This window comes from Ruditapes philippinarum, unplaced genomic scaffold (genome assembly GCF_026571515.1).
Source record: "Ruditapes philippinarum isolate M1 unplaced genomic scaffold, ASM2657151v2 ctg4196_1_1_1_1, whole genome shotgun sequence".
In the NCBI taxonomy this organism is placed as follows: Eukaryota; Metazoa; Mollusca; class Bivalvia; order Venerida; family Veneridae; genus Ruditapes; species Ruditapes philippinarum.
Window position 1 is genome coordinate 34,328 of NW_026864495.1, and position 72,089 is coordinate 106,416.

Here is a 72,089-nt window from a genome sequence, read left to right on the forward strand (position 1 = left end):
CATTTAAAATAGAATCTCAACATGTGATCTACTTGTCAAAACAAATACAGAATGAACAAAAATTGCAGAAGCGCAAGAGACAAAAAAGTTTACCGCCAATAATATAAGCGACCAATAGAAAGTTGTTTACTGTCTACGTAATGCATAAATTAAAATCCACCAATGAAAAAGAGTTTTTAAAAGGTCAAATTCATCCAACCTTATAATTAAGTTACATTAGTTTAAAATAAACAACATTGTCAAGTTTAGCTGAATTGACTATAATTATATTTCAAAAGATTGACCATTAAAATGCAGATTGATCAACAGTTGATATTTGAAATTGAAGGGGATAAAATATAAATCTGCCTAAAGTATACAAAGACTTGCCCACTCATTTTTTTATAATCTGAACGTAAGAAATACATTTGATCTATTTGTCAAACAAATACAGAATGAACAAAAATTGCTGAAGCGCAAGAGGCAAAAAAGTTTACCGCCAATAATATAAGCGACCAATAGAAAGTTGTTTACTGCCTACGTAATGCATAAATTAAAATCCACCAATGAAAAAGAGTTTTTAAAAGGTCAAATTCATTCAACCTGATAATTAAGTTATTTTAGTTCAAAATAAACAAAAATAAAAAATAAACAGGAAATTATGTCAGCGTCACGTTCATTACGTCAATAACGATTACTTGATTACATGTAAACAGGTTCAAAACAATATGTTGGACAAACTAGTCAACAATGCTTCAAACGTATAAATAGTTAATTATAGATTTGATATACACCATTAAGCTGAAACTACTACAACTGTTTCTGAACATTTTAATAGCCAAGGACATACTATCAAGGATTTCTCATTTATGCCTATTGATAAAGTAACACATCTTTGGAAAAGACTTTTAAAAGAGATTTCCTGGATATATCATTTGGATAGTTTATCACCAAATGGAATGAATTCCAAAATTTTATTCTAATATCTATCAATTACTAAAAAGTATCTTAGTCAGTTTTACTGGTGTTTTTACTTTATATATATTAAATAAACTTTATAAGGAATTGAGCAATAAGATAGCAAAGACATCAAGTATGTCGCACCTTGTAATGTTACCGATTTGTAATACGTTTGTGCTTTAGGACGGGTTGTATAAATCAAGCAGGCACAGTTCCAAATGTTTTTCATTGCTAGGTATTTTTACACTAGTGTCTAGGTTCTAATAATGATTCTTATTGTTTAAAACTCACCGTACCGCTATGCCAGTACGCCGAAACATGTATCTAGAATGGATTACAAACGAGATTTCATAACCATTTTGAGAACAGTATCATGTCAGAATTTTAGTATACATGTATTAAGTAAAACAATTATGTATCTTTTTTATTATTTTCTCCCCAAACTTTACAAATTCAAATATTAAATTACATTTAAGGACATAAAATACAATCACATTACAGGACAATATACAATGTATGTATAACAATGGGATTATCATTACATGTAGTTATTAATTTAACCTTTTACCTCATATAAACGTGTTTTGACGGCTCCCCCCTTTTGAGGTCTCAAACAGTTAAAAGAATACCCTGATTAAGCCCCAAACACTGTTTTTCGTCAGAGAAATGTTGTTAAAAAAGTGATCACTTTTTCGCCGCCGCCCCCATCAAAATGGTACATCAAGTTGTTGCCAAAAGGGGGATGTGCCCCCTCCTGTTTGGGGGGTTTGAAGGGGGCGGAAGTCCCCCTCATCGCAAAGAAAATTTTGGACATTTGACAGGTTAAAAATGGCCTCAGGTCGATCTCAGGGTAACTAGTAACCAACTCTGAAAAGCCTTTGACTCGATCCATTGAGAAATTACAGCGCTTTGAAATCAGTTTTGATGGAAAAAAACAAAAACAATGCAAAATAGTGATTTTCGCAATTTTGAAACGTCCCCCGTTGCCATTGTAACAGGTAATTTACAATTGAGCATACTTTTGCAGAGGGTATGGTCCAGTCAACATTTGTGCCAAGTTTCACCAGTGTTGAAGCATTTTTCATAGTTTCATAGCAGTTTGAACTTGTAACAGGAGGCCTTTCAATGAAAACGGCAATTTTTCACAATATGCTCAGGCGGTAAAAAGTAAATACATGAATCAACTAAATTGCATTTAATTGCTTTACAGTCGAATGTACTTTGAATTGTATCGTTTAAAGATTTTCAATAGTTTTATTCTTTCTTCATAAATATGTAATGGGTCATCCATGGCCTTTCCTGATAACGATAAAGTAAAAACCTCTGACATTACATAAATTGTTTTATTTATTTAAGCTTCTATAGCTGCTCCCACAGTTACGATCTAACCAAAAAAATAGAAAGAAATAAAGAAACCCTAAAGAAACTAAAGAAACGCTGTTTGACGAGTAACAACCAAAATGATAGCATGCAACCTTCTAAACTTGACTTGACGTTCTACTTTACCTCTCCACTTCCGAACGAAAAGTACAAATTTAAGTATATGGTTTTGCAAATTTTAATGAATATACGATAGGAATTTTAACCAAGCAAAGCACCTCTCAGGAGATTTCCTTCCGTTATCATGTAGCTTGGTTAATGATTGTCAATATTACAAGGCTTTATGGAAAGTATCACTTTTTTCACTAAAACACTAAGTGTCTTTGCGATAACTGACAAGCATAATTATACATACATGTCATTTCGATGATCCATAAAAAATAAATAAAATCTTTAACATCTCGGTGTTAACATTGTCTTCGCCATGTTTTCTTTTTCAGTAATACGTATGCTTTAGCTTGAGAATCAGTTAGTTAGTTATTTTTCATAACGTTGTTTACAGATATGAGTTATGTTATATGTTCTGAAGGTCATAGGTTTCAATTTGACGTCATGGTTCACATTCCTTTATCCAAAACGGAAATAAAATACCACTTATGCCACTCATATACACACACGGACCAACGCACGCACGCACACTAACACACATACACACTTGTAAGCCATCCCAAAATTTAAGTACTTACAATATCTAGGGCAAATTATAAGTGGTACAATTAAAATTAGAGGTGTATTGAAGGGAAGAGGGAAGACGGGTGGATAATTACAACGTAAAGGAAATGGATCCAATAATTAAGTATTGTCATGTATGCAAAAGTTCTTTATTTTCTAATCCTTCGCTTGCACAAACGAAAAGAAATTATTTTTTCTCTTTATTAATTATAATAAACAACGAGAAGACATCAGAAATGGTTAACTGCATTGATTTAATGATATCGATGAGTACACAAATAAATTCATTCAAAAATCATGGAATGACAATACAATGTATAATTATATAAGGATAAGATAATATTTTCATTTACAAAATTTTTATTTGCTTTTGTTTTGTTTTTTACAATTGGCTTCAATCTCATTTCGTTGATGTTCTATTAACCATCCTCCTACACTACGTAAGTCTGGAGTTCGTCCCTTTCCACTTCGTTTCCATAGTGACGTGAGCAGGAATCTAGTTTGATAAAAATGAACATGGTTCAAACTTCCTAGAGGTAATTCTCTCTTAATTGTCACTTTATTTCCATTAATCACCTTTAAATTAGTAAAATCCATACTATAGCTATCCTTTGACTTTGTCTCGTACAATATATATTATCATATATTAGTAAAATGGCAACTGTCGTGTTGATTTTATTTACAGATGAACTGTACGTTTTCCTCATTAAAGGAATTCCAAAGCACGTTTTCTTTCTACAAAAATTTGCCCTATGTCTTCTTTGGTTTTCCCTGAACAGATCAAATTGCAAAAATCTGGCATAACATGAAGAACTAGTTCCCTAAAAGCTTCAAGAGGTTGGTTGTTGTTGAAACATTTACGGGTAAACGATTTAAATGCACTCTCATATGAAAATATCTGCAGGATCAGGTTCTTATCAGCATTGTTAAATAAACATTTTTTATGCAGGTGTAATAATCGTTCTGCCTCATCTCTCCATTTCCTGAACTCGGGGAAAAGGTCAGGTTTTGAAATTGATAATGCGACGCAATGATATAATTTAGGAATTTTAAGCAAGATACTACTACCTTCATCGAGGCAGTCTGACAGGAAGCTGATGATGGCTTCCTTATCTTTACCAAACACATAACCTCTCAGCAGATTTCTTTCCGGTATCATGTAGTTTGGTAAATGATTATTAATGACACAGTGCTTTATGAAACATATCGCTTTTTGAATAAGATTTACTAAGTGACTGGGCGATAACTCAACGGAATCTGACATTTCCATGACCCAGAAAATAACATTTTTTACTACATATGAAGTCAAAAAGTTACATCTAGGTTTCAGTAGTGTTTTAGCCATGATTTTTAATAATACGTATGCTTTAAGTTGAGTATCGGAAAGACTTGACACTAATCTCTTTTCTGCTGTAGTATAACATATTCTCCATTCATATTCTTGCATGTCGCTTTGTTTGTCCCCAATTGGTACAATATATCCTTCCATCTGGGATACTTCATTCACAACCTCGGATGTAGGCCATGCGTGATTCCTTGATCTGTTTGTCCACCTGTTTAAATAATTACCCCCATAGAAACAAATACAAAATACTACATCTGTTTTACACGATTGTTAATGAAGGCAGGTCCTGTAAAGTTAATTAAAATCCCCACTTCCTTAAAATTCATTATATCAATTGCAAAAACTTTGAACTGTTCACTAGATAGGTATTTTTTCCCTGATTGCGTACGATATTTGCTGAATAGTTGCAAATAATTCATCAATACACCATAATATGGATTCATTTTAGAAATTAAAGCTATTTTTGTGTAACCTGGTGCCGTACAAGTTCGGTCACTTTCAAGAACTACGATGCTACTATTCTCGAAACCTTCATCAACGCATACGATATCTGGAAATATGAACATCCCGTCCATATCACTGTCGGACAGCTGGACACCTTCGCCTGCACTGCCAACTGCTAATGTTGTAAATGAACAACCAAGTTCACATTTGACTCTATGTGGAATTATTTGAGTAGAATCGTCTGATACTTTTGAGCGAAGTTCAATTTGCTCTTTACTGTACCCAAAACTATCCAATATAGTACATAATGATAGAGACAAGTTCTTGTCATTTGTAGATGACATTGTGGGTCCATAGAAGCCGATGTTCCTGTTTAAGAGTTGATTTTCTTCAATGTCATGGCCCTGGAAAAAACAAAAACAGCCAAATGGATTCCTTTATTGCATTTAAAATGTAAAAAGATACTTCTTAATCTAAAAAATAAATGAGTGTGAACGGTGATTAGTAGGTAAATAATAAATGGAATGTAAAACTTATCAATTAATTATACGATTTATAGAAGACGACATAAAGTTCATTTTTTTAACTAACAATTAACTTGTGTTAGAGTAGTAAATAGCTGCATCGCAATTTTAATTATGTTATAAGATGATATTATATGCACTAATACACCCAACTTATAAAGAAACCACTCACAACAATGTGAAACAGGGAATATTTTGTTTAGTATTTTATAGTGTTAATTTACAACGAATCCATTTCCATGCATTTTAAAATAGAGCTTGTTTAGTAATTCTTTGTTTTAAGTTTTTATCTATTTTTCAACCGCCTCCGTGGTCGAGGGGTTAGAGTCGATGACTTCTAATCCAGTTACCTCTCTGGCGTGGGTTCGATCCCCGGGAGATGCTTTGGTAGTTTAGCGCGGAGGAAGGTAGTCTAGTACTGGTGTAACTCTCCAGGAACGATGGTTAGGAAACTATCCGCCTATATGACTGAAATACTGTTGAAAAAGGCGTAAAATGAAACAAACAAACAAACAAATTATCTATTTTTCATCTACCCATTTATTCATCTATGAATTAATTTATGCCGAAAGCTTATACATTACTCTACCCCAGAGCATGTGCTCTAATAAAACATAGTGTCAGTACAATGATTCCCCGCTTTATTTTGTAATAGTGTGCAAGTCATTCGGGATTACTGATTCTAGTACAGTTAGTGTTTGGACATAAATCCAGTGCTAGGGAACATGTAACACTATCTAGAGTTTCAAAATGTTTGGTATAATTACAATGATCAGTATTCAGCCAGATACAAACACGTGTATCGTGGTGCTTCAAATGTGAGACATGCTCATGTACACAAAGCGTGTCGTGGTGCATCAGATGTGAGACATGCTCATGTACTCAAGCGTGTCGTGGTGCATCAGATGTGTGACATGCTCATGTACTCAAGCGTGTCGTGGTGCATCAGATGTGAGACATGCTCATGTACTCAAGCGTGTCGTGGTGGGCATCAGATGTGAGACATGCTCATGTACTCAAGCGTGTCGTGGTGCATCAGATGTGAGACAATGCTCATGTACTCAAGCGTGTCGTGGTGCATCAGATGTGAGACATGCTCATGTACTCAAGCGTGTCGTGGTACAATCAGATGTGAGACATGCTCATGTACTCAAGCGTGTCGTGGTGCATCAGATGTGAGACATGCTCATGTACTCAAGCGTGTCGTGGTGCATCAGATGTGAGACATGCTCTAGTACACAAAGCGCACCTTGGTGGCACAAATTGTGAGACATGCTAATGTACTCAATGCGTACCGTGGTGCACCAATTGTGAGACTTGCTAATGTACTCAAGGCGTACCGTGGTGCACCAATTGTGAGATATGCTCTAGTACACAAAGCGTGTCTTGGTACATCAGATGTGAGAAATGGCTCATGTACTTATAGCGTGCCGTGGTGCATCAAATGTGAGACATGACTCATGTTCTCAAAACGTATCGGTGTGCACGATTTGGGGACACCTGATCCATGTACTCAAAACCTACCGCGGTGCCACCAAATGAGAGACATCCTCCTACTCCACAGCGAAAATACATTACTTGTTCTTAGTTCAAGCTATCAACACAAACCAATCAAAACGTCAGAATGCCATGGTAAAAAAGCAGGGAAGCAAAATAACAGAAAAACCCCAACACACTATAGTTTATCTCATGACATGGTATTTTGTCCTGTAATTATAATGATTATACACAATATTTCATAAAAATGAAAAGTGAATGTTATAATTTACAGTAAATCCATTGGTTTGAATACATTTTCCCTTTTCCCCCTTTCGTTTTAAGTACTTTTAAGCTTTCCATGAAAAACTGAATAAGCAAAAAAGAAAACATACCATTAAAAATTAAATCTCAATTGGCCCCCTCATTTAAAATTTTAATATGACTTTTTTTTCCCTAACAAAAAAATAAAAAAAACGCGTTGGGGTTAAAACTTTTAAAACTTTTTTTCCTTTTTCCTTTTTTTGATTTTTATAAATGAACCCGTTTTTTGTTTTTCCCTTGGGCCATATAAATTTATTTTTGCAAAAAGTTCACGGGGAGGAATTACTTGAAATTTTTTAGGGGGAACACAAAATGCAAAAATGGGGTCCGTTTTCCCGTTTTTGTTGTGAACAATTTTCAAAATTTTTTGGGGTAATTGGGAAATTTGAATTCCAAACAGTTTGTTTTACAGCGAATTTTTGGGTTTTTTCTAAAAATTTTTGGGTTAAAATTGTTTAAAAATGTTTAAAGATCCCAAAAACCTTCTTCGGAAAACGATGGGATTTGGGCCACAACCCTGTTGTAAAACCCCCTTTAAATTTCCCTATTTCCCGTTTTTTTTTTAAAACAACATGCCCCCAAAATTTTTCATACTTTAATTTTTTTAAAAAAAAAAAAAAAATGAATACTGTGGGATTGAACAAAAAAAAAAATTTACAACCCTTTTCAAAAAGGCACCTTTAAATCATTAGTAAATTACCCCCAAAAAAGAAAGGGCAAAAAATCATTAATCTCTTTTTCCTTGGGGGTTAGTAAAGCATTTTAATTTAAAGTGATTTTTATACAAAAAGTTTTTTTTAAAAAATTCACCCTTTTTTCTTTTTTAAATTTCCCGGGGAAAAAAAATTTTTATTGGGGAAAATAAAGGGGGAAAAATTTTGATCGGGAAAAAAAATTTTTTAAAATATTTTAAAAACTTTAAAATTACTTCTTGTAAATATACTTTCAAATCCTTTAGTTTTTAGCGTTTAAGGATTTCCCTTTTTTAAAAATTTTCGAAACAGAGGGAAAACTAATCTAACCAAAAAAGTTTTAATTACAAAAAATTAAGAACAAAAACCCAATCACGTTTTTTTTCCCCGGGGCTGAACAATACAATTCGAGGAAAATCTAAAACAAACACCAAAAAAAAAACCCCCATCATTAAACAGGTTTTTAAGTGATTTTGGAAAAAAATTTTTTAAAGACAAAAACATCCCTTGGATCTAATCCCCATGTTCAAAAAGAAATTTTAAAGGGTCAGGGGGTTTCGTTTATAAAAACCAAAACTGGGGACCCTTTCCGTTTTTAAAAGAAACTGTTTTTTTAATTTTGAGCCCTTAAAAGTTAATTAAAACTTTTCAAAAATTTTAATAGGGACCCAAAATGAGCATTTTTTTCTTTAAGGAAATTGTAGTTTTTGGGAATTTGTTTTTTTTGGAATTTAAATTTCCCCCTGGGAGAATGAATTAAATAAAAACTACAAAATGGGGTAAAGAAGATGAGTTTTTTTCCCTTTTTTAAAAATTAAAAACTTTAAATTTGAATTTTCAACCCTAATCATTTGTTTTTTTTGGGTTTTTTTAAAGTATAATAAAACGTGAAGAAGAAATTTCAATAAAACACCCGAAATTGTTAACTTTAACATTTAAAAGGGGGTTTTTTAAAAAAATCAAATAAAATTCAATCTATGTTCCCTATGCTTTTATTATATAGGAAACGTGAAATTTTAGATAGGGTGAATTATCCCAAAACCTTTTAAAAAGGGATTAAAATTAAAATTCCCCCTTTTGTCAAAAGGTACAGGGGAAAACCCCGGTTCCCTTGGGGTTTGTAAAAGATTTTGTTCCCCCTTTTTCTTTCAACTTTAAATAAATTTTTTCGTCTGTTTATTTAAAATTTTTGTTTTTTTACCCCCAAAAAAAAACAAAGCCTATAGGTTTTAGTTTGTATTTAGAGTTAAGGGGGGGTTTAAACCCGGTTTTTTGCCAGGTTTTAAAACAGAAAGAAAAAACCAAAAAACTGGGTATTTTGGGGAAAAGTTTAGGATTTAGCCTTTAGCTGGTAAATAGGTTTAAAAGCTAGTATAATGGAATTTTGATGTATAAAAAGTTAAAAATTAATTTTTAAATTAAATTTATAGTTGATTTTAAAGGTTTTTGGCCCTTGGGATTAGGTTAAACAAAAGGGATTTAATTTTTAAACTAGTTTTTAAAATTATTAGCTATATAAAGTTTTAAAAATGTGAATAAAGTTTTGCCTTTTTATTTTAGGGTTTTTAGCTATATATAGGTTATAAAAATAAAATATATAAAAATAAATAAGGGTTTTTAATTAAGTTTTTTTGCTTGGGATTTTGGTTAAACCTTGTGGGATAGTTTAAAAGATTTTTTTTATAGGGTTTTACTAGTAAATTTTAAGAAATTTTATATATTTTTTTGTTTTAAAAATAGGTAAAAAGCTGGTATCTAGGTAAAATTCCCTAATAAGGGTAAAAGCTTTTATATAGGTTTTTTAAACTTGTATAGGGTTTTAGCTGTTATAAAGGGTTTTATTTTTTGTTAAAAATTTGGTTTTTTAGCTGGTATAAAAAAAGGGAATAATAGGTTTTTTAGGTAATAGCTGGTGGTCGAGGGGTTTTAGCTGGATATTTGGTTAAAAGCTAGTGGGGATAAAGGGTTTAAAACTAGTATATTAAGGGAAATAACTGGTTTTTTAGGGTTTTTAGCTGAATTTAGGGGAAAAGGGTGATAATTTTTTATTGGTTTTAAAGGGGGTAAAATTAAAATAGTTTTGTTTTAATTTGGGAAAAGCTGGGATAAGGTTTAGCTAAAAATTTTAGGTTATAAACTAGTGTTTAAAGGAATTTTAAAAGCTTTGTTTTTATAGGTCAAAGCGGTATTAGTTTATAAAACCTTGTTTTAAATTTAAAAGTAGTAAAAATAAGGTTTTATCTTTTTATAAGATCATAGCTGGTAAAAGGTAAAAACTGGTACCCAGGCCAAAAGCTGGGATAATAGGTTTTGCTGGTTTATATGATTTTTTTTGCGGTTTTTAGGTTAATTTGCTGGTATAAAAAGATTTAATTTGCCTTGAAATTTTGGTTTTAGTTGTATATTAAAATTATAGTTTGGTTTTCTAAAGGTTTAAAAGCTGGATATTAGGTTTTTTAGCTGGTTTAAATTTTGGGTTAAATAAGTATTTGATCATAGTGGTTTTAAATTAAACTGGTAAACTAACCAAAACTGGGTATATAGGTTATAAGCTGGTATATAATTAAAACCCGGTATAAAGGGTTTTAAAACTTGTATAAAAGAATTTTAATTTGCTGATATAAGGGGTTTTAAGGGTTGAATACAGGTTATAGGGGAAAAATTGGAAATACTTTTTAATATATGGTTAAAAACTAAATATAAAAGATCATAAACTGGTAAAATTTGGTTAAAGTTGGTAAAACTGGCAATAGCTGGTAAAATAGGTTTTTAGCTTTGGGATGTAAAAATTTTAGTGGGATATAAAGGTTTTTAGTGGTATATAGGTTATAGCTGGGATAAAAGGTTAAAAAGCCAGTATATAGATCATTTGCTGGTATATTAAAGGTTAAAACCCGGTAAAATTTGGCAATAGTGGTAATATAGGTTAAAAACTGGGATTATTTTAAAATTTTATTTTTAAGCTTTTTATAAAGTTTTTTAAAAGCTGGGATCTAGGTTTTAAGCTTGGGTATAAAAGGTTAAAAGGGTGGTTTTATAGCTAAAAGCCAGTAAAATAAGACATTAAGGGTGGTAAAAAAGGTTAAACTGGGGAAGTAAAGGAAATAGCTGGTTTTTTATGGGTTTTTAGGGTGGTTATAGATTAAAGTTGGTTTAAAAGGGGTTTTGGGCCCGTATATAGAATTTATAGCTGGTAAAATAGGGTTTAAACTGGGGGATTTAGGCAATAGCTTTTTATAGGTTAAAAATGGGATAATTTGGGTTAATGGGTTTTTATATTTAAATTTTAGCTGGGATTAGGTAATTAGCTGATAATAGGTTATAGTGGGGGAAAAAAAAAAAAAAATAGCTAAAAAGCCAGTTATAGATCAAAAAAGTGGTATATTTGGGTTAAAAACTGGATGTAGGAATTTGCCTTTGGGATAAAGGTTTAAAACCCGGGATATAGATTATAGTTGGTATATTTTTGGTTAATTTGCTTGTTAAATAGGGTAATTTTGCCCGAAAATATTTGGTTTGCTTTTAAAAAAAAGGTTTTTTGCTGATATCCAGGTAATAGCTGAAAAAAATATAAAAATAGGTTTTAAAGGGTAGTATAAATTATAAGTTTGTTTTTATAGGGTGGTAATCATTAAGCTGGTTTAAAGGGTTTTTGGCCCCAATTTTAAAAAGATCAAAAGCTGGGATAATTTTGGGTTTTAAAACTGGGTTTTCCAGGGAAATAGCCCGGTATATAGGTTATAGGGTGGGGATGTTAAAATTTTAGGGTGGTTTTATTTTGGGGTTTTTAGCTGGAAATAATGTAAAGGGTTTATATTTTTGGTTTTTAACTTTGTATACAGGGGTTTAGCCCCGGTATCTTTGGGGAAATAACTGGTATTTAGGTTAAAAGCCAGTATTAAAGAAACTAGCCCCGTTTTTGGTTATAAAGTTTGGGAAATTTTAAGTTATAAAATGGGATCTAAAAATAACCTTTGGGAAATTGATCATAGCTGGGAAAACCCAGGTTAAAACGCTGGTATTTTTAGGTTTTATAGCTGGTATCTAGGTTATAGCTGGGGATAAAAAGGGTTTTTTAGCCAGTATAAAAGATCATAGCTGGGAAATAGGTTAAAACTGGTATTCCTTAGGGCAAAAGCCCGGTATAAATTGGTTATGCTTTGGGATGTAAAATTTAAAAAGTGGGAATAAAAAGGTTTATAGGCCTTTGGGAATTTTTGGGTTTAAAAAGCCCGATAAAAGGTTTTTGCTTGGTATAAAAAGGTTTAAAAGCTTTTGGGATTTTTGGTAATAGCTGGTAATTTAGGTTAAAACTTGTATATAGGTTTTTAGCCAGTTATAGGTTTTAAACTTTGGGATAATTTAAGGGTTTAAAATGGTATCTAAGTTTGTAGCTGGTATTTGGGTCATAGCTTGGGGGAAATAGGTTTAAACGGGGTAAATAGGTTATAAACTGGGGATATAAAAGGTTTAAAGCAGTGTAAAAGGTTAAAGCTTTAAAATAGAAATTAAAAAAATGTTTTTATATAATAAAAGCGGGTTTTAAAAATTTAATTTTTATTTGGTTATAGCTTATATTGGTTATAGCCCGTGTATAGGGTAAAGTTTGTATAAAAAGGTTTTGCTGGTATTTTAGTTAAAAATAGCTGGATTAAAAGGTTAAAAACTTGGTTCTAGGTTATCGCTTGTTTAAAAGGGGAACAGCTAGTATTTGTATTAAAAAGTGATATCCCAGGTAAAAAGCTGGTATTTAAAAGGGTTTAGTGGTCTAAAGAAATAATTTAAAAAAATTTTTAATAGGTTAAAGCTGGTATTATTTTAAAAGCTGGTATATAGGTTAAAAGCTGGTATTGGATATTAAACTAAGGAAAGTGGGTTATAGCTAAAGGGAAAGGGTTTTTTAGTAGGGATATTTTGGTTTTTTAACTATATATTTGGTTTTTAGTTTTTAATATAAGTTAAAAGGTTTGGTACGGGGATAAAGGTTTTCTGGGAAATTTTTTAGAAAAAAATTTTCCCGGGAAATTTTTAAATTAGCGGTTTTTTCGGGGGGGTAGACCAAAGAATTTGGGGGAATTTTTAGCCGCGAAAATGTCAAATTATAACAAAACCGGGGAAAAATTTCTAAACTTCAAAAAATATAACATTAAAAAGTGCAGAAAAATTTTTTTATAAACTACTTTACACAAAAAAAAAAACATAAAAAAAACCCCGATGCCCATAGGAAAAGTTTTTAAAGAAAAATTTTTTTAAAGTTGTTATTTGGGAATATAGTTTGCCCACCCCCTGAAAAAAGAAAATAACAAATTATTAGTTAAATTAAACATGGCCCCCTTTGACGGTTAGTAGGGTTTGAAAAACGGGTTTACGTTTGTGAACATTGAATGACTTGGATTTTAATTTTCCCGGAAATAGGTGTTTAATCCCCCTTTGTTTAAAAATACAAATAAACGATCAAAGTGGGTTTCAAATTTTAAAAACAAAAAGTTTTTTTTTTTAAATGAAAAGGATTTTACAAATCCGATAATGTTAAAAAAATACGTTATCCGACATTTGAAAAAAAAGCAGTTTTTGAATTTTAAATGAGAAAAAAGGGAACGGGTTTGACCCAAATCTTAAATTAAATCCACGATAATTTAAAAGGTAAAGGAAACATTAAAGTGTCAATAGATGAAAAAGATCGAGTAAAGTTCCCCCTTTAAAGGGGCCCCACCTTTTTCAAAAAATAAAATTGAAAAAAACCCCAACAGCAAGGGTTTATGGCAAAACAAAAACGGGAGCCCCCAAAAACTGTAATATAGGCGTGGGGCTTAAAAAATTCGCGGAATTGGTTAAAACTATCCCGAAAATTTGTCCTCCGGGAAAAATGCGACGTTGTGAAAAAAGGAATTAAATTTTATCCCCGAAAAAAATTTCTAAAAAATACAGTAAGTTTTGGGTTTAGACCTTTAAAGTGCCGCCCCGGGTTTCTTTAATAGGTAAGGGGCGGTTGGGCTGGGGAAACGGGCGTTCCCGGGGGGATTCACGGGTATGGGACAGGTTTCTGTAAAAAATGTGCCCAAAAAACCCCGCTTTGCGGTCACTGAAACATTGCATGTAATTTTGTAAAAGGTTTATAAAAACAAACAAACAAACAAAAGAAATTGAATGGTCACGGGCCTAAATTCACGGATGATTTTGTACGTATCAAGCATACATGTATTTTTGCCATAGAAAACAACACAGCATCAGGATAAATCGGTATTATGGACGGTATTTTTTGGGATTAATTTATTATGGAAGTGTATGGAAACATCGATAGCGCCGTCTGTAACATGTGTTTGTATTCGTACGCATTTTGCGTGATTATGATTTGGCCGGAAAGGCAGGTTGGGTACACAAGCAAAACCAAGTCTAGATATTTGATTCAATGACGCTAATTTTTACAAAAGACAAAGTCATTGCATTATCATTTTAATAGTTCCTTGGAGAATACATTTATTACAAAATCAAATGTAACTGCAACAAAGATTTAAATATACATGTATGAAATTAGATTAAGAGTCTATACATGTATAAGAATGAACTTTTGCCTAAACTTATAATTGCAAAGTGTAAAATTGATAGAAGAATATACATACAAAATTAGATATAAATTTTAGCCGATTATCTTTCCCGATTTTTATGACAAATAATTTCACGTTTTATTGATACTTTCTTTAAATTTAGGTTCACTTAATCAAATCTATGACAATTCATACATTAAATACAAAATGTTGCCTAAATCAAGCAGATACAGTTATAATTTCCATTTCTAGGTATTTTTTACACTAGTGTCTAGGTGCAGCTAATTATGATTCTTACTGTCTCAAAATCACCGTACCGCATGTCAGTACGCCGAAACCTGTATCTAGCAAGATAATGGGAGAATCTTTAGCTACCAGTTAAATGACAACTCAGTTGTATTTCATTTCGTCTTTAAAATATGAATTGTACTTGTTTTACTCGTTTAAATGTTCAATTTAGTTTATTCTTTCTTCATAAATATGTCTTAAGTCATCCATGGACTTTCCTGATAAACGATGAAGTAAAACACATGACATTACATGAGTTATTTATCTATTTAAGCTTTTATAGCTGCTCCCACAGTCTAACCAACGGTTCTAACCAACACTGTGATACTAGTAACAGCCAAAAATGATAGCATGTAATCTTCTAAAATTTGACTTGACGTTTTACTTTACCTCTCCAAAACGCAAAGTACAAAGTATAGGTTTTGCAATTGTAAATAAAATGCAACCATATACAATTGAACTTTTTTTTAAAAAACGCTTCTTAAATTTGCATCAAGGCAAATCTTACTAATCTTACTAAGCAAAACACCTCTCAGAAAGATCTCCTTCCCGGCATCATGTAAAATTTTTGGTTTTAAAGGCTCTAATGAGCAGTGCCTTTAAAAAGGGGCTCCCTTTTTTAAAAAAAAATTTAAACTTCTTTGGGGATAAAATTTATAATTACAAGGGAAAGTGCCATTTTTTATAAACCCGAAAACGGGCTTTTTTAAATTTTTTATGAAGTAAAATTTCTTACGACAGCTATTTTTTCAATTTTTTATTCAGGGCTTTTTAGTGGTCGTATGCTTTAAATTTTGTTTTTAAACTAACGTCTGATAAATTTAAATTTTAAGCCCCTTTCCCAAAAAAATTTTAAATTATTAAAAAAACAAGGGCAAAACCCAAAAATGGTGCAAAATTTAAAAATTTAAAAATTAATTATAGTGAAGGGGCAAAAAGGAGGGGGGATGGAAAAAGGAAACCAATAATTAAAAATATTGTCCCTTTTATGCAAAATTTCTATTTTCTTTTTTTTTCGCCTTGCTCAAAAAAGAAAAGAAATTATTTTTTTCTTTAAAAAAATCATAATAACCAAAGAAAAAACTAAAAACTGGTTTTCTGCATTTTCTTTTAAATTTTATCGAAAGAGTACAAAAAATAAATTAATCAAAAATTTTGAAATGGGCAATATTTATAAATTTTAAAAGAATAAATAATATCATTAACAATTTTTTTTTTTGTTTTTTTTTTAATTTTTTTAAAATTGGGCCCTTTAAAACTCCTCTTGTGTAAAAGTTCCATTAAGAATAATTAAAACCTCAATTACATCTTAGAAACACGGGCTTTTTTCCCTTTAGAGAGAAAACCCTAAAACTAAAAAAATTTTTTTGATCTTCAAAATAATTTCCCGAAATCTAAAGTGAAACTAAAAAATTTTAAATCCACAATATAAATTTATAGTTTTTTTAGAAAGAAACATTGGTGTCCCAAAAATCAAAATGGAAAAATAGAAAAAAACAACCCAAATTTTGAGGGCCTTTCTTTTTGACACTAAAGTTTTGTCTGAATCCCCCTACTGGCATTTCGTAATCCTTTGGGTCCCTCCTTTGTGAAAGCTACATAAGTCTAGAAACCCTCCCCCCTGATATTTTGTTTTTTCTGGTTCCCCCCTCCCGACACTACAAAATTGTAGTACCCCCCTTTCCCGAAAAATACGAAATTTTTTTTAAAAATTTCCCCCCTCCTAAAATTTCGCAAAATTATTCGTTTTCCCCTTTGTGACGTGAGCAGGAATCTAGTTTAACAATCATGAACATGGTTCACACTTCCTAGATAAAAAAAATTCTCTTAATTTTCACTTTATTTGCATTAATCACCTATAATTTGTAAAATCCCTACTATAACTATCCTTTGAATTAGTTTCGTACGAACAATACATATTATCATAAATTAGTAAAAAGCAACCGTCATATTGTTTTTATTTACAAATAAATTGTACGTTTTTCTAATTAAAGGAATTTCAAAGCACACAGCCGTTCAACAAGAATTTGAATTAAGTCTTCTTTGGTTTTCCCTGAACAGATCAAAATGTACAAATCTGGTAAAAAATGAAACAATAGTTTGTAATTATCCTCAACAAATATGTTTTCAAACGAATGTGTTAACCTTTCTGCCTCATCTCTCCATTTCCTGAACGCGGAAAAAAATTCAGGTTTGGAAATTGCTAATGCGACTGAATGATATAATTTAGGAACTTTAAGAAGGATACTACCACCTTCATCGAGGCAGTCTGACAGGAAGCTTATGACGGCAACTTTATCTTTACCAAACACATCACCTCTTAGCAGATTTCTTTCTGGTATCATGTAGTTTGGTAAATGATTGTTAATGACGCAGTGCTTTATGAAAAATATCGCTTTTTGAATAAGATTAACTAAGTGACTGGGCGTTAACTGACAGGAATCTGTCATTTCCATGACCCAGAAAATAGCGTTTTTTACTACATATGAAGTTAAAAAGTTACATCTAGGTTTCAGTAGTGTTTTAGCCATGATTTTTAATAATACGTATGCTTTAAGTTGAGTATCGGAAAGACTTGACACTAATTTCTTTTCTGCTGTAGTATAACATATTCTCCATTCATATGCTTGCATGTCGCTTTTTTTGTCTCCAATTGGTACAATATATCCTTCCATCTGGGATACTTCATTCACAGCCTCGGGAGTAGGCCACACATGATTCCTTGACCTGTTTGTCCACCTGTTTAAATAATTACCTCCATAGAAATAAAAACTAAACACTGTATCTACTTGTTCATTATTGAAATCACCATTGGATTGGAAGGCGGGTCCTGTACAACTATCAAAGACCTTCAATTCAAAACCATTCATTAAATCCAATGTACTACCTTTGAACTGTTCACTAGATATATATTTTTTCCCCGATTGCGTACGATATTTGCTTAATGTTTGCAAACGCATGTACGTTCCATTAAAAGGCATTCTTAAATCAAATGAATTGTGGTTAGAAATTAAAACTATTTTTGTGTAACCTGGTGCCGTACTATTTCGATAACTTTCAAGAACTATGCATTTACTATTCTCGAAACCTTCATCAACGCATATGATATCTTGAAATGCTATCATATAGTCAATATCACTGTCGGACAGTTGGATACCTTCACATGCACTGCCAGCTGATACGAATGTAAATACCGGTACATGTAAAAGACCATATTTAGAGTTGATAGTGTTTGCATGCTTTTGAAAAAGGTCATCCATTCGTTTTGATCGAAGTTCAATTTGCTCTTTACTGTACCCAAAACTATCCAATATAGTACATAATGATAGAGACAAGTTCTTGTCATTTGTAGATGACATTGTGAGTGGCATAGAAGCTGATGTTCCTGTTTTAAGAGATGATTTTCTTCAATGTTATGGTCCTGGAAAAAGCAAAAACAGAAATATGTATTCCTTTATTGCTTTTAAAATGTAAAAAAATACTTCTTAATGTGAAAAAATTGACAAAATGAGTGTGAAAGGTGCTTAATAGGTAAATAATAAATGGAATATATAACTTATCAATTAATTATAAGATTTATAGCAGACGATATAAAGTTGACTTGATGTGTTAGAGTAAAAAATAGCTGTATCGCGATTTGATTGATACCTACTGATTGTGTAATAAGATGTTTTTATATGCACTAATATTCCAAACTTATAAAGAAACCACTCACAACAATGTGAAACAGGGAATATGTTTTTAGTATTTTATAGTGTTTTCAACGAATCCATTTCCATGCATTTTAAAATAGAGCTTGTTTAGCAATTCTTTTATTAAGTTTTTATCTATTTTTATCTACCCATTTATTTATTTATTTATTCATCAATTTATGTCGATAGCTTATACATATCAAATCATTTACATATATTATCGCATGACGTTTTTGAATAAATATAAAAGTCTTATAAAAAATACAATCTAAAAGTAACATACAAATATACAAATCTGTATGATTTTTTTTTGTATTTAAATCTTTGATAATATCTTTACAAGTAAATGTACCATTATCATAATTAACTGTCACATAAAATTACGTACCTTGTAAACTATTGTGTCTATCCGTCATTGAAAAGTAGCTAACTTAGAAAAAAACCAACAGGAAACGGATATTTATAGGGAGAGGACATAAATGAGGATACTAAAATAATTAACTACATAATAATACTATAATTTCCTTAATTAATAGATACTCAACTCCTGATCTTGAAATCACAAGTGTTTCTTCTTATGATATGTTAGGTATTTTTTTTTGATAGGTGATAGATTACAATTGGAGGTCGGGGTATTCCATTTCCTTATCCAAATGGAAATATATTACTTCTTATGCCACTCATGCACACAAATAAAATTGTGTAAGCCTTCCCAAAATCTTAGTTTGAAAATACTTATGTCAATACATATCAGATTCGTGTCCATGGTGTGATAGACAATTTTTTCTGTATTTTGTCGCAAATATTTCTTATGTCTCTCATCCACTTAATAAACACAAGATAGTAAAAAAATGTTTTGTTTGTTTCATTATTTTACGCCTGTTCCCAACAGTATTTCAGTCATCTATTTTCCTAACCATCGTTCCTGGAGAGTTACACCAGAACTAGACTACCTTCCTCCGCGCTAAACTACCAAAGCATCTCCCGGGGATCGAACCCACGCCAGAGAGGTGAATGGATTAGAAGTCATCGACTCTAACCCCTCGACCACGGAGGCGGTACATAACAAAAAAAGGCATCTTAAATATTCATATTGATGAATGAACAACACTAAGTTGGAAACTACCTACATGTATATGTATTTGACTAGAATGCTGTTGCTTGTGCCATCAGAAAACTCAAAACTAGATTTATTGTCATTGAAATTATTTCATTTAACCCTTACCTTGAGGTAACAGGACAGAGTAAGGATAGACTTCACATCATTGCAGTTTAACCAACAGTTCTGAAAATGAAAGCTGGCCACGTCCATTGATGAAGGATTTCAGCAGGTTAAATATTAATACACGTTATTGTGAGTTAAGTTTGAAATGTTTTGGTATTGGTTTCATATCTTAAATAATGTTCTTTATGTACGTCAAAGAATACAAACATCAACATGCAAGATCGCCTTTCAAGGCACACAGCCCACAAGAACATTCAGCCTGCCATTACTCGAAGCCAAACAATGTGCTCTAATATAACGCAGTGTCAATAAAATGATCCCGCGCTCTATTTAGTTATAGTGTTCAAGTCATTCGGGATAACTAATTCAGTAAGTGTTATGCACAACACCGGTGCTAGAGTAACACTGTCTGGAGTTAAACATGTTTAGTATAATTACATTATCAGTGTTCTGCCAGATACAAACACGTGTGCCGTGGTGCATTAAATGTGAGATATGCTAATGTATTCAAAGCGTACCGTGGTGCACCAATTGTGAGACATGCTAATGTACTCAAGGCGTACCGTGGTGCACCAATTGTGAGATATGCTAATGAACTCAAGGAGTACCGTGCTGCACCAATTGTGATACATGCTCATGTACTCAAGGCGTACCGTGGTGCACCAATTGTGAGATATGCTAATGTACTCAAGGCGTACCGTGCTGCACCAATTGTGATACATGCTCATGTACTCAAGGCGTACCGTGGTGCACCAATTGTGAGATATGCTTATGTACTCAAGGAGTACCGTGGTGCACCAATTGTGAGATATGCTAATGTACTCAAGGCGTACCGTGGTGCACCAATTGTGAGATATGCTAATGAACTCAAGGAGTACCGTGCTGCACCAATTGTGATACATGCTCATGTACTCAAGGCGTACCGTGGTGCACCAATTGTGAGATATGCTAATGTACTCAAGGCGTACCGTGGTGCTCCAATTGTGATACATGCTCATGTACTCAAAACGTATTGGTGCACCATTTGGGAGACATGCTCTATGACTCATAGCGTGCCGTGGTAGATCAATTGTGAGACTTACTTATGTACTCAAAGCGTGCCTTGGTGCAGAAATTGTAAGACTTGCTCATGTACTCTAGGCGTAATGTAGTGCACAAATTGAGAGACATCATCCTACAGCGAAGAATACATAATTGTCTTATCAAGCTATCAACACAACCAATCAAACGTCAGAATACCATGGTAAATAAAGCAGGGAAACAAATAACAGAAAAAAACACACTTTGTCTTATCTCATGACACGGAAGATGGTCCTGTAATCATAATAATTATAACAATATCATAATGAAAGTGAATGTTATAATTTATAGTTAATCATTGGTTTTGAAAGCATTAAATTTTCCTTTATTTTCTCCTTTCGTTTTAAGAACCTCTTAAGGGTTCAATGAAACTGAATAAGTAGAAAAAATAGCATCTCAATAACATCTTTATTGCACCTCATCAACATGACCTTTCTCCTTACAGAGAAAAACAAAACGCTTGTGATAAAACTTGACAAACTTTGCTATCAATTTACTGATAAATATACTGAACCCGTGTTAGTCACATTGTCCGTATAAAGTTGAGTTTCTAAAGTTTGCCTGCAAATATTCACGGTACGGAATCACTTGATGTTCAAGTTAAGGCAAACTGACAACATGGCGTCCTGTGAACAATTGTCGACTTTATGGGCGATAATGCAATTTGAATTCATCAGTTGTATACAGCGATAGGTCTTCTACGTAATTGTTAATCGAAATAGTGTCAAAGCACAAGAAAGAGTCTCCGAATCGATGCATTCAGGCCACTATGTTGTCAGCCTCTTGATTCCATATATACTGTTATAACATGTACATAATCGATTAAATATTGAATCATTTTACCTTTTAAAAGATCTTATTACATTTATCTAAAGATTGAATTTCTTGAAATATTTTGTCTCATCTGGATGCGTGCAGCTTTAAAGCCGCACGCATCCAGATTTATGCTAATTTTCATGAAATTTTTTAAAATATGTGTAAACGTATAGTAATGTGAAGTGAACAAAAGGAAGCAATTCACACCTAATTAATTGCACCTGCAGCTCACGTAAATTGCTAAAATTGGGTAAAAATGTGCAAGAAAAGCTCTTACTGCGTTAGTAACCCAGTCGAAATATTGTTATAATATTGATAAAATCAATCATTAATTTAACTACATATAACATGTCAATTATTACTTGAATCTTTAATATTTTTACATTCCTAAAGCATAAGTAATTTTTTTGTTTAATTTTGATTTTATTGAAATATTTTGGCTCATCTGGAGGCGTGCAGCTTGAAATGTTGTGCAATATATCAATGTGAGAAATTATAAGAATTCGCCATTTTCTTTTTACTTCCGGGAACAATAGTTTTTATTGTTAAGAAAGAGGGAAATATATGATCGGAAAAAAAAATTCCTAAATACTTAACAAATTTCAACATACTTCTTGAAGTATACTTATCAAGTCCTTTAAGTTAAAGCTGTTTAGGATTCCTTTTGAAAATTTACGAAACAGAGGGAAATATCTACACAATAACATGTTGATTACAACAATTAAGACCAAACCCAATCACGTTGATGAACAATACAACATTCGAGGAAAAACCAAGAACATATCATCATCAAAAAACCACATCATTACAGTTTCACGTGATTTGTAAATTTTATGACAAAAACATCCTTGTTCATAAGATTTAAGGACCAAGTGAACGTTTCGTACGACCAAACCTCAGACCACTTTCGTTTCAAAGAAAATGTCCTAACTTACTCCAATGTTAATTAAGACTCTTCAATTTTTGAATAGCGATCCAGATGAGCATTTTTTCTTTGAAGGACTGAAAGTCGTGCCATTGTTTTTTGTAACTTCTCTCGGGAGAATGAATTAAATAAAAGACTACAACTTATACTGAAGATGAAGTGTTTTTTGTCTAAAAATTAAGAAATCATTCGAATGCAACAGTAATCTTTGGTTCATTTTGGTGTTAATGTACAATGAGATGTAAAGAAAGAAATTTACAATAAAACACCAGAACTTGTTAACTTACGATTAAAAGGCGTTTTAAGACAAAAGTATTACATCTATCAGTCCATAGGCTGTGATTATATGAGACGTGATCGTGAATAGCTGAATTATCAAAACTAAGTGTATATAAACATAGCATTTCTTTAGTCAAGGATACAGAAGACACTGTCTTGTGTTTGCAGACTGAAGATTGTGTCCGCTTTAATTTCCTGCAACTAGTAATTTGTCGTCTGTCCATTAAAGTTTAGTTCTTACAAGAATAAACATGCCATAGGTTGGTATTTAGAGTATAACTAGTATTAAGGTTATAGCCTGTATCTAGATAAAGCTTGCATCTTGACTATAGCTAATAAGCTGGTACACAGTAGAGCGTTGGACTTTGAATCGGGCGACCCGTGTTCGATTCCCAGACGGTGCAGGTCATTTGCGTTTTGATTGATCATAAAATCTTTTATTCAGTCATTCGCACTGTACCTCTGCTCTGGCATGTACAGAAGTTTCAGTACATTTCAAAAGTGGTGGCAACGAATACTTAACTGTTCAACGGCCTGCCAAAGAGCGATGCGGTGGTTGAAATGTGCTATGGTCAATTCAATGTGGCTTTATGTCGTGACACGGTATGAAAACTACCAAACCCGCCACCTAGACTAAAGCTTGTATCTAGGATATATACTTTTTAAAGTGTCTACTAGAATGGTTCACGAACAACAAAACATCTGTAAGTCCCTTCATCAGCAGTGAATTTCTGTGCAAGTAATGTTTGTGGAAACACTGAATGTGAAAAAAAACAAAACAATTGAATGGTCAGGCCTAAATTCAAAGATGATTTTGTACAAAATGTACGTATCAAGCAAACATGTACTTTTGCCATAGAAACAACACAGCGAAACAACACAGCGTCGGGATAAAGCGGTAGACTCACTATTACGGGACCATTTCTTATGATGGAAGTGTATGGGAAAATCTATAGCAACGTCTGACCCGATAGTTTGTATCCATGCGCATGCGTGATTGTGATTGGCTGGGTACAAAAACAAAACCAAGTCTAGATATTTGATTCAATGAAGTTAATTTTTACAGAACACAAATTCATTATATTATCATTTTATTAGTTCATCAGAGAATACACTTATTACAAAATCAAATGTAATCGCAACAGAGATTTAAATATACATGTATGAAATTAGATACTTTACAAGCATAAGAATAAGCTTTTGCCTTAGCTTAATTTTGCAATGTGTAAAATCTTTAGAAGAATATACATAAAAAATCAGATATAAAATTTTAGCACATTAAAGGCCCATTACGCCTCAGAAATGCTGGTATTTTTATTTCTATAAAAAAAGAAAAACTTTATATTTTCGATCAATTACAAATTATTTAAACTATTTTTTCCTACTTTATGACAAATAATTCACATTTCAGTCCTACTTTCTTTAAGTGGAAATCATCTAACGGACTCTAAAACCTTTATTTCACTATTTTAAAAGTAGGAAAAAATTATTCGTATATGGGACATAATGTGCCTTTAATAAATATGTATGGAACACGTATGGTGGTTTTAAGCAAACTGATTTTTTTTCAAATTGCAATATTTTAAACAAAACTTGTCATTTGATAGATTTTATTTGCAATAAAAGGGCAAACTAGCGTGTTATATGTAAAATATATAAGACTGAAGGCCTTTGTAATAATTTAGCAAAGCTTTTGAAAAAAAAACAAACAAAAAAAACAAAAAATAAAACAACAAAAACACCTAAAGATGTAGTTACCTTTTTCGAAAAGTAAATAATGAAATCAAAAGAACTGCGTTAAATTAGCTTCTAGTGTAACCACAGCTTAAAAATATACTATGCTCAAATTTGATAACAATTTGAAAATACTGACATGGCTTAAGTAATAGCCGTGGTATAACTTAAAGGGACTCAACTGAGGTTTTTTTGACATGATTGGACAGAAAATATTTTTTCAAGATAAATGTACCATTTGGTGGAGGGTTAGACAACTAATACTATTCTTTGTGAAAAATTTCAGATCATTTCGTTTTTCCAAAATAATTATTCAAATTGTAAAAAAATGACCCAAAATAAAAAGCGTTAAACGTTTTTCACTCAAATCGGGCTAAAAAAAGGCATAAAACTACGATATTTCAATTTATTTTAAAATATATTTCTTAACTATCTTTGCATATATTTCTGTTTAAAGTGCCTCAGCTCATTTATGTAAGAAATTCAAATGTTATGGTTTTAGGCTTTCAAACCTCAGTGGAGTCCCTTTAAGAATAGCTACACTGCATAAGTATGTTAAAAATATGCTAAATTGCAAAATATAGAACTTCACCTTTTTACAAATATTGCGACTGTGAACAAAAGCAAAAGAAACAAAAAAACACCTTTGTTATTACAATATTACAAGTAGTATATAGAAATGAAATATTGTAGTTTTTTTTCCTGATATGTCAAAATGTTAACTTGGATTTACCAATGCACTGATTGTAGAGCTGCTTCACTTTAGAAAACGCACTGATGGAAAGAACTCAACTCAACTTACCGCTAATTTACTTATTAATACAGAAAACCAAAGTAGGTTTTGCTTTATCTTTTAACTTGTATACTACTTTTTAAAAAAAAAACTGAATTCGCAAATCACAAAATATAAAAAATGCTCATCTAAACTTATCAAAAATTTACTTATTAATACAGAAAACCAAAGTAGGTTTTGCTATATCTTTTTACATGTATACTACTTTTTTTAAACTGAATTCGTAAATCACAAATTGTAAAACATCGTCAAACTCTGACAATGTAACCAAAAGTCTAGGAAATCGCTGTGACAGTTTATTCCCACAATAAAGAAGAAAACAAATAAACAACTAATAAACAAATAAATTAACGAAGAAATCGATATAAAATCTAACCGAAATATAATTATAATGACTGTAAATAATTGTAAAAAAAAGTCACGCAAATGATGTCACCGCTACATATTTTGATCTTTGGCATATCTCACATTGCACAGACGTTTTCAATGATGTATCATTATAAGAACATCCATCCGTCAATAGCTTGTGCTATTTCGGAACATTTCGTTCGTTTCCGTGTCATATCTTGAATGTGATGTCATCAGCCAACTTGTCTATAGAACACCAACGCTGACATAGAGCAACTGAAAATCTAGATCACTTCAGCGCTTTCTCAATAGACACAAGCTACGGAAAGTTACGAAATACGCCGATTCAGTTAATGACAAATGGAATATATCAAGAATGCTTCATGCAAATGAGTTATAATGGACGCTCTCGTCTGGCAAGAGTTTTACTACTGTGGCTTTAGCCGCCGGCAAACATTTGGCTTTTTCACGACGACGTTTTACGCCGGGACTTTGTCGGAGACGTAAAACTGTTTCTCTGTCTTTCCTATAGTCTTTAAGATCCTCGTAATATTTATACATAGGTCTAAATTCCATGTCTATATTTTTAGAACAGCCATGTATAAAAGAGTCTACATTTTCATCTTCACTTATAATTGGTCTCTCACTTACTGAAATGGAAAAAAGAGCATCTATTATCTATCTGATCGGGGTTTTGAATTCGTCAAAGTAATACATCAAAAATAGCTTACTGAAATTATGATCCCGGAAGTTTTATTATCAAAACATAACGCACTAGCACGTGGAAACCACAAGAAAATGGTATCTGTATATGAGAAACAGATAAGGAAACGTAAAATTATACTTTTATTAGTGCATATATTTTTCGTGCATTGACACCTGCAGAAGTTCTCCTGCCTCTTATATCCGTCCTCGTGACCTTTACATATGTTACTGCACGACAAAAAGACGCAAAACCCCTCTATTTATTGTTCTTTGACATAGAACTATGTTGTTACGTGTATCGATATTAGTGTTAATTAAGATAATTAAGTGTATTGGTAATGTTGTATTTTTTTGCCATAGAACTATATTGTTACGAGATATTGTTGTTCTTGGGCAAATGAAGGAGGTCGAAACGACGACAAGAGATGGCAATTTAAGAAAATGAGCTAAATGCCTCGAGGTTATACTCACACTTATAGATCCACTTAAAAGGACAGCAGGATGTTTCTGGTACGGTTGCTATAGTTACAGGCACTGCGGCGTACAGAACTGTATCTGGAAATGTCGCCTCTATCTGCAGTGATAATAGAAAACATGGTTTAGCTTCTTGATCCAATTAATTCCCGTAAAGTCTCGTAAACTCTCGTAAAGTCTCACATTTATATCTGCAACGTTACTTTAGTTTTACAAGAAAACTGGGACAAATAACGAGCGTTGTATACTTACTTTTATTATATTCTTATAAATGAAATATTGAGAAATAATGATGAAATAAAATGCGTATTTTCATTTTCCGTATTTTAACTGTAAAAATTTATTTTTCACTGCAGTGAAACATATTTTCCGTATTTTCACTAGTGTCTTGCCGGACTACTTTCTTCTGAATTCAGCCAGTAAAAAATAAAGGGGGGAAGTCTTTCAATTGTAATGTCAAAAAAGGGAAACATGCTTATAATAAACAGAAAATTAATTATTATTTTTTTCTGTACATACAGGCTATATATTTTCATCTTGTGGTATGAAAATTATAATATTTCACTCGTGACTACCACCACTCTTGAAATATTTATTTTTGTACCATTCGATGAAAATAAATCCTATATTTGTAAAAAAAATTGTATCACAATTTTAAGGGAAATAAGAATAATATACAACAAGAGAGCTAAGCTCGACTAATAAAATACTGGACGCAGTAATGGGGACAAAACTATGAAAGAAAAATCAATTATGTATAATTATGTATTAAGTTATATTAAAAAATAATATTTGTTAACATAAATTCCAAGATCAAGGGAATTAATTCTAGAAATAGTCATGCTTGAGTTATGGACCTTGTCACACAACATTTGTGTAATGATAAGAAATATATATTTGAAGTTTGAAGTAGATACCTTAAAAAGTAAAGAAGTTATTATATTTCTTAACGAAAATCCTAAGTTCAAAGAGAGATAAATCTGTAAATATTGCTTCAAGAGTTATGAACATTGTCACATAAAAGGTAATTGATGATAAGGAATAAGTATTTGAAGTTTGAGGTAGATACCTTTAAAAATAAAAAAGTTATAATAAAAAATAACATTTTTTTAGTAAAAAAATCTAAGTTTATGGGGAGATAATTCTTGCAATATTGGTGCTAGAGTTATGAACCTTGTCACACAAGATGTGGATGATGATAACGTAAATATATTTGAAGTATGAAGTTGATCCCTTTAGAAATAAATAAGTAACAGTAAAAAATAATATTTTTTATGGAAAATTCTAAGTTCAAAGGGAGATAAATCTGAAAATATTGGTGCTAGAGTTATGAACCTTGTCACATAAGATGTGGATGATGATAACGTAAATATATTTGAAGTATGAAGTTGATCCCTTTAGAAATAAATAAGTAACAGTAAAAAATAATATTTTTTATGGAAAATTCTAAGTTCAAAGGGAGATAAATCTGAAAATATTGGTGCTAGAGTTATGAACCTTGTCACATAAGATGGGGATGATGATAACGTAAATATATTTGAAGTATGAGGTTGATCCCTTAAGAAATAAAGAAGTAACAGTAAAAAATAGTATTTTTCAAGGAAAATTCTAAGTTCAAGGGGAGATAAATCTGAGAATATTGGTGCTAGAGTTATGAACCTTGTCACATACGATGTGGTTGATGATAAGGAACATATATTTGAAGTTTGAAGTTGATACCTTAAGAAATGACAAAGTTATAGTGAAAAATATTTTACTGCACAAAAACTTTAATTCAAAATCTTGACGCCGACGCGGACGCCGACGCCGACGCCGGGGCGAGTAGGACAGCTCTCCATATACTTCGTATAGTCGAGCTAAAAAGCAAAGCAAAAGCCTTTTTATAAAGGAAATGGAATAAGTGTAGGTCAATAAACTGAATTTATTGACCTCGTTGAATAAAATTATATAATGTTCGCCAGAGACGGGCATAATATTTCATTCAACGAGTTCAATAAATTTAGTAATTTTGATTAAACCAGGATATTATACAAGTACTGTTGATGAGGCGAATATCCAAGTCACTTAATTAAGCTAAAATTAGTAAACGGAATAATGGACAAGCACTATAATGTAAATGTCAAACCTTGTGCAAATATTTTGTAATTAAATACAGTGAAACAATAATGAATTTACAGATTAACATCACTTACGGCAATGCAATATTTTACATCAAGCACCTTGCACATGTAAAGTTTCGATGGGCATGTAGATGGCAAACGAAGGGGGAAATTGCTCCACAATCTATGCTGACCTGGTCGTAAACTTTCACACACCTTCTCATTACACAACAATAACGTTCGACTGTGTACGCCACCATATATCAACATCTATAAACATTTAAACAATCTGGATACAGTGTGATCCCAAGGAAGCATTAATCACAACAAATGTACTTGAAAATTGCAGACTTGGTTTAATTAAGTCTGTACATGTGGGATATTGAAAAGTGCAACATCCCTTATGTTCTCAAGCATCGACTTGAGCGGGACTCAATTCTTAAGACTTAAAAGTGTTGAAAACAGTGACCCCGATGAACCAGAAAAATATAAAAACATTGTATAGTTTGCACGGCAAATATTTACCACAATAGTCAATACATAATCAAACTATTATAAATGTCCATTTAACGTTTCACTTAAATACGTAACCGATCGAACATCTGTAAACATTCAGTATCCAGTATCCATGCCAAGTTTTCATCTAAATGCTTAACGCATTATCTGTAATTTTCAATTTTTACACTTCATATAATGATTCAAATTTCCAATGAAATACAAAACTTAACATCACTGAATCTCAAATTTCTATGACAAATTCTCACCAACATCTATAATTACTGATTTTATATGTTCACCGAATATAAAACTTATCATCTATGAAATTGAAATAAGAAAGTCATGTTAACAACTTTGCTAATCAATCTTCTAAAAGTTTATATATTAAGAGAAATGACTAGATTTTCATTTACACATAATTATATATAAGTACCTGTTTGAGTTGTAGGCTAACAATGCTGGATTTACGGAATGGATGAATTTTGGACATGTATATCTGCACGGAGAATCTCCCCGGGACAAAAGGCACGCTTCATAATGGCAAGTGAGCAAGAGACCCTACCAGGGCGACAGCAAACAGAACTGATTGCCCTCTCCGCATGATCTTCCAGTGGAAGTTCCGGCTAAAAAAGACAAAAATGTCATATTAAGTATTCTCCCCTTCCCTATAAGCTGTCAATAATACAAGCCGAGCAAATTGCCTGGCAAATTATTTGTGCTACATGCCTTCAAAAATTCCTGGCTAGAACCCTGTTAAGTAAAGTACCCGGTATTGTCACATATGCATGATCCTTCAAGAGACTTTCTTGACGAAACTGAGAAAATAGCTATGTAAATACTATCATTCTATAGATTAATCTTTAATGAATGTTTCTGATGTAAATGACGAAAAAAAGCCAGTGCACGATAATTCACTCCTCATCGGGACAATATCTTAACTTAAATTACAATCACAATATAAAGATATGACCAATTTGGTTGCTCCAAAGAGCATAGTCCGCAAGTGGAACGCTTTGTCTGAACGTGACAATAGAACGAACAACAAGAGCAGTCAAATATCAACCGCCTCAATGAGGTCGTTCAAGCTCAAAGTGATCAATGCCATAGTTCTAATTGATCCCTGTAATATATAATTTTGGTCACCCTGAAGTGATATTTCATCTGCCCAAGGATATTCTCACTTTTACATAGAGCAATATGTACAGTTGTCGAAACTTTAAAGGTACATTTTCTAAAGTTTTTTACACTTTTATATATCTATATCATGTGCTTTCCTTCTTACACAGTCAAATTAGTGTGATTTCCAGTAAAAACCGATCAAATTTCTCTCTGATGTTTCATGACTTTCAAGACGGCTCGGGGTTCTTAACTCGTAAATAATCTGTCTTGCTGTAATTTAAAACTTAACAATTACGTGAACTTTTAAATATTTAATTGTATAGGAAAAGATACATACTGGAATACCAGTATTTTTTTGCAGATTCTATTTGAATTTACATCCAAAAACGCGGAATGATTCCAGAAATTTTATTTTTCCCCCAGGACGAACCTAATTGAACATTTACGAGGTGGCATTTCGGCTAAGAAATGGATTTTTTCTTATATTTTATTCTCGCCCAATAAGAAGTAGATGTCAATTTAAAACGTACATAAATTATGTTTTATTACATGTGTTTAAGGGAGGGAGGAAAATAGAACAGCTTTGTAAAATATTATACACACGTGTTTTTGTTAGTGTGTCAATTGCATGAAATATGAACTAACTTAATCACTATATTTTATTCGATTATACAAGATATTGTGTCTTAATCCATTTCAAGTAAACGTGTTTGGTCTCAACCCGGTACGGAATTAGACCGAACCCATTGTAGTCTAGAAAGTAGTTCTTTAAAATTTTGAAATGGCCCAGTTTAAGTCATCTCTAGTTAGATTGGTCATAATTAAAGTGTATTTATTGCATGTGTGTAGTTTTTGTGTGTTATATGATGACTTTAAAAGTTATTTTTTGTGTATTCTCCAGGAACTCATTTGTTGGTGGAAGGATTAAAGATGTACTACCACCAGCTGTCAGGAGTTTTTAAAGAGGTGAATTTAAACAGTGTTACAACAGAATGAAGATTTCTGAAAAAGTAGATGGCTAACCTATTATATTTTTGGGCCTCATTGGACTTAGATAGTGTTAATGTTTAAAGTTGAAGACAGTATATAATTCATCAAGAACAGTGGAATCCAGAATTAAGCCTCAAATTTGACTGATTTACTATAGAACAAATAGTACGAAAATTCACCGGTCCGAGTCCGTGTATGTCACGGGCATTAGACGACTCACTGCATATTCCAAACTACATTGCATCTTTTAAACCGTGAGGCCCGAAAAGACATATAAAAGTACATTCTGTTTTGTCTGCAAGTCAGTTAAATGTTAGAAGAGGGGGTTCAAAACTGAACATGATATCTCCAAAATATTTCTAACCTACCTTTTTCTTTTGATGGTATTTTTATATAAAGAAGAAAGTTTTTTTATCAGAGACAGTCTTGTTTGTTTAGTATTTTTTTCTCTATATCAAAGTTTATATTTAGATACACACAGATTGACATAGTAAGAAATAAGAATGTACTACGTTACATCGATCACACGTTTATGAATGTTTGACAAGTTTAGTCATTTTCCGCGGATGTTCGGCAAGATCAGTCATTTTCCCTGAATGTTCGACAAGTTAAGTTATTTTCCGTGAATGTTTGACATGTTTAGTCATTTTCCGCAGATGTTCGGCTAGATCAGACATTTTCCGTGAATGTTTGACAAGTTTAGCCATTTTCCGCGGATGTTCGGCAAGATCAGTCATTTTCCGCGGATGTTCGAAAAGTTCAGTCATTTTCCGTGAATGTTTGACAAGTTTAGCCATTTTCCGCGGATGTTCGGCAAGTTTACCCATTTTCCGTGAATGTTGACAAGTTTAACAATTTTCCACAAATGTTCGTCAAATTAAGCCATTTACCGCGGATGTTCGACAAGTTTAGCCATTTTCCGTGAATGTTCGGCCAGTATAGTCATTTTCCGTGAATGTTCGGCCAGTTTAGCCATTTTCCGTGACTGTTCGGCCAGTTTAGCCATTTTCCGTGAACGTTTGACAAACCATTTTCCGCGGATGTTCGTCAAGTTCAGCCATTTTCTGTGAATGTTCGACAAGTTCAAACAATTTTCGTAACAGTTACTTATGAAACCATAGCCAAACGCATATACGTAACAATCTACTTGATTTTATCTGTTTCATTGGAATACATCTTCTTTTAAGTTACACATCGTTTAATGTTTTCTGTATCAAAAAAAAAAAAATAAAATAAAAAAAAAATACTAAGTTAAACAGACTGGTTTCGATAATTGAAAGATTTTCATGACACAAATAAGAATCGTAGATAACTTTTTAAAGATCAATACTGATTGATTGTTATTCAAATAAAACATGAATTTAACTGATTATACATTTGATCATTCATAATTCATTTACTTTCTGCCAGGCTCAGTGGAAATATTCTATAAAACACTGACATTGAATCAAATAATGAAACTACATGTATATTGATTATTGCTTCGCTCCCCGACAATTTAATTCATAGTAAAACTTCAAAGCATTGCGTGAGACGGCACGGAATTATTCTCTATTATAAAACAATTTAAACTCAGTGTGGAAATGATGATTTTGTTTCCCGGGCTTGTAACACTATCAAGAATTTAATGAATGCTAATGAAGATTTAAATCATTGTTAGAATATGATATTATCATTCAGGAAGTGGAGTGAAAATGAACAGAAACGAGCTGTCCACACATTTCTCTATTAAAAGGTGAAGCATGTGCAAATAGTGATAATTCTTATCACGAATAAATTTACTCATGGAATTCCTGCATGACATAAATTCAGTTGGCATATTTCGCGTACTTTACAAATTGTTTTTCGGCATTTTCTGTCATATTTTGGTAACGGGTAATTCGTGTGGTTTTCTGATTGTGTCTTTGTCCTAAAGAAAATAGAATTCATGTCAATATACCGCTTTTTGGATGACTCCCATCCGAAAAACTACGATGTACCATGACGGACTATGACGGGATCGACGGAATATTACGAATTTAGACGGCATTTTATTAACTTAAATGAATCATTGCCTTTTTCATATGCTTCTGACACTAAACTCAGATTTAAAATAAAAATGCTTACAAATAACTATAAAAAATGATGATATTTTAGCTTGAAACAACAAATTTAAGACATGCTTATTTCAATATCACATGTTTATAGAAAACGTAATTAAAACGAAACATCATTCTCCAAATAAAATTTAAAGAACTTTTACAAGTAAATTTTAATGGCTGATTTTTTCGTTAGTCAATGATAAAATAAAAGTGTCTTTTATTTTGTAATTAAACCATACAATATTTTAGAAAAGAAATGGTGATTCGTTTAAACATATAAGCAACGTTTCAAAGTGCACCAAACTCTTAACCGGCTGGAACCAATTTTAGTCAGTCTAGAGCCAGGCCAGCCTGTACATCCGTGCAATCCGACCAGGCTCGAAACTGTTAGTATCTTATTTTTTGTATTTTGATATTGAAATCCCTTAAACTTTAAAAAAAAAACTCTTCCAAATTCAAATCCGGGGAGAATCCATTACACAATCTGGTGTGTTAATGTGACAAGAATGTAATTTTCACGGACTCACCGGTATAGCTAATTTATCGGGATTTTCCTTCCTTGGATCGAAGTCCCTTAGCACCGTGAGAACTTTCCGACATGTTATATGCTCACCGTCATACCGCACGATGATTCCTTGAACTGTGTAACGTACATGGGCGTCTGGACCTGTAAACATATCATTATACCCTTTAAATTGTTTATACGATATACAAACATAATACAGTAGTGTCGCTCTTGTACTATTAGCTCAATGAAGAAGAAAGGAAAAAAACTATATGCATATGAGCCGCGTCATGACAAAACCAACGTAATGCGTTTGCGACCAGCATGGATCCAGACCAGCCTGCGCATCCGCGCAGTCTGATCAGGATCCATGCTGTTCGCTTACCAACTCTATTACAAGAAGAGAAACTGATAGCGAACAGCATGGATCCTGATCAGACTGCGCGGATCGCAGGCTGGTCTGGATCCATGCTGGTCGCAAACGCATTATGTTGGTTTTGTCATGACACGGCTCATATGTATTTACGGATGAAATGTTTAGCCAGGAATACCGGTGTGGCGTGATTTTGCCAGGCCCATGAGGGACGTAAGACTTCGCGTACTGCGCATGCGCAGACAGTTGTGGGACAAGGCCGTGGGAGTAAGACTTTCTGGCAAAACAATGTTTAAACAGTGTTTAGAAACTCATTGAGTAATCAAAGTGTAGTTCTTGTATAAAGCCATTTCCTACGATATCTACTTTTATTAAGCTGTGACAACGTATAGTTTTGATGAAATATTGTCCAAACCAGTGGCAGTCTTTCGCCATCGATGGGGTCCCTTTTACAAAACTAAACAAATAGAGTAATAGTACGAACATGTATTTATAACTTATGTGTCCTTGACCTTTACTTATTCGACACGAATCCAAACCATTGAAACACACATGTATAAGATACCAAGAAATTTAAATTGTTTCTTCTAGGTATATCCAAGTTTGTCAGGTTTATTGTGAACAGTCCGAAAGGGAAAAAAGGTTCGGTTAAGAGAGCAGGAAGTAAATTACAATAGAATCTAACAGAACAAGTTTACAAGTTAAGCAACATACATATATACAGATATCCCAAGGGGAAATAATTACATGGCAACATACTTGATTCAAAATTTCTGTTGATATTGAATATGTAGGCCAAGTTGTGCTGTTTCATAACCTACGTACTCCATTCCAAAAATGTTTATTTATACGTTGTATATGAGAAGTAATTATAAGGTACAGGCAGCTGGAATGGATATTCAATGTTTATCCTTAAATAAAGTACAATATATTTTTATTCAGTTCTGAATAGTTACAATTGTTAATATTTTCCTTCTTACACAATGATTTATTTAAAAATGACAATTTCTTCCGACAAGAATAGTAGCTTTACAAGCGATTAAAATTTGTATATGAGATGAACATATGTCGACAATAATTGCACAACGATCTTTGTTGTTTGGAAAAACAGTAATGTAGAATAGAGAAAAGCAGCACCGTATGTCAATTATGTTGTTTGTTCAGTTAATGCTTTTTGGTTTTGAAATCCACTATAGTTTCAAAAAGAGTATTATAAAATAGGAGCACAGCAAACGTATTTTTAGACAATATGATGTGGAATTGTCAGCTTTAAATAAGTCAGTTAAAAGTACAATTTTTAAAAAACGAACGAAAATAATTGAAGAGATATACTTGTGCTTTAGAAACAATCATTCGTTGTATTTGGTGTAGTGTATTTTTGTTGCGATGGTGAGCATTGTTTCAGTTCTCTGTTCATGAATAAAATATATGTATGTTAATATAACACAAGTCTGTTTACTGCCCTTTCAGGTATCATTTTCTCCAGAACTTGTAATTTAATTCAGCGCATTATTACTTTGTGGTGTCTAATGGGCGCAATTATATCCATTGAAGTATTGGCATACAAAAAATGGCATATAAAAGTAGCATGTTGAAATAAGAATTTCTGCATATAGGGTGTGTCCAGAAAATAGTTTTGATGGAAGTTCTAGTTAAAGCCTAAAGGTGATGTAAAGTCAAGACATAATTCTAAAATGTGTCGTCGAAAAGTGGTACTGAAAGTTGTTCATGCCCCTCAGAACTACCGTTTCGCGCAATAACAGTGTGTAAATATACTAAAGCAATTAAATATTGCAGGGTATCTTGAAAAAAAACATCATTATTTATAAATAAGAATGTTCGTAATGGAAAGGTTTGAAACCAGAAACGTCAAATGCGTTGTATATAGATAAGAAATGGGTGGAGTGCGGGTGTGTTGTTTAACTTGAGGAGAGGTAGAATATCTTAGGTTGGGGACTTCCGCCGAGTTCAAATACCAGTGCGCTATTCGGAGACATTTTTGTTAGAATAATTTAGTATTATATTTTATCATTGATAATACAAACTAAAGTTCAGGCTATTATGATATACTATCTCTTCAGTGTTTGGTAACAAAAGTAAGGCAATAATTATAATAAACTATACCTTTTCTCACAACTAGTAACTGCTGTTTATGAACATTAATTATGAGTGTCTTTTATTATCAGAAATAAACTTATGTCCTTCGAAGTTTCAGCTCTATTTTTATCATAACTGACATAATGTGTCTCCCTGGGGGTAGGGATGGAGGAATTAGAACGTGGGATGGGATAAGTCACACCTACATACCTGTTGAGACATAGCGCGGCATTTCAAATTTACTGAAGAAGCCGGATCTAAGAAAATTTCCCCTAGGCGTTTGAACATTAATTTCGACAGAGACATACACTAAATTGTTCAATAAATAGATATTTTAATAGACATTTTCAATAAAACATTTAAATTTTTTCAATTTAATGCGAAGGCTGAAAATACGTATTACATCATTTGACAGTACAATACCATAATCCTCCATCGTTGTATTCCAGACCACTTTTCGGCAATTACAATATGTCGTGAGACTAATACCACTGTAATGCAAGTAACTGTTTGATGTAATTTTACAACATTGACGATTTTACGTTAATTGCTTACCTTCAAAGGAACATGGAATAGCGCCAGGCACGCGGTATTGGAACGGGAACGCGTGACGACCACGTTGAAGGGTTTCTCGAGTGTCCCAGCGGTTTTGACTATTCACTGAAAATTGAAAATCAAACAGGACAAATAATCACAGGGGATAACCGGATATGAGCAAAAAATAAACTGATAAATGCATTAATAGATAATTTACTTGAATTTCATATAATCACTCTGCTATCAGGTCAATAAGAAGAACAGCTATGAGCATATTCAAATTTCGCAACAGATTTTGCAATAATCATAAGCTGTATTAGCTGTATTTTTTTTTGCTTGTTGTTGTTGTTTCTTTTCTCAGAAGGCTTCATTCTAAATTAAGATAATGTTATTTTGTATTGTACGATGCTATATTTCTTCATGTGTTGCCATCTTTGAATGAAGTTATTATTATTAATATGTATATTCAACAGATGTGTTAACTTCAACAAAATAATGCATATACATTACATCACAACGTTAAGTAGAATAATTACCATGCATTAGCATGATTATTAGCAGCATGCCTCCAGATTCATGCTAATAGTCTAGAAAATTTGTAAATGTATTTGAAAGTAAAATATTGTGAAGTGAACAAAAAAAATAATTTACACATTGCAAACGGCACTTACAATCAACGTAAATTACCAAACAAAGTTGTTAAATTATACAAAAATAACCCTTAATGCGTTAGTCACGCAATAGAAATATGGAGATAAATCCTGCAGAATCAGTTATTTATCGCACATAACATGTAAACTATTATCTAAATCTTCAATCTTTATACTTGTTAATAAAAAACTTTTTCAAAAGTTCGATTTTCTTGAAATATTTTGAGTCATCTGGAGGCATGTAGCTTTAATGGTAACATGCTCCTCAAAATCATAATTTCATTTCCTTTTAAAATCCCCATAGGTATAAACCATACTAGCTTCTTAAAGTTTACCTCTCCCCCATAGACAAAATCTGTCGTCAAAATATATTTCTTCTTTTTCATGCTCTATGTCTGTACGGTGCGGACCATTCTGCACAGTCTCATTCCATTTGGCCCTAGCAGCACCCCGGAATCGAACCTCTATTCCTGAAAAATAAGAGACAAAGATCAATAAAAGGGAGCGGCTGCTTGGTGGATAATATTGCTTCCTGTCAAGTATTGGATTGTTGTCCAAGTCAAACTTGACTTTTGACTATGTCTGGCAACATGGCATTAATAATACTTAAAGTGGACCTGGAATGAATTATTGAACTCCCGATCAACTAATGACCTAAAATAAATATATGCCAAAACTTTAAAGGGAAACATTGTGTACATTGTTGTTGTGAACACGCCCCAAAAATATAGGGCTTATAATACAGTCAATACGCCGCCAGAAACCGTCCATACGCCGCCAGAAACAGGTCATATAATACCGTCAATACGCTGCCAGAAATAGGGCTTATAATACCGTCAATATGCCGCCAGAAATAGGGCATATAATACCGTCAATATGCCGCCAGAAATAGGGCATATTATACCGTCAATACGCCATCAGAAACAGGACTTATAATACTTTCAATACGCTGCCAAAAACATGGTTAATTATACCGTCAATACGCTGCCAGAAATAGGGCTAATAATACCGTCAATACACCATCAGAAATAGGTCTCATTATACCGTCAATAAACCGCCAGAAATTGGGCTTATAATACCGTCAATACGCCGCCAAAAATAGGGCTTATAACACCGTCAATACGCCGCCAAAAATAGGTCTTATAATACCGTTAATACGCCGCCAAAAATAGGGCTTATAATACCGTCAAGACACCGCCAAAAATAGGGCTTATAATACCGTCAATACGCCGCCAAAAATAGGGCTTATAATACCGTCAATACACCGCCAGAAATAGGGCTTATAATACCGTCGATACGCCGCCAAAAATAGGGCTTATAATACCGTCAATACACCGCCAAAAATAGGGCTTATAATACCGTCGATACGCCGCCAAAAATAGGGCTTATAATACCGTCAATACACCGCCAAAAATAAGGCTTATAATACCGTCAATACACCGCCAAAAAATAGGGCTTATAATACCGTCGATACACCGCCAGAAATACGAATAGATTACGTTGTGTCGTAACTGCTAGTTCTGCTGTTTCAGATTGAACTCCTCAATTATCTATTATTATCTTACATGTCATAGCAAGCAACAATTTCGGTTTTGTTTATTCCCTACATAAATGCAACTGAGTATAGATTTTAATTTGTTAGATCAGCTCTAAATGAAATACGAAATAGTATGTTTAGACATGTCTGAACAATAATGTACCTATTTGACCTTACAGGGAACAAGTTAATTGAAACATATCAAATCCTTTAGGACCGAGATCAATTTAATATTATCATTTATAATAGACAAATTAGTTATATATTCTATTAACTGAAGTCTGGTCAACTTCAAATTTCATTTACAATAAAAGAAAGCAATTGGAGTAGTCTAAATGTTGTCTGGAGGGATTGAGAATGACTACGTGATGTTTATTAAAATGCAAATATACAGTGCAACCTTTGTAAAGCGGTCCTCTGTGGAGCATTTACCTCTACATCAAAAGGTTTAACCTCTCTAAAGAAACTTCTTCTCAGCAAAAAAAAAAATAATTAATGAATAATAAAAAAAACAAAACACACACACACATAAACACAAAAAAAACCACACACATCAAAAACATAACAAAACAAAAACCCACAAAAACCCAATCACACAATCAAACAAAGCATAATGAAAAACCGTAAAAGTATTTGTCCCTTCAAAAACTATATAAAACTGTATATAATGTATAATATATCAGCTTACAAACGAATCTATATTCTATCTATATTGTCTTCTATGTTTTATTATTATTAATATTAATATTATTATTATTGTTGTTGTTTTTGTTTTTGTTGTTGTTGTTGTTGTTGCTGCTGCTGCTGCTGCTGTTGTTGTTGTTTTGTACTTCTGCCAAAGCCTGAGCATCGCAGTGACCTATTTCTTTTATATTTTTGCATATTTGATTTACTCATGTTGTTTGTAAATTATACATACTGATTGTTATTGTAAATAAATTGAAATTTAATTGAAAGGTGAAAGATGCTCTGCCGAGGTTTCACTGTAGTAATAATGAAATATTCAACGCAGATGAACATGTTGCTTCATTTTGTGATAAATACGTCGCTTCCTCGTCTCGTATTGATCCAGCATTCTGTATTTAATTTACAGAACTCATAGAAATGTGATTTGTGTTTGTAATTTACAATACTTCTCACACGAACCGGTGTCACTCTGCTATCACCGTGTGACAGCCAATTCTTTCCGCTATTTAACGACTTTGGGTCCCCTATCTCTATGTTAACTTTTACCACGCAAAATATTAAGGATTGGAGCAGTACTTCGAGCCGCTTGCAGAAATCATGATCACAAAATAGACAAATATCGTTTTTTTCGCCGATTATTACATTTTTCATTCATTATCATACATAAATCAGTGTTAAAACTTTTAAAGTTCATTCCGTATGGTGAAAAGGCGAGATTTTAGTATTTAAACATTCAAGCGTCTTGTCCGGTATGTACCGGAATACGATATTAAGTGTGGTGCTCCAATCCTTTTTTTAGTCTCACTCATATTTTAAATGGACTTGCCTTGCTATCAATCAGGACAAACTGTTAATAATTAAAATTGAATTAAAAGAAGTAAGCACTGACTTAAATGCAAACCATGCAGACCATGATGAGATATTGCAGAAAATGTTTAGTTAATATATGGGGAATCCGTGGCCATTGAATTCAAACCAGTTGTCCCCTCCCCACCGCTGTGGGTTTGAATCCCGCAAAGTGGATTTAATAACTTTAATAATATCTTATTGCATATATAGATATGCATCAATACATTTACATCAACAAAATTACAATATACAAAAGGGTTGGGCCAAAAGTTTTTACAACATTATCGTGGGGGCCTTCCCCTAAGTTGATCTGTGTGAGGAAGCTTACCAGCTAGCTTAAGGTGCGTAGTATTATACTCAGGTGCCCATTCGTGTTTGATATAATGCACGGAGGGCCACCTGAGGTCTTCCTTCACCAGTTTAGCTAGAAAGTGGCCATGTGACCTATTATGTGTTGGTATGACGTGCAACACATCCAACTTAAGAAAAGTATAATTATAACATAACTGGTAAAGGGTTTGGTCAGCATGCACCTTGTGCAATGTGCAGTGTTATAAAGGGCTATTATCTACCGGCTGGTCAGTTACAGCTATTTGGTATTGAAATCGCATAAAATATCAACAACCCTTAACAGCTCTGAATTCAAAGTCAATAACAAATTTTGGCAAAAAAAGGGCTATAACATTATTTAATCAGTGATTTCTTTGTACCTCGATCGAAGTGTTCTATAATAAAAGACGGAACATCAACATATCTGGTAAAAAGTGATCCCTCGGAAGCATTAAAATCAACAAAATGACATAAAAATTGTAGACTCGGTTTGATTGAGTCTGTACATGAGGGATAATGAAGAAGTGCTACATCCCTCACGCATGTTAGCTCTACTTTTTTTCTGCAAGACGTTAGCTTGTACATGCACAGTGACTAAGCCATCTAAAGAACGCGGCAAGAGATAAAATAAAGAGATTTGTCTCGTTTGTTTTCTTACATGGTTTCTTCACGAACAGTAGTGATACAGATGAGTACGTTTAATCAATTCCAGGCAGCAGCCGAGTAGAAGAATGAATATAAATCTTTGTAATTTCGAGGACATTAATGTGTTATACTGTATATCACAGCGAGATAAATCAAATCATGAAGCACAATAGAAGCATAAGGCTAAAAGTGAAATTATGTTCTGTATGTTCTGTTCCTTTTTTATATAGGCACAGTCTACGAGATCTGGAAACACAAGAAAAAAACACAATCTTACACGGGAAGATACGAGAATCTGATTAATGGAGGGCATCTTTTTCGCACTTTTCTTTTTGCAAAGATCAAAAGAATGTTTCGATACACTGTACAGTGAAAGAGGAAACAAATTTTTTCTCTTTTTTTGGGGGGGGGGGTATTTGTTGTCTTGTTGGTTTTCTTTTGTTGATGTTTTTTTCGTTTTTGATTTTGTATTTTGTGTGTGTATCTTTATTTTTTAATTTTATTTCTATGTTGATCTCCATCCACATTTGAAAAACGCTATTGACTTTAACAAAATTAATGCTTCTCAGAACGTTTGTAAATTTTACAAACAGGCTGTTCAGAAACTAACGACTACAGTTCAGAATGCTTTTCTGGTCATAATTTTGAATTTATTCGTGTTATATTTAGATTTATAAGCAATCTGTCACTACATTTCTTTTCTTCCTTTATTGCAAACATTCTTTAACGGTTACTCTGCTGGTAGCTGCAAAATCTAACAGTGCTATTTGTATCAGTGAAGACCAAAAACAGTCGGCAATGTCCGCACCGTCTGATGATGGTCTGCGCTGCTCTCTTTTGTGTCAGAAGATTTTAAAATTTGAAATATTCCCACAAAACAATTAATAAATCTGTTTAGATTATCAGTGACAACTTCATTTATTATTTTTGCCGATTGATGCACAGATTAAGTAGTGTATATAGTCTAACAAATTGTACTGCGCGTTTAGTTTTTTTTTGTTTTTTTTTTTTTTTTTTTTTTTTTTTTTTTGGGGGGGGGGCAGTATCTCTTACATTCTGCCTCAGAACAAAAATATCTTACAATTAACTGAGCACGTCTAGAACGAAATGGTAGAGTAAATCAAGTATTTCTGTTGCCTTTATGCGTTGCCAACACACAATAAATTATACGGGTATTTGGGAAGAACTGAAATATTATGTCTATATTGAATTTCATGGCTCAACGGCGATTCCAAGCATTTTTGGAAATTTACTACAATATCTGCACGCCTATGACCCTCCCACGAATATTCCCGAATTGAGAAGAAAAGGCGGAAAGATATTTAACAATGAATATTGCCTCTATAGCTTTTCTTACAAGGTTTCTTCAGAAATGGTAATACAGATAAATAGGATTAATCAATTCTAGTCAAGAGAAGAAGAGTAGAAACATGCATATAAATCCATATAATTTCGATGACATTAATGTGTAATATTTCACGGCGAGATGAATAACAATAGAGGGATACAGACTAGAAATAAAATTTCATTTACAGAACAAAAATGAAAGGATGGAAAAGTAGAAAAAAAATCGAATTTAACCTCAGTGATTTCATTCTCTAACTTGTAACAGCATGAAAATTAGCTTTTTTTTGTTTGGTTTGTTTAATGCGCACGATCAAATTTGGCGCCACACAAATCTTACCTCATACATTTGGAGCAGGGTAAAGTCTAACATAGGACTCAAGTAATGTCGAACCTATTTTTATTAAGTCGCCTCTTACGGTCACGTTAGGATAAACGATGCCTTTACCCTTAAAGGCAACTACTAGCCAGACATAAATAAATGTAGATTAAAATGTAGATTAACATGCAAAGTTACTTCATGTGGATATCAAAATGTTTTATATATAAGCCAAAACATGACCTTAAAAGTAAATTATATTTCATTTGAGTTTCATTTGCCTTTCCTGACATATTTGACAAAAAACTCAACTATTGTTAACGTAAAATGCAAAGCAAATGATATCAAAGATATTAATCAATAGTTGAAGACTGTATAAAAAAAAGTGATACAAAATATTTCTCATTGCCCTTGAACTTCAACCAATAGTAAAAGGTCTATACAGTTTGCCTACATACCAAATATCGAAACAAAAATAATAACGAAGAAGTAGATTTTTAAGCTTGGTAAATTTGAATTAATTGACCTTAAACCCTACGCCAAGGTGAAGTCCGTTCATTGAACTTGAATATGAAAATAAAGTCCATATATTAAAGCTTTCAGAGAAAAAGTAGTTAAAGGTTGTTTTTAATGAAAGAGAACTTAATCACATACATCTCATAACCGGTGGCCCATAAATGAAGGCTCTTTGAGAAAACGGTGAAGGGGACGGATCGACGGGACGACAAACAGAAAGACAGCAGGGCTATGGAATAGAGACTACCATATTTCTTCACACAAAAAGTATCAGTTATTGTTTTATATTTTTTTACAAAAAAAGAACGAAAAAAAAATTAAAGATTATTTCATAACAAGACCGTGATGGCATACTGATAATTTGTTGGTAATTAATAAAATAGAATTCATTGACAGGCAATATGTTAATAAAGGATTGATTAGCCTTTAAGGTCAGACGGTGGCGATGACCCAAAGTCATCTTTACAAGACACTCTTCTCTGTAAATTGAATTAATTTCTCTAAAAGAGAGAACGAGAGAACTCGTTTCTTGATTTACGCCGTCTTCTCCCCGAGTGTTGCTTTTTATCCAGTATTTATTTTTTAATTAAGTAAATGTGATTCATTCTTGTGTTCTACTAGTAAATTGTATGAAATGTCTTTCCAAGACAGAGACATGCTTCTCTACTCATGGCATGGATAAATTTCAATTTTTCTAAGACCGTTTCCCAAAGAATAAGAACGTTTCCCGGATAATCTTAGTTCGACGAAAAATAGATCGAAAGCACTTTATAAATGTTGTGTGAACAAACGTTTCCTAAACAAAAATAAAAAAGAATAAAAACGTGTACCGAAGAATCTTAAGTTCGACGATAGATAGATAAAAAAAAACTTTTCCTACGTAAAACAATAAGAAAGAACAAGAACGCTTCCAAAGAATCTAAGCTCAACGGAAAATAAATAGAAACATTTAATGGTTGTGTGAACCACCCTTTCCTACGCTGAAAAAGGAAATATGATTTTGGGTAATAGAATATGGAATGTACTTTGTATAAACATAACTGTAACCACTGTACACCTAGAGGCACTTAATTTTTCAGTATAAAATGGTTATTTGTGAACGGATTTGGTTCAACTTTTGAGCGTACAAAATTCAACATATCATACTTATTTCTTAGAATCTTATTTACAATTCATTGACAGGAAACTAGAGAAAATTACAAGACAAATATGCTACTGCAAAATGAAAAATCACAGAATGGCTGTAAATATCGTAACAAAATGAAAAGTCTCTGAATCCCACTTAATTTGTATGTTAATCAGTTTTTATACTTTGTGTGTCCTCTCATGGTTATGACGTAGTTCTCATAAGGCTTTGGGAATATTTCTCCATTCCTGAATAAGGGCTTCCCCGAGTTCCAGCCACTCCTGCATCCCAAGTCACCAGATCTAAACATCACACTGAATTGAACAGGCGTGTGAGAAGCGACCAGAAGCCTCTCGCAATTCGCTGGAACTCGAGCAAGCCCTTGTTTAGGAAAAGAGAACTGTGAAGCAGAGGTGTTACGTTGTTAATACCAAGTGGGAGGACATATACAATGTGTTAGAACTGGTAATACAGATTTAGTGGAATGCAGAGAATGTTCATTTTGTTACGATTTTTTTCTTAAACAGTCTACGAATCTAGTAAAACATGAAACAAAATCGCACGAAATTTCATTCCTACGAAATAAGGCGAACTCACAGAAGCGTTGCACAACTCATATTGTTAATTGCACGATTATTATTTTTATTGGTAAATAGAAAATATTCTTCTTCTGTTAGCCAACATTGTTATGATTTCTTTATTCAATATTAAGTGATTGTCTTGACGACAGAAGGCCAAACACAATATTGATCATACAATAAACTATAAGGGAAGACATTGTCAATAACCCTTGTCCATCTTGTGACGGGATTTCTCTCCTCATTATCGAAAAAAACACCCATTACGTTGGTGCAAATTGCTAAGTTATTGAACATGAATAGATTCTACATTCGCTTGGCCATTGGTGAGACAGACATTAATGTATTTATTACTCAATGTTCAAAGTAAAAACTTTTTGTAACTATATGACACTCATACTTGAATATTGTTAGAAATAAAATCCATTTTAGTTTACTAAATATATAAAATATTTAAAATGACACTTAAATCATTCTAAATCAATCCATTGTTACATTTTGTTCCAAGAATTCCTTCTGTGTAAAATATGTAAATCGCGTATAGGTGTATTCTTGTGCGTCTTTGTGTACACGCATCATGAAAATTATTTGTCTTTTTTCAATATTCGGTTAATTTAAAAAAGCTATTTTAATGTGAAACATTTCAAAATAGTTCAAAAGAATTACTTTGTATTGCTTCGTAATCGGAAATGATGCACTCTGTTCGTTTCTTTTCGGGGAACCTTATTAGTTTTGGTAAAACTGTATTCAAAAACAAAGCGAAAATAAAATGCAAAAACAACAAAAAACACCAACAAAGGAAAATAAACAACAACAAATAAACAAACAAAGAATCGAACTAAGTTTTGCAAACCGTATAAAATAATCTTAATAACCTGTCAACATTCTTTATATTCAACATTTCTTGCCCTTTACGCATTCGAGAGTTCGATATATCTTTTGGCTCATGCGCTGGAACCATATCAAGAAAAATTGTAATTGGATAATATCCACGAGACGAGAGAATACGCATATTTGTCAATGAGTGACACATCAGCCAATTTTCCCGTCCAATACAAGAATTACATTTCACTAAATTAAGAAAATGACTGCTACTACGCAAGAAAAGAAACCGAGCATAAACTATATCACATTGTAAACAAATATTTTTCTCATTGCTATTGTTTCGTTTACTTAACACACAATTAAATAAACTGAATTTTAGAGTGGTTCAATAAAGTTATAGCTTCCAAAACAATCGAGCTTAAATAAATTGGTATAAACTAGATCAATTGAATATTGGATAGATATGAGGCCAAAGGCATATGTACCCTTTACCAAAACAGCTTAGAAATATTTTATATTTATATATTTTAAGTTTATGGTAATCTAATTCATTTCCTTTTACAAATAAATCTGTCATTAAAAACAAGCCAGTGGTAACTTTTAAATGTCAATAAAAAACTGCTTAAAGGTACAACTGAAAACTAAGGACTTTTGCACAATTTCTATACACACGTTTGAAGGAGATAACTATCTTGATGCCATACACGATTAAAAACCCAATTAGATCATGTTTATAGCAAAATACAAAATTAGTGCTTTAAAGTTAAAATATGAGGCTGGCAGTGTGCAATAATCGGTAAAACATGTAAACATTTTGAATCTGTTAAAGACGAGGATGAAGTTCAATTTTTGCTTCTTCACAATGAAGGAAGTTTGTTTTTGTTCAGAATATCACAATGAAAGAAGTTCGTTTCACTGTTTAGTTCTTTGTTCAAAATATCACAAATTACGAAACTCATTTCTTTTTTACTTTGCTCCAAAATATCTAAATGAAAGAAGTTCATTTTTGGTACATTGTTCAAAATATCACAATGAAAGAATTTTTTTGTACTTTGTCCAAATATCGCAATGAACAAAGTTCATTATTTTGGAACTTTGTTCAAAATATCACTGTGAAAATGAAAGAAGTTCATTTTTTAATAAGATACCATTTAAAATCTAAAAGAACTGTTAATCTTTATGTAACAATAATATTTACTTTTCTTTCTGTTAGATAATGATTCAGTCACCGGCTCCTTTGCAAATTTTATGAAAAACTGTGATATCTTAACATTAAAAAAACTTGATGTAATTTTTTTTCAAAACTATTGATGTGATTTTATCCAAACTTGGAATGAAATATGTACCAAGTCTTAGCATTTAAAATGCTCAAAATCAATTATTTGAATCATTATGGAATGCATATTTGCCTCTTCTTGAGAGTAAAAATTATTTTCATTCCCGATGCCTAATGTGTCATTAATTAAGGACTTAATTCAACTAAGGTATCCAATGGTTTACTCAGACAATAGAAATTTGTAGGTGACGAAATGCTAAAAATGAAGTATTAAATCGCCAACCGAGGACGTCTTGGCAGCTGGTTGGGGTCATCTACTGTATTACAATTGACACAACAGGAAAAGAAAAACCACCGAGTCTGTAACAATACTAATTATTGTTGTTGTATTAATGCGTCATCACTGAGTTACAAGCCATTATTTCCGACTTTGTATATAGATAGTGTTTATCACTAAAACCAAGAGATTAATGTTTTATGAATAACCTCATCAAGCTCGTTATTACTGTCATGATTCTTCTTTTATTCTATATTAAGTGATTGTTCGGACAGCAGGAGGTCAGTTGTATTATAAGCAATATTGATCTTGCTATAGGATGCTATAAGTAGAGACTAGTCACTGACTCTCCAGTCTGCCTTGTGACCAGATTGTTCTATGAGAATATTGAAAACCTTGTCACCCAATTATGCTTATGTAATTGTCAGGCCATGAATTGTAAATAGAACATTTATTACTCTACCTATTATTATATCATCATTATACAGATATTCATAGTAGAGCTTAGAATTATGTTTATACATGTATGTGGGCGAAGTGCAATGCAGCATTTGCTGACATGCATATTATAACTCTGAAACGAATAAATTTCAACTCCCTTAGATGGGGGGAAATTGAGTTAGTTTTATAATATTTAAATAATGTTTTTAGAGCATGTTTAGCTAGTTGCTACTACTTGATCTTAGTAGCACTAAATGTGTAATAATTTGTCACAAAAGTAGAAGCAAAATGTAAACAAAGTAGTATTTTGACTTTCATGAATAAAAAATAGTTAATCACTATAATTGCCAAATAAAAGCAACAGAAGAAAAAGATGGTTCAGGTAAATGGTCAATGTGTAACTGTTTGGAAACTGTAAAAGTACACCGAAAATAAAGAAAAATCATTTGAGAAACAAAAGTAAAAGCATTTCTGGGGCAAAATGGGTTTTTAGACGAAAAAGAGTTGTTTCACTGTAGAACGTAAGACTGTATTTTTTGCTATGTGTTATACAACATTTGCCTAACAGACACAAAAGAATATTATGAGTTTAGAACTGTGTTTAATAATTGAATTAAGGAAGTTTTACGACAGCTGAGTTTCGAATTGTGATTTTGTTCTAAGTATTTACAGCGTTTTCTTAACAGAAAAGCAAAAAATAAGAATATTATCAGTTGAGTTTGGAACTGTGATTTTGTGCTAAGCATTTAACACCACTTACAGAACTGATCAAAGAGAGTATATTTGAGCTTAAACGTTTATTTTTTGGTATCTACATACATGTAACATACTATAATATATTAAGAATGTGTATCAAAGTTGAGCTATTTTGTGTTTTGTGCTAAGTTTATTACAGCAAAACATTTATATAGATTAAGTAAATAAAAAGTTGATGTAGATGGCTTGTTAATATTTGTTACATGTTGTTTGTTTTTGTGTGTTTGTTTTTTCCGTGCTACTGAACCAATGAAATGAAAACCCTGAAGTGATTACATGCATTATTGGTTTAAAAGCTCTGCATTTTATTAAATGGATTCCCTAACGCATACTTAACTTTCCATTTCCATTTACAACTATTTACTTAATGACTGATATATTAAACATTCCTCTTTGATGCTGATATTTGGAATGGGTACTGGAAGAACTTAAAAGATAAAAGCAGCATAATAAAACTGATCTTTTTCATATTTCTTATATCATTATAATTATGATATCAAATAACATAATTTCTCAATTACTCGATTGTTTGTTGTTGTTTTTTGTATGTTTTGTTTTATTGTGTTAGTTTTTGTTGTTGTAGATGTGGAAGAAAGCAAATAAATCCGTATAAATTCTTCAATATGTGACAGACGGATAGATTATATAATTTGTCTTGTCCAGTGTACGAATTACATTGACATTATTCCCATCCAAGGGTATATAACAAGTGAACAGGTGAAAAAGTCAAAATAAATTTTCATTTCTCCAAAATTCCTTTCAATTTTATCATTTATTTCAGCATGAAAGATAAATAACTCACGCGGCTCAATGAAATTTCAAAAATTTTAGACAGATATATGTTTTATGACTTTTATCCGAAACTTTTTCACTGATAGATTATAGATCCGTATAAATTCTTCAATATGTGACAGACTGATAGATTATATAATTTTTCTTGTCCAGTGTACGAATTACAGCGACATTATTCCCATCCAAGGGTATATAATAAGTGAACAGATGAAAAAGTCAAAATAAATTTTCATTTCTCCAAAATTCCTTTCAATTTTATCATTTATTTCAGCATGAAAGATAAATAACTCACGCGGCTCAATGAAATTTCAAAAATTTTAGACAGATATATGTTTTATGACTTTTATCCGAAACTTTTTCCAATATCAACTGTTGGTCACTCACAATTATAAAAGTCAATCCTTTGAAATAATATACTGTCATTTCTGTTCAACCTGACAATGAAAATGTAAGCATAATGTCACTTTAATAAAGAAACTGGCTTCCAGTTAAAGAAGAGACATACAGGAGAAGGATAAAGGCTCAACAGACCGTAGGATTTAGTTGTCTAACAATCAACATATATCCCTTGCAGAATTTACACATATTACTGGAATATGCGTAAATATTATAACTGTTGGTATTGGCCAATTAAGAGGATTGATCATGAGGTAGATCAAAATGGTCGGCAGTAGGTAGCATAGAGTGAGCATTTAGAAACTTACCATGTCCTGGAATAAATAGAATAATCGAGCACTCTAAAGCTGTCTATATTTAAGTCTTTCGGTAATGCATTATTTTTTCTTCATGAGTAATGATGGAAACTCCTCAATTTCTAATAATTTATTTTAGTCTTGCACAGCATTGGGGCTCCCCAAGAGTTTTTCAACATCCTTTTGATCCCAACTTACTAAATGTTTACATTTTTGTCGTTATTTTTCTGGAATTTCATTTATTACACAACACATTATCAGAGGGTAATTGGGAAATCTGTAACCTGTCATTGTGACTGTGGGAGGTCTGTACAACAAGTATTAAGAGATAGAACAAATCCTATCCTGTAAATCTAGTATTAAGTTGTACGAATTCAAGAAATAGTAGCCTTCACACATTAAGATTTGCTTGTACATTGGTGTTCTTCTTCAAAATCCTACCGTCTGTTGATGCCCTAAGGCATATTTCTGTGGTTAATATATATCTCATAATGAAGGATATTTAAACAATTGAATCAATTCCCAGACAATAAAAATGACGTATCAGCAAATGCGATATGGGGGCCATTGCAATCGTCTGACCTTAAATACCCAACTATATTTTTGTTACAGATTAACTTGTCATTGAACTGGTATATAAATGATAAACGTTAATTATCCAATCTCTCCCCAAAACCCGTTGTTGTATAGACAAATTTTATTTCTATTAAAACAGTTAATTCTCTTATAGAAGATTCTTTAAGGAGAGAAGTCAACTGTAGTATTCTATAAAGAGATTGTTAGCCCGTGTCTATCATTCAAAAATAGTCTTACATTTTTTTTCAAAGGCATATTAGGCATTAGAAATGAACATTTTATTCTTTCTGTAGAAATGGCGTTTTTATGTTTTATAATCATTTTTGTAATAATGAATTTAGAATATATGCTTATCAACTGAGACAAAAATAACACTAAATGGGAAATTATTTGTGAAAATAGCAGCAAAGTGTAAGCAACGTATTATTACCAAGTAAAACTTTCATAAAAATTACTAAATTAGCAAGCATGACTATACTTATAACCAAAATGCAAAAGAAGGAAACAATTAAGCTCATTTGTATGGTACAATAGTATTTGTTTGGACAGTGTAATTTTCCTATAAGAATGAGAGAGCCAGCGACACGAGCACTACGTGCACATTTTATAGACGCGGGAATACATGTACTAGTAGTATCATTTATAAAATATCAGCTCCGATGCTGGCTTAAATGCGTGCACGACCGTTGTTGTAGCGAGAATTTAACTTATTTGCCGTTTTAAAAATGACCAAAAATTGCCATTGATGGTTATTGTAAATGCTAAACACAAGTCCTAAGTAGATATCCGAATGCTACACTTTCTTGACGAACTTTATCAGTCTTGCAAAATACTCTTCCAAACAACAAAACATGAAACAAAAGAAGTGACACAAAGCAAAAATTGAAATTAAAGGACATGTTACATAAGGTTAATGTGTAGGACAAAGGGCCCAACAATATTTCCTTAATGTTAAATTGCCTTTTTCCAGACACAGTAGAAAATCTAAACATACACCATGCCCAATTTGTTTTTTATTATTGCCATGATTATGGGTTATTTTTCATTTCAATAATTTTAGCGCCATTTTTACTGTGCATATATTTGATCATAAGGGTGGTTGTTATATTGATAAAATCAAGACAGATGAATGTGCAAAATTGTATTTACATACCTGCAATTATTATAGGTAGTGATATCTGTACGACCAACGCACCCTTGATCCTTTGACCCGAGTAGAACACCAGTTCATCACTCTCTAGGTTCAAGTCTATAGCCGTTACCGCCATAACGGTCCAACAGTATTTGCACCACTGTCAAATTGACCGAGTTACGCCTCAAACGTTTTTGTAGTACCGCGAAAGTGACAGTGCTTGGTCCCAATATTGTCTTGAAGACCGTCAAAATTGACAGTTCTTGTCTATGTCCCAATATTGTCTTGAAGGCCGCCAAAATTGACAGTTCTTGTCTATGTCCCAATATTGTCTTGAAGGCCGCCAAACTGACAGTTCTGTGCCACAATATTGTATTAACCACCACCAAATTCACTTATACATATGCCTACGCAGAGTATGTACCAATCTTAAAATGTAATTATTAATATAAGGGCAGGAAATAGTGCCTGTTTCACGTTCACACCCCGGAATATGGATCACAATAATATTTGAACCACCGTAAAGGCTGATGTCTCAGTAGTATTTCCACGACCGTGACATAGTTTTATGTCTAATCTGTAGATATCCTATCTAATATGAAAACTATGTTAGTAAAACATACGTTAATGGGAATATCTCACGGAAAATATAGATCTATTTATTGCGTTAAGTCACGATGTAATGATTCTTTACTTATAAATGTGTGAAATTATTCATACACAGCGTCCATTATAGCGTCTTGATATAAATTTGACGTCATTATAACAGCAACATACTGTTTTAAAAGCCTAGTGGCTGGCAATACGTTATAATTTTCACGCTAGCATAGCATACGGTTGTATTTGTTTGTCAATTTGTTTACAGATATGATAACAAACGATTATGGCACATAACACGTGAAGATCAGTCAATATCTAATTTTGTGTCGCACTATTTTCTGAACTGATTTGTAAAGAGGTCAATTTCCGATTTAATAAGGCGTTTTACAACACGCTGATGCAAGTCTATTGACAATGAACACTGATTTAACAATAAATCAATTGATAGTGCTATTAATAGGAAGTGCATGTAAATTCCGCCTACAACATATAAGCGGAACAATATGATTCTGTACGAAAAGTAGAGCACATTTTTTATATTAATAACTCTCAATGAGCTATCATTAGCCCGTCTGATTTGGCAGACGCGTTGATTGCTGTCCCGGTGGAACGAGGGCAATATTGATATAAAATGACGGTAAACGGATCACTCCGGAGGTCAAACATTTACGCTGATGACATATGATGCCAAACGCATTCAACGTTTTATCACAGACATCAAACGAAATTACGCATTGTTTTGCTGAGACGGTAACTATATGCAAATATTGGCTCAGAAAACACCATTTTTTGTTGATACACTTGTAAAACACTGGCGATTAATCCATTCACTTTTTTTTCACATGAATAACATCGAAACACACAGAATTTTAAATTATCCGATATAGATCCACACTAGGCATCCCTCCTGCTATCGGCATAAAAACAGCTTGAATTTTAAAACACGACACTTTGTGAGACAACGCCTCGTATTTTCCCAGCTATTCGTTTCCTTGACAACATGGAAATATCACATCGGATTTCCATTTTCTACGACCATTTAAGTATAGCAATTACCCGAACCGTTACTGCCATGTATAAGGCCGTTGTTTTCTTGCCTTAAAAAAGGTCTAAAACAGAACTGTTTCCTTTAACAGTTATTCGTCATTGTTTCAGAGATGTGAAAAACGTATTTCCCTGTAAACGACGCCATAATAATATCGATCAGTAGAGAATTTCTTCCCATATTAACCAATGTATTCAACACATATCTGTGCTTCTGTCGTATGAACAGTGCGTATAGGGTCTGTCAGTATCGGCAATGAATATAAAGGCCAAATATTATTTGTAAAAAACCTATACAACGTACATTGGACGCTCGTATCGTTGTATTTCTGAGTCCAAAGCAAACATTCCTATTTTTGTAATAATGTGCAATAACAGAAATTTAATAACAGACATAACTGTAAGTGGTACTCGATCAGAAATATATTACCGGTAAATGAGCTATTTGTTACACTATAGGAGACATTGATTTTTGTTTGTAAAAGGTTGCGAATATTTAGATTCGCGAGCTGGCAGCGTATCAGGCAAATACCTAAAAGTTACTGTAAAAAAGGTTTTGTGTTTAAAGTGACAATATGCTAATGTTTTCGCCGTCGAGTTAAGTTTAATTAGTATTGTATATTTCAAAAGATCGATTTTTATAATGAAATAAATGATAATGAAAAATGACCATTTACACTTGGACGGACATAATGTCAATTTAACACGCATACGATCAGTTAAAGATGCATAAAATTATATTCATTTTTGTTTAAATTTTCAATAATTATGAAAATCAATCAATCAACCAAAACTTTTCAGTCATTTTTCTCCATCAAACAACACAAACAAAAAAAATAAAATACAGGGGAAGCTTATTTTATAAAATAACATTTTTAGATTTGTATATCTCTTGGGGACAAATGTTTTTTTCAAATCATTTTATAAACGATTTAATTCCGGCGTATTTTGAAGTGTATAAAATCTAAAAAATGATTAATATAATACATATAATTTAAATAATTCATGGAATAGTTTCTGTTATCGAACGATTAATGGCAAAAGCAATCTATCTAGGGAACGAGCACTCGGCGTTGGCGTAAATGTATTAAAGAAATCATTGAAATACGCATAATAATTATTGCATTGACAATTGTAGTACATGATATGGTCTTTGAAAGTCCCTGAATCAAGACGAGGCAGAATAATAACCGTGAGTACAGGCTACCACTCTTCCCTTACATTAAAGTGTATAAAGCTTTATCTCTTTATCCATGTAGTTTTAATAATAAAAATAAATAAATAAATACATATATTTTTATTTATTTGTTTTTGAACAGGCCGCTTCCTTTCGGGTTCGTAAAAAATCACTTAATTAACACTTGCATATGCATAGTGATATTACAACAGAAATAACCGCATCATATGACCATTTTACAAAGTGTCATAATTTTTTAAACAATTTGTTCGAAAAAAATTTACAATTAAATTTGAAAAAAGCTTTCCCAAAATTTTAAAAAAAAATCCCAAACTTATATAATTAAGTTTTTCAAGGTAAAAAAACATTAAACTAGTAAAACAAATTTTAAAAAATAAAACAGGGAAAAAAATTTCAAAATTTAAATTTAAAAATTTAAAATTTCCCGCGGGAAAGGGGCACCGAAATCATTTTGAAAAAATACAGGGGTACGGGCGAAAAACTCATTTTAAACAGACAAAATGGTAAATTTAAAATAAAAAGAAAATAAAAACATTTTTTACTGCGCAGCTCGCCCGAAGAAACTTTTTTTGCCATTTCCTTTATTTTCACGGGACAATTATATAAATTTTTGTCAAATCACAAAAGATTAGGGGTAAATAAAAATATCGTAAAAAGTTTTGTAGGAAATAGTATTGTGTTCTGTCTGGTGGGAAAAGTTTGAAATCAAAAAAAAAAAATTAGAGATTTTAAAGGGTTTTGGGGGATGGGACCAATCTATTTTTCCCAAAAGAAGAACATTTTTCAGCAGCGTTTAAAAAAAATTAAGAAAAGCATTTTCTTTCCCCTTTAAACATATTAAAATTTCGGGCCCTGAAACCCCAATTTGCCCGGTTAAAATTTGCTAGTTCTTTAACTTATAGATTTTTTTTTTACATCGGGTATTGAATTTTTTCTTGGTTTTTCCCTTTAAGGGAAAAATTGAGGCTTTTTGTCCCTTTTCGTTTTAAAGGGAAAAATTAAATAATTTTCGGCCTCTTTAAAAAGGGGTTTCAAAGTGGAAACCACTTGTATTCCCATCGTATGGGCTTTTTCATGCCGGAAAAGGGTTTTTAAAAAGTTACGGGGCATTTTCCCCCCCTTTCCGGGGCCGCCCCAAAAAGAAAACAGAAACAAAAACTTATTAGCGTTAAAAAGTTGATGATTTTCTCATTCAATGGTTTTATATTCCCCCATCGAAACCAAAAAAAATGGGAAAAAAAAGGGAATTTTTTTTGGGACTTTTCCGATCTCTCACATTCAGAACCGGGACTTTTTTTTCTTCTTTTTTTTTTTTTTCTTGCTCAAAGGAAAAAACCCCGATCTGTTGAAATTTTCCCTGCTCATCGCGAACAAATTTTGTTAAAAAAAAAGAACGGAAGCAAAAACCCCGATACACCCCTACTCTAGTGTTGACAAATACAATTTTGACCGTGTTTTCATTCAAGTCTGGTTAATTTGTCGACCGCGTCTCTCTTTTTTCCCCCAAAAAATTTTAAAAATATCCAAACATTAAAATTGGGGGTGCAGATCTAGATCAAAAGAGGGTTTTCCCCACTGGCAAAGGGGGGGATTAGAAAAACTTACATTTTGAATGGATTTGATCTATTTAAGCACTTGCTTTTAAAACTCAAACACATTTTTGGGGGGTGTTTTAAGGGAATTTTTTTAAATATTACAGGGATATCAGAAATGTATCTTTAAATTTTATTGTTTTTACAAATTTTTTGGGAACCATAGTAACCTTTTTTTAAAAGTAATTTAAAAAAATTTTTAAGGATACCATGAAAAAGGATTTTTAAAATTTTTAATAGACAGAATGACAGACGACGGACAGATTTGGGTGGGGTAGAAAATAAAAAACGACGTTTCATTTAATTTTTATAAGGGGCCTCTGTAAACAAAACAAGTACAATTTGACCTTTGCTTTGTATTTTTTGAGATATGGCATGTTCCCGATTCAAGATTTGGGCAGAATGGGAGACAAAAGACGGGCGTACGGATGAATAAATTCAAAAGATGTTTATAATTTCCATTTGATCTCATATCTTTATACCAAGTATTATCAATCTAACGTTACTCTACCCACGCCGGTATCTAGTTTTGTTCAGTTATCAATGGTTTTCATCATATCCGTTCCCATAGCAATCACAATGGAAAAGAATAATCCCAATATATTATGGCCCTATTTACCGTCAAACCAGCGTTTGTATTTTTCCAGCTATGACTCGGTTCAGAATCTGCCCTTCGTACTCTCCAGCAGGCGTTTGGAAAGTCAATGTTTTTACTTAAATGCCACCTCACATCTGATGCTAATATTTGTTAAAGATAAAAGGTTTTTCCTTAAGCACCAACATAGAACAAAACCATATTATCTGAACCAATATATGTATGAATTAAAAAGTTCATGTGATATAATGTTTTTTTAAAAAAAAGGGGGTGTGAATGTATTTTTTTAAATACGACCCATAACTTTATGTTTGTTAATCAAAATTTTGAAAGCATGTTCGCCAATATTCATAAATCTAACTTATAGTGTTTAAAATAACAAGATGAAAATTATACGTAATGTAGATGGTCATATGTTTGAATATTAAGTTTAATTTTTTAATTTTATAAATAATTTTCACTATTTCTGTAATTATTTTATTTAACAGCTCTTGCTTTTATTTCTAATTGAAAGTGTAGAGACTGTCCGTGTAAATTTAAAACATTCAATAAATGACATGAGGTTATTCTTAATCTGACATTGAATAACATGGTGGAAACTACTTTGTGTATAGTGTAAATCTAAATTTAGATCTAGAAATTGCTAGACTCGGACAACTTCAGGATTAGGATTTTGTTTAAACTTGTACAATCGATTAACTGATTCTTTCTTACTTTAGAAACTTCTAAAATACTCCAATCCCTTTGTTTTCGTTTTTTTATATTATTTTTTATTTTTTTTATATTTTGACTTTGGGGACATTTTTGATTTATGGGTTTTAAAACCCCAAAGTTGCTTGTCTAGTATTAAGTAATTGCTTATTTATTTTTAAACTGTAATTTAAAAAATAATTTTTGCGTTTTTCCCCAAAGCAATTCTGTTTTTCCTTCCAGGGGAAAAATTATATTTCGTTTTTATCGATTCCCTTTTAATTTTATGATGTATAGCCCTTTTGATTAAAAAGTCTTGTTTTTAATTTGGGTGCCCTGCCCGTAAAAACAATGTCAGAAATGATGGGATTCAAAACCAAATTGATCTTTCTATTGAATTGTTGTAAAAACTAAAAGTAAAAAAAATTTTACTTTGTTTTTTATTCTGAATAACCGAGGGTTTAAAAGGAAGAGTAGAATTTTTTTTGTTTTTAATGAAAAATATCTCAGAATTTTTTTCGGCCCCTTTTGTTTGTTTATTAGTTGAATTTATTTAATTTTTGAAGTATCTACTAAAACATGCATACAATTTAAAAAACAAAAATTTGTTCATTTCACTTGGTTTTTTTTTTATATTCAAATTTTTAAATGTTTATTGTTTAAAGGGCAGGTCCCTTTTAATGACCCCGAAAAAATAAACCCCTTCCCCTTAAACGGGGGGGTTTCCCCAACAAGGGGGGCATTTTTCCCCAAATTAAAAATTTTGGGTTTTAAAGGTGGTCTAATGATATTGGGGGGCAAAATTTTAAAATTCAATGTTTCATTTTGGGCAGAAAGTTGGGCCCGGGCCTTTTGAACGTGCAAAATAGATTTTTCCAAATTTTTTTACCCTTTTGGGGAAAAAAAAATCGTCCTATTAAAAGGAGAATCCTAAAAGATTTTTCCTATCACTAATTTAAAATTTAACGATACATATTATTTTTGCCGGAGACAAGTTTCAGGCTTTTTTACACAATTATACAAGACAAAGGGCTTCCCGTAAAAGAAATATCTTGCAACTTGGTATTCATGGCTTCTAGTACATTTTTTTGGGGCCACATGTAACAAGAGGGCCATGATGGCCCTAGATCGCTCACCTGAATATCAAACTGCTTACCAACATTACCTAGACAAGCATTCTGACAAGGGTCTCATGACAGGTGAGTCAAAAATGGTTGACACTACATGTTAACAAGGATTATCCATATTGAGCAGTGCGGACACTAGTTTTTACCCAGGTACACAACTATTCAAACTTGCCTAGAAATCATACAACACAAACTTTCAGACAATTTCCAGGATACTGGAGTCAAAAGCAGTAGCAACAAAGAGTGTTAAACAAGATTTTTTTTCTATTTTTAGCTCCGGTGACCTAGTTTCACATGCGATTTCGAACTCATCCAAGCAATTACCTAGACAAACATCCTGACCAAGTTTGATGATAATTGAGTCGAAAATGTGACCACTAGAATGTTAACAAGGTTTTTCCATATTTGGGCGGGTGTGACCTAGTTTTTCATCCAAGATGACCCATGTTCGATCTTGACTTAGAAATCATCAAAACAAATTTTCAGACCAATTAACAGAATATTTGGATCACAACAGTAGCCACTAGAGTGTTAACAAGATTTTTTCTATTTCTTTTTAGCTCCTGTGACCTAGTTTTTCAATCCGAAATGTCCCATGTTCGATTTATTCCCAGCAATGACCTAGACAAGTTTTCCTGACCAAGTTTGATGACAATTGAGTCAAAATTGTGACCACTAGAGTGTTAACAAGGTTTTTCTATTTTTAGCTCCCTGTGACCTAGTTTTTCATCCGAGATGACCCATGTTCGAACTCATCCGAGTTATTACCTAGACAAGCATCTTGATCAAGTTTGATGATGATTGATGCAAAAATGTGACCGCTAAAGTGTTAACAAGGTTTTTCTATTTTTAGCTCCGGTGACCTACTTTTTCATCCGAGATGACCCATGTTCGAACTCATCCAAGCTATCAACTAGATAAGCATCCTGACCAAGTTTGATGATGATTGATGCAAAAATGTGACCGCTAGAGTGTTCACAAGGTTTTTCTATTTATAGCTCCGGTGACCTAGTTTTTCATCCGAGATGACCCATATTCGAACTCATCCGAGCTATTATCTAAACAAGCATCCTGACAAAGTTTGATGATGATTGGGTCAAAAATGTGACCACTAGAGTGTTCACAAGGTTTTTCTATTTTTAGCTCCTGTGACCTAGTTTTTCATCCGAGATGACCCATGTTCGAACTCATCCGAGCTTTCAACTAGATAAGCATCCTGACCAAGTTTGATGATGATTGAGGCAAAAATGCGACCGCTAGAGTGTTCACAAGTAATTGTGGACGGCCGGACGGACGACGGACGACGGACGACGGACGACGGACATTCACCGATCCTAAAAGCTCACCCTGAGCAAGCTCAGGTGAGCTAAAAATGCACATTAATACATTTTCCTAGAAAAGTCCATACATGTAAACTGGTCTTAAATACAAAAAAATATTTGGAACTTTTACTTTATAGACCATTCGCAGGTGAATGATGCCGTAAAATGTAAATAATAAGCTATTAAAGAACGATTAAAAAGTTATTTGTGACATATAAATGAGTTTAAATTATATTTTCATGCTTCCAAAATTTATGAAAATTAAAGAGTTCATTAGTGAAACACTGCACATATTAGTAATACATTTCAAATTCAACATTTACTTCTAATTTACCAGCACATCAACTGAAGGGCTCTGTTCCTGAACTATTTTACTCAGTAGCATGCATGTTCTTGAACCTGTCTCAGCACCGACCATGATTTATGTATTAAAAAGTATTGAACAACCTGCGTGACACCGTGTATTATACTCTTTTCACACCATGTACATCAAATTAACTCAAAACGTGCATTGTGTTGTAGACATAGTTTAAACCAGAAAGTTTAGCAGGGACTTTTAGAAATAAAAGCAGCTATTGCAATTATTTTAAAATAATGATATTATCAATAAATTATTCGTTACATGTGACAATTCACATAGTATGATATATTACATATTGTTTCATAATAAATTTGTAAACAGTATAAGGAAAGTTCATAAATAGTCGAAACATGCATTTAAAATTTGAAATACAGGCATAAAATATTTGTGTCGTATTTCGTGAAATTCATGGACAACAATTATAAACTAAATCCATATCACATTGACTGTTTATTCAAATAGATGTTGATCCTGAAACAAGTATCATGTGATTCAGTTTTTCAATTTTTGCTTTTATATAATTTTGTAAATACGTTTCAATCTGTTTGAGTAAAATGTTACTATTAAGGCGTAAAGACACAACTTGTAACATAAACACATGACGGCACGTGTCCAGAACTTTTAAGCTGATGGTTTTAAATATCAACCTAATCCTTTCCTTTAACGGGAGTTGTCGGTTAGGGGGTACTCTCTTAGGACAGAAATGAAACCCGCATGTTAAATGGTGGCTTCAGTAGCATATTGAGTGCACATTATAAAATACAAGTGTCTTCATTTTTTGCATAAAATGTCAAAAATAATAACGTGTAACCGAGATTGTAAAATTCTATTCGATCGTGGGAAAAATATTTTCATATGAATTGGAGGCTCCTGGTGCAATTTTCCATATACAATTTAAATTTAACGATTATATATTTGCCGATACAATTTCAGACTTTAACACAATTACACATGCAAGAGCGTTAAATCGCGAAATAATTGCAAAGTATATTATGGCTTTTGATACATTTTCTCCAGCGTATTTTAAAATCCTCATTAGACTTTATTTAGATTTTATTTGTAGATATCTTAGAAGGTTTTGTATGCGATCATGTTCGTTTGTATTAAGCTTAAATTATAAATTGTGCACCTTGTAAACACTTTACATTAAAACAATAAGGTATCATTTCACTTGTTTTTATATTCAATTTAATGAATTTCGGCTGATGGTTTTCAACACCAGCCTAATCCATCCCTTTAAATAACGGGGGTCTGCCGATTATGGGGTGCTCCTTTCCAATGACAGAGATGAAAGCTGCATGTTAAATGGTGGCTAATAGTGCATATTGAATGCACATTTTGAACTACAAGTGTCTACATTTTTGTATAAAATGTCAGACTTTAGAACTTGCAAGCTAGATTGTAAAATTGCAGTCGATCTTCAAAACATATCTTTTAATATATTAAATGGAAAATCCTAATGCATTTTGTCAAACACAATTTAAATTCCACGATTCTATAGTTGCCGAGACAATTTCAGACTTTAACACAATTACGCTAGCAAGGGCGTTAAATTATAGTCTTCATGTGAGAAACATCTGCAAATTGTATGATGGCTTCTTGTACATTTTCTGGCACACATGTGAAAATGCACATTAATACATTATCCCAGAAAAGTCAAGACATGCAAGATGGTGTTAAATACTAAAAAGTCTTTGGAACGTTTACTTTATAGACCGACTCAGATATATGATGCCGTATAATGTATAATATCAACTACTTAAGAACGATTAAGAAGTTATTTTTGACATGTTTATGAGTTAAAGATATTTTTATGCTTCCATTTTAATGTTAAAATAAGACTTTATAAGGAAGACATACCGTTAGTGCATATCAAATTCAATATGTACTTCTTATTTACCAGTAGATCATTTGAGGGGCTCTTTTCGTAGACTTATTTACACTGTACCATGCATGTTCTAGAACCTGTCTCAATACCGACAATATGGGTAATGTATTGAAATGCATCTACAACGTCTGCATGACCCCGAATATATACTCTCTTTTTCTAATAACGTTCAGCAAATTGACTCGAGGCTTGCAGTTTTATATCGGGGGGGGGGGGGACTATAGGTAAATCGCTCGTTCGTTCGTCCGTCCGCTCATCTGTCCGAAGATCCTTGAGTCAAAATTAGATATATGCAAAATTTAGGTTGGTTAGGGTGATGATGCTTGGTATAAGGATAGAGAGTCATTTGGAGATAATGTACTTCGTTTGATTTTTTTCATCTGTCCGTCCCTGATAGTCTGTCATTTTGTTCATCCAAAGAAATCTGGTTCCTGCCATTACTCAAAAAAAATTCGAAAGTTAGGTTGATAATAACTGATGTTTGGATAAAAGCCCATACGGGCTTTTGCACGTCTTTATAGTGTTGTCATTCGTCCGTCCATCTGTCTGTTATTATGTCTGTTCGAAGTGGTCTGGGTACTGCCATAACTAAAAAAGTGCAAGAGCTAGGTTGATGATTCTTGACGTATTAATGTATTGGGATAGAAGACCAAATTAAAATTAATACATAAAACATGATTCGTTTCATAACTGAAAATATGTGGTTGCTATGGTTACAGAAATTGTAAAAAACTATAGAAATTGATTACATAACTGACATCGCGTGATTAGTCAAGAAGTTAACATTTGTTCTCTTCATCAATTTCATTAAAATTCCCTTAGATAACCACTAGAAATGTGATATGTTTCAAAAATTAGCAACGGATTGAAAGATCGATACCAGTGGAGTAATCACAATGTCAAGTTATTCTAATACCCTCATTGCCAGTACGACATCATCGTTTGATCTTGATCTGGCACGCAGTTTATTGTGGATACTTAAAATTTATTGGGGAAACAAGAGAGATGCGTGCCGACTAATTAACCAGACTTGAATGCAAAACATCAGAATTTATTTGTCAACACTAGAGTAGCGTGCGTCGAGTTTTTGCTTCCGTTCATTTATTATCAGACGTTGTTCGCAGATGAGGGGTAAATTTGAACAGGTCGGACTTGTCATGAGCAAGGGGAAAACGTGCCTCGGGTTCTAAATGTGAAAGATCGAAAAGCGCGAGAAAATTGAAATTGTTGCATCTTTTTGTTTCCGACTGGCAAATACACAACAATTCGAATGAGAAAGCCATCAACTTCAATGACGCGTCGTTTTCTCGCCTAAGTAAGTGTATTCTTTCTGTATTTTTTGTGTTGGCGGCGCGAAAGGTAGAAAATTCCCCTGCAATATTTTCGAACCTTTTCGCCACGAAAACACACCCTTAACATATAATACAAGTCAGTTTCTACGTTGAACACATTTTAAAGACATTAACAAATTTTGACGCAATTATTTAACATGTACCATAAAGAACTGAACAATAGCATTGTACTAAATGTAGACATAACTTCAAACCAGCAAGAAAGATCGATAGCGATGTTAAAGCATGTCAGTCAGAAATCGAGCAAATTTTACCAGCAGTGTGTGTCATGATAAATATATAAGATGTTAAAATGATGATAATACTAGCTGTTCTGAATTAATTCTTCGTCTATCAAAAATAGATAGGTCTCGGTCCGAAATCTCCACATTTCTATTCACATTTTCACCTTAAACGAAAACAGAATATTATAATATTCTAAACAGAATATTATAATATTTTTAGACTACTATTATACAATGTATAATCTGTTTGTTGATTTGACAGAATTATAAAATTTCCCGTTTATATCTGAGGAAATTGCAAGGCGATAAACTTTGATTCAACCAAGCAGCAGACGTGTCTAATCTCATATTGTTCCATATCATTTTATTTTATTTAACCACTCTGCTTGTTTAATAAGCTATTTATTCTACCGTAGACTATGTTTTCACACTGATTTCCGGTAAATTTGCGCGGGAAAGCTTTCCCCGGATTTATACAGACGAATTGAAGATATTGTCTAAGATAATGAAATATGATTGGATATTAAAATCAAATAAGTTTTTCTCTTAAATCGGATGTGAAAATCCAAGGAAATAAGCGCTTTAAGGTGTTTCAAATGGGCGTGATTACGTCGATGACTTTGTGTTTCTTGCCAGCAGGCGTTTGGAAAGTCTTCCAAAGTGCATCCTTACATCCTATGCTAATACTTGTGAATGTTAGGGACAAAGGCCTACCTAAAGCACAAAAACAGGGACAATGCCATATCTGAATAAAATCTATTTAAATTATAAGTGAATGTGATATGAATTTAGTTTAAATTTTTTTGTCCATGAATTACGCGGAGTATGACCCATATACTTACAGTTTGTTTTACAAGTTTCGAATATTTATCAGCTTTACTTATACTGTTCATGAAATTATTATGAAACAACATGTATGTAAATGGTCACATGTTACGAATGATTTATTGATAATATCACAATTGTATTTTAACACTATCTTGTATGCTGGATTAATGTATTAATGTGCATTTTAAAATATGCTGGATAAAATGTATCAGAAGCCATCATATACTTTGCAATGTTTTCTTGTTTTTACACCTTGCATGTGTAATTGAGTTAAAGTCTGAAATTGTATCGGCAAATATATAATCGTTAAATTTAAATTGTGTATGGAAAATTGCACCAGGAGCCTCCAATTCATATGAAAATATTTTTCCCCACGATCGAATAAAATTTTACAATCTAAGTTACACGTTCTGAAGTTTGACATTTTATGCAAAAAATGAAGACACTTGTATTTTATAATGTGCACTCAATATGCTACTGAAGCCACAATTTAACATGCGGGTTTCATTTCTGTCCTTGAAGAGCACCACCTTGCGTCACCCACGTTAAAGGAAAGGGTTAGGTTGATATTTAAAACCATCAGCCGAAAAGTTAGGGATCGTGCCGTCATGTGTTTATGTACCAAGTTGACTCTTGAAACCTTAATCCTAACAATGCCTTACGTTTTTAACAGAAAACGCAAAAACAAATTGAATCAAAGGGCTGCAAGCTCTGCGGTATTTTTCTGATCTTTTCAATCTAAATCGTTCTGTATATCTGTATGTATTTCCCTGTATAAGTTTATTTTATGCACTATAATTAATCATGCAGAGAACCAGAGTTTGATACATACATAATTTTGCATAACTAGAGTTGCATCAAAAAATCATTTATGTTCATTTTTTTATGACAGCCACTCCTTAACAAAGACACTCAAAAAATTATAAAAAAAAATGTTGCCTCGACTGGGATTTGAACCCCAGACCTCTCAAACACCAAACGAACGCGTTACTCCTGCACTAAGGAGAAGTTATACGATCGAAGCCTCAATAAAATCAAGTTATTCTAAATTTAGAATTTCCATTTCATTTTTCGGGTTTGTAATCCTTATTAATTTCGAGGTATTTTGTTCAAGATAAACCTTTTTGTTTAAAATTGATGTAAATAATTTAGCGAAAATCTTCTCGCCAAAACAGTCCGACATGTAGAATCTATATATTCCACTACTCGACAGTCAGATTTGTGTAGTATTCGGTAATCGACATCGCTCAAAATAGCATTTTCATTGATTAAAATGATATTCATCCGCCTAATTTGTGATTGTGCATTAATTTTATTTGACAATTCTATAAGCCAACACTACTTTAAAACTTTGAATGCGTTGTAATTTGTTGGATACTTGTAACAAAATAAAATATTTCTTTCTTTTAAATAGCTAGTTTTAAGCTGTTTTGAGAACTACTTGTTGCTAGGTTTTGTCGTTAAGCCGCTCTGTCAGAGATTAAATGCCAGCTTTGTATTTCCTGATCTTCGATCAGAAAATACAAAAACTGGATCACATGATACTTGTTTCAGGATCAACTGAATCACACTGATTTTATTTATACACATACAAATTCATTTTATAACTATTTGAATATAGAAACAAGTGAAATGATACGTTATTGTTGTACATAAATTGTTTGCATGCTACGATTATATAGTTCACTTTTTTATAATATCAACTTTATACAAACAGTCATGAGCCCGTACAAAACCTCCTAAAATATCTTCAATTATAATAAACAAATTCTAGCTCTTAAATTTGTTTTCAGTTATGGTTATCCAGACTAAAAGCACAAAGTAATAAATCTTTATGCGTTTAGTATTACAAACAACTTCAATAGTATGATCAACTGGTTTGACTACATCATTTACTGACATTGATTTTTACTGCATGTGCATCTATAAAACAAGACTCTTTATCACAAGGCTATACATCAGTCAATATAAGGAATCGATAATAACTGAAACATAATTTTTCTCCTGGGAAGAGAAAACAGAATTGCATTGAGGAAACGCAGATAGATTTCATTATGGTTTAAAATAAATATACACAATTACATAATGCTAGACAAGCAATATTGAATACAAACATGTTCAATTATGTACGTCAGGGAATTTGAAGAATAAGAAAATCAAAATAATATCAAAGAACTTAAAGTAGTGATGGGGGTATTCTAAACTTTCTTAAGTCAGAAAGAAACAATAAACGTAAGTAGTTTTTATTACGGATATACAATAACATTATACCAGACAAGCAATATAGAATTTAAACAATGTCATGATAAATTACTTACAATGTCAAAGAATCTCAGAAAATCAAAATAATATCATTTTATAATACTGATGGGAGTATTTTAAAGTGTCTAAAGTCAGGAAGGAACTAGATTTCATTGCTGTTTAAAATTTATATACACAAAATAATATCAAAGTACTTAAAGTACTGAAGGAAGGCGATTTACATTTTGGAAGAATACTAAAACAAATGTGGTAAATTTTAAGTTCTGGAAACTATTAATAGTAAAAAGGAACGATTACTTTTCAAACTTTTCGAGTACTGGTTTCAAAATTACAGAAAAAACAAGAGCACCGCTAGGCGGAGCATTATATGCCCGAAAGTGTTTTTTTTTTTCAGTAAGGATGAAGCATTTGTAAGACATGGGAATTAGCTGTTCATCCTATAAAATTTTACAACTGTAGGTTGATTAATACTTAATTTATAAATAATGACCTTAACTTTTGACCTTGTGACCCAAAAATCAATAGGGGTCTTCTATCCAATATGCACAATCATACTATGAAGTTTGAATATTGTGGGCCAAATGGAACTTAAGTTATGCTCTAGAAACTGTTTTCAGTACTAAGGTAATAGTGACCTTGACCTTTGACCTTGTGACCCCAAAATCAATAGGGGTTTTCTACCCAATATGGACAATCATCCTATGAAGTTTGAATAAGGTGGGCCAAATGGAACTTAAGTTATGCTCCGGAAACTGTTTTTGGTTTCTTGAAGTTTGACCTAGTGACCCCAAAATCAATAGGGGTCTTTTGCCCAATATGGACAATCATCCTATGAAGTTTGAATATTGTCGGCCAAATGGAACTTAAGTTATGCTTCGGAAACTGTTTTCGGTATTTAAGTTATAGTGACCTTGGCCTTTGACCTTGTGGCCCCAAAATCAATAGGGTCTCCTACCCAATAAGGACAATCATTCTATGAAGTTTGAATATTGTGGGTCACATGGAACTTAAGTTATGCTCTGGAAACTGTTTTCAGTATCAAGGTAATAGTCACCTTGACCTTTGACCCCAAAATCAATAGGGGTCTTCTACCCAATATGGACAATCATCCTATGAAGTTTGAACATTGTGGGTCAAATGGAACTTAAGTTATGCTCCGGAAACCATTTTCAGTGTTAGGGCAATAGTGACCTTGACCTTTGACCTTTTGACCCCAAAATCAATAGGGGTCTTCTACTCAATATGGACAATCATCCTATGAAGTTTGAACATTGTGGGCCAAATGGAACTTAAGTTATGCTCCGGAAACCAAATTGCTAACGGACGGACGTACGGAAGGACGGACGGACGTTCTCACAGGACAGTAATTATGTGGCTACTCTATTGTTCTCTCTATTGTTCTTTTTAGCCACACAAAAGAAAATAGCCACTTAAAAGCATTACGGAATGAATGACATCAAAGAGAAAGAACAGTTACCTATTGTCCCTCTAGCCACATAATTACTCTCCTGTGAGTGCGGACAGACAGACAGACGGACGCCAGGGGATATAATAAAAATACAAGTATCAATGTGAAAGTGAATAAGATAACACTTACGGAAGTTGTACTTACATTTGCACTTGATCGTAACAATTCAATCCATATGTTTAATACATTTTTGAATTAAATAACGGGTAATAATTGCTTCAAAGCTTTATTACACAATAACCCAAAACAATAATCTTATATTTCATAGTTAATTAGTAATCACCACTCTTTAAAATTAACAACATTCTCTTCATTGTTTATTTTTCTATTTATTATCAATTTTGATCCCATTGCGGTGCGGTATGCAGATGCGCAAATATCCTTACTAATAGTTATCAAGTCAGCAAAAACATAAAGAAATAAAATAAAATAAAGAAGATACTCGACCGTGTCAAACGACCGTGTCAAACCTTGTCTAACCACTGTTGTAATCTTTCTTTTCTTAGTATTTTGTTTTAATTCAGTGCCATTAGCATCACTCCATTTCTATTTAATGATAATGTGTTCATACAAAAGAAAAAATTTTCAATATTTATCACATTTCTAATAATTTTAAGTAAATAATTCTACTTATATTGTATTGACGGAGTTCTAATTCCTATATACGACGTTCTACACAGGTCTAAGAATGTATTAATAACAAATATTTATTATATAAGAATGTATTAATAACATTTTTTATTTATTATAAGATGAAATTGTTTTAATAGAGTTTGTTAAATCAAGAAACATTGGTTTTTGGTAAATTTTTTGAAATCAAGTTGATATCGGTAACGTACCGTAACCATATTAACTAAATTTCCAAATGTTATCAATGAATGAGTATTATCCGCTACGTTTACCGGAAATCAAGGTTGAAACAAACTGTCTTCGGTCGAAAATATAATCGCAAGCGTAGATGGTTAAAATGTACAAAGAAAATTAAAAAGCTTGGAAAAGGGGAGCAAAGGATAAACATTCATCATTTTTCCATATATCAGTTGCCTCCCTGAAGTATAGCCATGTGTGATACAATTAGCAAAAAATAGTTTTTCAGGAACGTTGATTAAAAATCACAATAAATAATTATAACAACAACGATAAACAAAAATAATTATGACAACAACGATAAACAACAGTACATTTTTTCATGACATGGCTTTGATACAATCAAAGCAGTGGTCATATGTATACATTTTAAAATTTAATTTTATTTGTCGAAATGTCTATAAATACTTCCTTATTAATTTGTTTATACTTTTTCGATGGTTTCTCGTAATAAAAATAAAAAGGGCCGTTTTCTTTTTCGATAAATTTAAAACTTCTTTCCCTTTAATTTTACCTTCGAAATTTTTTTCGTTTACTCATATCCCTCTTTCCCCCTTTCAAACGCAGAAACATTGGGAAAGGCATAGACCGGAATGAAATTTCGGGAGGAGGTTTTAAAAAAAAACATTTTTTTCGGTAATTTTCAGGGGACCTTCCCGGGTTTTATTAGGGGCGTTGCCATACCCGCTTTTCCGTCATTTTCCTGAAAATGAAGGGAACCTTTTAAAGGATTTTTTATTGCTTTGGGAATTTTTAAAAAGTTCAATCCCCGGCCCAGTCACTACGACCTTAGTGAAAATACATGTACAATGAAATCACTAAAACCTTATTATAAATACGATAAATTCGTGATACAAATAAGCCAATAACACCTGATAAACAATAAAGCTCTGACAGTAATTCGAGGGTTCTAGTCCCCCTTTTTGTCAGTCTACACATTTTTCCCACCCTGTGACACAGTAATTACAACATACCTGGTACATTTACACCGTAGACACAAGCATCTATGATGAAATCTATGTCTGTCAGATGATTGCTTACTTCTGTCGTAGATACATTCTCACTTTTCCATCTAAAATAACAACAACACAACAATAATGTTCAACAGAACATACTTGTGAAAACTTTAGTCCCAGGTGGTACATTGTTCAAGTGGTACTGTAGACAATTATTTTTATCAAAATAATATCGGTTTTGTTTTGTGATAAGTCTTGCCTTGGCCCATTGATTATATATCTGATGCTCTCTCTTTTTGAGCTAAGCATACATACTATTTATATGAATGTACCAATATGTTAGAAATATACATCAATTCAGGTATTAAAATATGTGGCATTTCACTTATTATATTCTCTTACAGTAATATATATTTTGAAAACACACTTACCTAAATGTATCTCCAATCCTGTCATTGAAATAAACATTATAGTCTTTGTCTTTCGTCATCAAGTCACCAGTATTGAAATAAAGGTCACCATCTTTTCTAACACATTTCTAAAATCAGTAAGATAAAAGAAAACTGTAGTTTTTCAATTCAAATCTAATGGTTTACTATGAACTTTTTTTATGGACTACCGTAATCAAGCCTTGTCACCCCTTAATATCAAAAATAGACTTGTCCGTCTTTCATCATGCGATTTGGGAGGAAATTCCATAATATTTTGGGGGGACTGGTCCATAATCAAAGCATGGCACATCTATTATACAAATTAAGTTTAGTTAAGATTTTAATTAAGTCATTTGACTAAATATCCAGTTCATGGAACTTTCTTGAATAACTTGAAAGAGAAATGTACCTTCTTTGATGAGTGGTTAAGGTCCTTTCAAATCACTTGGCTCCTTATGGGAACTGGTTTGAATAATCCTGTCAAAGACATAAAATTCTTCAATGTGAAATAGGCATCAGGTTACCTAAGGGAAGGCGGGTGGTTCCATTGAACAAAAGTTCACACCAGAGGTTCTTCCTTCAGCCAGGAAAGCTTTGGACTATTGTCTAAAATTAACAATGTGTACCTCAAAATCTAGCAAAACCAAAACTCTTCAGAGATTTTGACAGGAAAGAATAATACACATAAATTGAGTAAGGGTTAATCTAGACCATTTTTGGATACCTTGCCAATGGGAATAATTGTTAGCATCTTTTATCAACTTTGATATTTTTTCACATTTTTTAAAACATACCTGACAACCTTAGTCTCTGACTGTTGTTTTTGTCCTTTGTAACCATTCAAATGGCTGATCACTATTTATTTGCATCAACAGTAAACCCGGTTCCCCTTTAAATTGAAAATAATAAAAGATTATACAGTGGAATCTCGACATAA

At 32.5% G+C, this 72,089-nt stretch overlaps 1 protein-coding gene and 2 pseudogenes across 1 annotated transcript; all 3 read right to left on the minus strand.

Moving 5' to 3' along the window:
* Nucleotides 1-16,617: 16,617 nt before the first annotated feature.
* Nucleotides 16,618-17,988, minus strand: LOC132725790 (uncharacterized). Its single transcript, XM_060710977.1, has one exon. It carries the CDS (start codon nucleotides 17,986-17,988, stop codon nucleotides 16,618-16,620), a length of 1,371 nt encoding a protein of 456 aa, XP_060566960.1.
* Nucleotides 17,989-25,585: 7,597 nt separating this feature from the next.
* Nucleotides 25,586-54,255, minus strand: LOC132725795 (arrestin domain-containing protein 2-like; annotated as a pseudogene).
* A 10,148-nt stretch (nucleotides 54,256-64,403) lies between these two features.
* Nucleotides 64,404-72,089, minus strand: part of LOC132725791 (long-chain fatty acid transport protein 2-like) — a 15,714-nt pseudogene continuing 8,028 nt past the window's right edge.

What these genes read in the sequence shown, in the direction of transcription:
- LOC132725790 (XM_060710977.1), bottom strand. Translation starts at nt 17,988, where the DNA reads ATGTCATCTACAAATGACAAGAACTTGTCTCTATCATTATGTACTATA.